General features: G+C 45.4%; 1 protein-coding gene across 4 annotated transcripts; it reads left to right on the forward strand.

Annotated features, from left to right (window-relative positions):
- The first annotated feature begins 18,008 nt into the window (after positions 1–18,008).
- LOC147892913 (uncharacterized) lies at positions 18,009–57,011 on the forward strand. Of its 4 annotated transcripts, none has more exons than XM_087387049.1 (6): positions 18,011–18,241; positions 18,428–18,510; positions 18,602–18,723; positions 40,623–40,811; positions 40,907–41,003; positions 56,508–57,011. In XM_087387049.1, exons 1-6 carry the CDS (start codon positions 18,116–18,118, stop codon positions 56,719–56,721), a joined length of 831 nt encoding a protein of 276 aa, XP_087243175.1. In that variant the 5' UTR covers positions 18,011–18,115; the 3' UTR covers positions 56,722–57,011. The 4 variants fall into 4 exon arrangements, with proteins under 4 accessions (XP_087243178.1, XP_087243175.1, XP_087243176.1 ...); XM_087387050.1 differs by having other exon boundaries at positions 40,910–41,003; XM_087387051.1 differs by having other exon boundaries at positions 18,017–18,241; positions 40,623–40,784; positions 40,910–41,003.
- Positions 57,012–72,089: the final 15,078 nt, after the last annotated feature.

Below are 72,089 nucleotides of genomic sequence, written 5' to 3' on the forward strand. Positions count from 1 at the left end.
TTTTTAGTCTACTAACATGAAAAACTAGATGTACTCTACATCCCTCAGGTAAGGCTAATTTGTAAGCACTTTCTCCGATCCTCTTAAGTATTGTGAACGGTCCACAATACCTAGGAGACAACTTGAGACATTTACCTGTCTTTAGAGATTCTAAAGATTCGGGTACCTTAAGGTAGACTTTCTCATTTACTTCAAACTCCAACTTTCTACAATGGGGGTTTGCATAACTTCGTGCTCTATCTTCAACTCTTCTTGTGCTATCTCTAGCTAACTTAGGCATTTGATTCATATCTTCAAGAAAGTCTTTGGCCACTTGAACCTTCTCTTTTTCGAGTCCCACTTCCGTTCGGGCTCTTGGTTGAAATCCATACATCATCATGTATGGACTAAAACCTGTAGCTGAATGTTTGGCACTATTATATGCAAATTCTAATATGGGCAGATTTAGTTTTCCGTTTACTTACATATGCTCGAAGCATATCCTCAGTGATCTAATTGACCCTTTTAGTTTGACCATCACTGTGTGGATGATCCACGGTGCTCATATTCAATGAAGCTTCCAACCTCTTAAACACAGCTCTCCAAAAATGGCTGTTAAATTTGCTATCCCGATCACTACAATACCGGTTGGTAGCCCATATAGTCTATAGATATGCTCCACAAATAGCCTAGCTAATTCTGGAGTTTTAACATCTTCACTGACAAGAATAAAATGAGCCATCTTGGTCAACCGATCCACAATTACCCACACAGAGTTGTGCCCCTCTATGTCCTAAGTATCCCGCAATGAACAACATGTAGATGCTTTCCCATTTGCCAGATGGAATCTCCAATGGGTGTAGGAGACCTCCTACCGTAAGACATTCAGCCTTGTTGACCTGGCATTTTTGGCACTTCAATACATAATCTTGGATGTCCTTACCTATTCCAGGCCAAAAGAATTGTCTTTTCAGAAGCACATATGTCTTCTGAATTCTCGGGTGTCCAGCACTCGGACTATCACGACATTCAAAAAGGATTTGGCGCCTAATGCCATTATCTTCCAGGACACATACTCTACCCTTATAGAGCAATTAGCCATCTTCTATAGTATATTTTTTGTAAAGAATAAGGGAGAGAGATAGGAGACTCAAGTTCAGCTTTCTTCACAACACACAAAAGAGAGAGGACACAAGGTTGGAGGGTGAAGCCTTTCTTCACTTTTGCACACAACAATAATACAATAGAAGAGGGAAATACCCTATATGTCAAAACCTAGAATACGTGGTTCATATGTGAACCCAAACCAAAAACATATGTGGTAGTCTAACTACACCACGAGTACAACTAACATAGGCGGTGACATAAATGATAGTCATCCAGGAGATATATCGGGGGTAGAGCTTGATATCTCAACACTCCCCCTCAAGCTCAAATCCATCTCACGTACACCAAGCAAGCTCCTAAATCTGCGAAGCTTCTCGATACCCAATGCCTTCGTAAAAATATCAGCCACCTGCTCCTCAATGCAGACATAGACAAGATCAATCTCACCAGCTAGAACCTTCTCTCTCACAAAGTGATAATGCACCTCAATGTGCTTCGTTCTAGCATGATAAACTGGGTTATTAGCAAGCATGATGCTGCTAATGTTGTCACAATGAATGACAACTGCTGCATGAATTGACTGTCCCATATCTGCAAGTAGCTTCCGTAACCAAGCTACCTCACATGCAGCCATTGCTGCACCCCTGTACTCAGCCTCTGTGCTCGACAAGGCAACTGTTGGCTGCTTCTTGCTGCTCCAACTGATGGCACCACTCCCAAGGGAAAACATAAAACCACTAGTAGATCTCCTGTCTGAGACACTACCAGCCCAATCAGCATCTGTGTATCCATGTACCTGTAATGCACACCCAGCTTCATAAAACAGTCCATAATGCAATGTGGACTTCACATACCACAGTATGCGCCTAGCCGCATCCAAATGTGGCTTCCTCGGTGCCTGCATAAACTGACTTACCAGCCCCACAGCATAGCAGCTCAAATCTGGTCTGGTTATAGTCATGTAAATCAAGCTACCTACTATGCGCCTGTACATAGTAATATCTTCAAGAAGCTCACCTGTCTCTGCATTGAGCTTCACATTCTGCTCCAATGGAACAGAAATAGGCTTACAGCCTGTCATCCCATATTTGGACAGCATGTCCAAACCGTATTGCCTTTGCAACAGCCATATCCCACTCGGGGATCTAATAACCTCAATGCCCAAGAAGTAACGCAGCTCTCCCAAATCCTTCATCTCAAATTTCTGCTTCAACAGCAGCTTCACTTCATTAATGTCTGCATCACTATCACCTGTAATAATCAAGTCATCAACATAGATGACTACAAGCACAATCCCTCTGTTTGTCCTTTTCACATAAAGTGAAAAATCTGAATTGGAAATCTGAAATCCAATAGTGACAAGATATTGCCCTATCTTGTCTGACCATGCCCTCAGCGCCTGTTTTAAGCCATACAAGGCTTTGCGCCACCTGCATACAAAATCGGGGTGTGAATTATCCTCATAACCTTCTGGCTGCATCATATAAACCTCTTCCTACAAATCACCATGCAAGAAGGCATTTTTCACATCCATCTGATGCAAAGACCATCCCTTTGCAGCAGCCATAGCAATTACTGCTCTCACGGTTGCCATCCTTGCAACTGGGCTGAAAGTTTCCTCATAGTCAATTCCATATGTCTGCGCAAAACCTTTGGCAACCAATCTTGCCTTGTACCTGCTAACAGACCCATCAGCATTGTGCTTTACTTTGTAAACCCACTTGCAGCCAATAGCCTTCTTATCATGAGGCAAAGGCATCAAATCCCAAGTGTGGTTTGCATCCAAGGCAGCCATCTCTTCATCCATAGCTGCTTCCCAATTTTTATGCCCTGCTGCATCCTCAAAACATGTGGGCTCTGGCTCCTCTAGAACCTTGACCATATAAGCATAGTGATGTGCTGTATACCCATCATATCTCAGCCTGTCAACTGGATACTTAATACGAGTGGACCTCCGTACAACTGGATCAGTTGCAGGAGTCTTTAAATCATGCCTGCTTTTCCTTGCACCAGGTGTAACAATAGAAGGAATCCCAAGTTCCTCATCAAGGCTCATTTCAGAGCCGCTTGACTCTCCATCAACATGAAAGCTACCAGCAGACACATCAAACACTGGAGCATGGTCTACTTTTTCTTTTCCCTTATGTGATACCTGCACAACACTATCAGGGCTGCCATGTGACGATTCACTAGATCTCAATCTCCCTGTCCATGCATTAGATCCACTAGTAGAGGACTCTCTGCTGGGTCCACTCAAGGCTTGAGATTGCTGCTCTGCATTTATTGCAGCATTCCCATTTCCTGCATCTGCATCTCCTACCATAACAGTTGGTGCATACCAGCTGCTCATTTCATCAAAAACAACATCTCTGCTCACTTGCATTTTGCGGATGGAAGGGTTATAACAGCGATACCCTTTCTGGTGCAGAGCATATCCAATAAAGATACATTTTTCTGCCTTTGGATCCAGCTTTGTTCTCTTCTTATCAGGAACATGAACATAAGCTATGCAACCAAATACCTTCAAGTGAGAAATATCTGGTTTTTGGCCTGTATACATTTCTTCAGGCGTCATGCCATGGACAGCTGCAGTGGGGGTTCTGTTCATAATATAAACAGCAGTTGCTACTGCTTCAGCCCAAAAATAATCAGGCATGTTTTTCTCATTTAGGATCGCACGTCCTACTTCTGCAATATGCCTGTTCTTCCTTTCTACAACCCCATTCTGCTGAGGGGTAGACCTGCATGAGTACTTCCTTTGAATTCCCTGTTCTTTCAGATATTCACAAAATTCTTCTGAAAAGTACTCTCCCCCTCCATCAGATCTTAGCACTTTAATATGCACACCTTTCTCTTTTTCAACCATGGCCTTAAAAGCCTTGAAATGGCTGAACACTTCACTTTTGTGCTTCATAAAATAAATCCACACCTTCCTAGTGTAGTCATCAATAAACGTCACATAATAATGGCATCCACCAATAGAAGCAGCTTTGGTTGTCCAAACATCTGAATGGATCACTTCCAAAGGTCTTCTGCTCACCTTAGCATTTTTGGGAAATGCATGTCTGGCCTGCTTACCCATTTGGCATGCTTCACATACCTTTTGCATTCCCTCAACTCTGAATTTAGGCAAACCTGCAACAATGTTTTTCGTTTGCATAGATTTTAGCCTTTGTATATTCACGTGCCCAATGCACTTGTGCCATATCTCAATATCTGCAATGACACCTCTCCCATGCGCAAACATAGCAGCTTTCACCTCAGGCATATCAACATCCAAGGTGAACATTCTGCCATTTTTGTTGCCTTTCGCAACCAAGCGGCACTTATTTTTCAAGTCCTCAACAAAGCATCCATCAGGATTAAATCTAACCTGCAGACCTTGCTCAACAGCTGAAACCAGGTTCTTAGTGATTTTTGGAACATGAAGTACATCTACCAAGTACTTCGTTTTGCCATCCTGCATAGCCAATGGCACTTTACCAACCTGCGTAATTGGGTGCGCAGTATCATCACCTGTTTCAACATAACCTGGCTTATCCAAATTTCTAACATCATGAAACCACTCACCATGACTGGTCATGTGGTTAGAGGCACCTGAATCAACATACCAAACATCATTGCAAGCTGTAGCATCTCCTGACATGGAGTTAACCATATGCTGCATCACAAAAAGGTGCTCATTTCTGTCGTCACCATGCCCACTTGATGATGCATAGTTGCTTTGCTGCAACTTCCCACTTTTGATGTCATTCTGCTTTTTATAGCATGTATTCTCCTTGTGTCCAGGCTTTCCACAATAATAGCATTCTGTGCTGCTATTTACTTGCTGGTTCCTTTGCCATGAACCACGGCCTCTTTGGCTTCCCCTGCCTCTAGAACTACCACGTCCTCCTCCATACGACTGGTTTTCCTGTTGTTGCTGTTGGTTCTGATTTCCTGCACGGCCACCAAAACGGCCTCTTCCTCTACCCCTGCCTCTACCTGTATTCGAGTAGAAAGCAGTTTCTTGAGAAGTTGAGGTGGCTGAACCACCATTCCTTTGCTCTTCACTCAGCAAGAGAGCAATAAGTTCCTGAAAATCAGGAAATGTTTCACGGACTCCAATGGATGTCCAAAACTGTGCATAATCTTTCCCAAGACCATTCAAGGTCACGGACACTAAGTCCTCATCATCAACAGGTGCTTCAATGGAGGCAAGAGAATCTGCAAGGCCTTTCACTTTCAAGGAATACTCATTTATATTCAGATTTTTCCTTTGCACATTGTGCAACTCCTGCTTTAGCTGCATCTTTCATGCTTTGGTATTTGTGCTATACAGCTTCACCAATGTATCCCATGCCTCCTTAGGCGTCTCTACATCCTGTATATGCACAATCATAGAATCTGAAATGCTAACAGACAGCCAATACAGGCATTTTCTGGCTTTTTCATGCCATTCTTTAAAGGCCTTCAATTCAGCAGGAGTGGGAGCAGCACCCAAAACTGGTTCTGCAGTTTCACCACTGATGTACTCCCAAACTCCCTTTCCCATAAGGAAGTTTGTCATCCTGAACTTCCATGCTTGGAAGTTGTTCTTGTGAAGCTTCTCACTGACAATGGTAGACAGATTCTCAGACATTTTACAAATCACGAATTGCAACAGCAACCTGTAAACACAGCAAATGCCTCACAAGGGCAAATAGCAAAACTTCTGCAAAAAGCCTCACAGGGGCAGATCTGCAACACTGACGAAAGTGGTATTTCACCACACAGTCACTTCCTAGTGACGATTTTGCATCAACAGGCAACAGGCATGACTCTGCAACTCCCAATATCTCTGCACACAGGCATACGATGCAATTTCTGTGGCACCTTTTCACTGACTAGCTGCGCAGTGGTCGCACAGCGAAAAACAGGGCCTTTTTCTGAGTACCTGCGAAGAACTTCCGCCTTCAAAACGGGCCCCGAAACGGCCTCAAATCAAAAAAATAAAGTCACCTAGGGCTTTGCCCTATCCCGCAGCATATACTGCGCTCTCGCCACACCGCGAAGGGCCTCTCAATCTGAAACAGTGCACTCCTGCACTTCTGGCTGTGCTACCTGCAGAGATTTGCTCCCAAACTCGAAATAGGAAAGCAACACTGGTCCTCTTACCAGGACACCACAAACTTGGCTTGCTTTCTTGAGCTCCTTACCACAAACAAGGCTCTGATACCATGTAAAGAATAAGGGAGAGAGATAGGAGACTCAAGTTCAGCTTTCTTCACAACACACAAAAGAGAGAGGACACAAGGTTGGAGGGTGAAGCCTTTCTTCACTTTTGCACACAACAATAATACAATAGAAGAGGGAAATACCCTATATGTCAAAACCTAGAATACGTGGTTCATATGTGAACCCAAACCAAAAACATACGTGGTAGTCTAACTACACCACGAGTACAACTAACATAGGCGGTGACATAAATGATAGTCATCCAGGAGATATATCGGGGGTAGAGCTTGATATCTCAACATTTTTTCCACTTGAGTCCTTTATCACCAACTTGTGGTGTGTCGCCATTTCCATGCGACTCCTCAGTGAAAGCCTCTCGATTTGTTGGATCCCTATTTTTAATTGCTTTCCATATCTTAGAGAAGTGAGAATCAAACTCACATTTCCTCTTTAAGGACTCTAGGAAATAATTTTGAAATTGAGTAAAACTCAATTCATTAAGAATTGGCATTCGGCTAAGAGAGTATAATACCACATTGAACTTCCCTTTCCTATATGTCAATTGTATATATCAAACTCTTGCATTAACTCAGCCCATCTAACTTTTCTACCTTTAAGCTCTGGCTTATTACAAATCCACTTAATGCTCTCCTGATCAAGGATGATCTCAAATTTTGCACCATATAAATAGTGCCTCCACTTTTTTAAAGCATAGACTATAGCATATAGTTCCTTCTCATATGCTGAGTAATTCCGTTGGGCACGATCTAACTTTTTGCTTCCAAAAGCCACTCGTCAACCTTTTTGTATAAGTACCGCCCCAACAGCAGAATCAATGGCATCTGTCTCAACCACAAATGGTTCATTGGGATCCACTACTTTTAAGATAGGAGCTGCCGCTATAGCTACCTTTAACTTTTCAAAACTTCTATTTTGAGGTTCATCCCATATGAAGGTGCTTCCCTTCCCCTTAAGATGGTCCATCATCAGAATAGCAATCTTAGCGTAATCTTGGATGAATCTCCTATAGAATCCTGACAAATCTAAGAATATATGTAATTCTTCTAGATTTGTAGGATGTGGCCATTCCAATATGGCCCTTACTTTGTCAGGGTCCATACGAACCCCTTCTTGGGATATTATATGTCCCAAGTATTTCACTTCTTTTGCAAAGAATTCACATTTGGATTCTTTAGCAAAGAGTGAATTATCATTAAGCAGTTGGAACACTTTTCACAAATGTTCCAAATGCTTTTTCTTGGTTTTACTATAAATAAGGATATCATCTAAAAATACTATAGCAAATTTCCCTAGATATGGTCTCAAGACACTGTTCATAAGTGTCATGAAAGTTGCTGGAGCATTTGTTAATCCAAACGGCATTACTTATAATTGATAATTCCCATACCTAGTATGAAATGATGTCTTAGGGACATCTGCTTCCCTAAGTCACTTGGTGATATCCTGATCTTAAATCAATTTTAGTAAAGTATTTTTCCCCTTGCAATTGATCAAAGAGCTCATCAATGCGAGGCATAGGATACTTATTTTTTATGGTGATTTTATTTAGTGCTCGGTAATCTATACATAAACGCATAGTACCATCCTTTTTCTTTACCAGTAAAATTGGTGCAGACCAAGGTGAGCTACTTGTTTGGATTTGGCCCTTCCTAAGATATTCTGTTAACTGTCTTTCGACCTCATGTTCCTCCGTTTGACTAAGCCTATGTGGGGGCTTACAAACAGGGGTAGATCCAGGAATTAAATCTATTTTATGATCTACTTCTCTCTCAGGAGGTAAACCATCAGGTAAATCAGACGGGAAAACATCTTTAAATTCAAACATTAAATCATTGAAAGAAGATTTATACTTCTTAACATTATCAAAAACAACATTACTTCTTTCTGATGTAGAAGACATAAAATCACTAATAAAAATAAGTTCACAAAGATATACCTCGCATTCTTCTTGGTGTGGTAGTCGTTCCAATTCCATCGAACAAATAAGAGGAGAGTTAGGCACATCATGTTCTCCTTGAATCTGGAAGACTCTACCCTCTTTTTTAAACATAATGGAGTTATTAAGATAACTCCTTTGTAAGCTATGCCCAAGACCACCATTCTCGACCAAGCACTACATCTGCTCGATCGAGATGCATGATTTGGAAATCCAAGGCATCCTAATAGCCTTGAATATCCACCTCTACACCATATATCATGGTGTCCCAAACTTTTTTATCACTGCCCTTTGCCAAAGAGACCACATATTTATGGGCACTAGCACTCTCAGGCAATTTTAATTTCTTAACTAACAAGTAGTTTAAGAAATTATGTGTTGCACTATCATCGACCATCACTCTTACTCTTTGTCCCTTAATTTTTCCATGCATCCTCATTAAATCATGAGGACCAAAGGTGGGCTGCCACATTGCTGATGATAGACAGCACATGTGGGTGCTATCCTCATGATAGACCTCTACCTCAGTGTACTTTTCAATACCATTAAGTGGCAACACTTGCACCGCATGCACTTGTCTTTGTAAAGGTCTATTTGGGGCTTTAGCTCCTACTGGTTTATTTTTAGAGCAGTTCCAAGCAGCATGGTCTTTGCCTAAACATTTGAAGCAAAGATTTTCTTGCCTGGCCCTTTCATAATCCTCTTTCTTCAAGAGAGGATAATTTTGTGTTTGAGGTTTCTTAGGTGGTACCTGAGGAACCTCCTTCTTAAAGTGCCCCCTTTGGAACAAAACCTATTTGCTTTGAAGTTCCAACTCTGAATTTCCCCATCGTATCATCGTATATTTGGGCATACTTAATGGCTTCCTCAAAGGTTTTTGGAGAATTTCTTTTCACCTCAACCTTATAAGTGTCTTTGAGACCTCTCACGAAACCCCTTATCTTTTAGAATTCATCAATTCCCTTCAGCGTAAGTACTGTTGGATTAAAGTGTTTTTACCCATAGAGCAATTGTTCCAAGCCTCCCACGCTCTTTCTAATTCATTTTCAGGTAAAAACTCTTTTAGGAAGGCTTGTTTAAACTCAGTCCAATACCTAGGAATTCTATCACTCTCTCTGAGGCTCATCCACCATTTATAGGCTTTATTTCCAAGGGAAAGTCTTGCTTCCATGACTTGATTTTTAGGAGGTGTATTGCTGAGTTGGTGGAAGTCTTGCCATTTTTGCAAGAATGTATTAATCGCATCTTTACTACGCTCCTTTTCTTCCCCATTGAATATTGGTGGTTTTATGTCCTTAAGAATATTTGAGGTTTCTCTAAGTCAAGAGGTAGCCCTCTCAACTTGATTAGAAGGAATCGGTGATTTTTCAGTAATAGATACCGATTGAGAATCAGCTATCTTAGTTATAGCTTCAGCTAGGGTTGTTAATGTTTCATTGATAACCCCTAACTGTGTTTCTATATTTTGCATTCGAGTTTCAAGTTTAGTGAATTCCGCATACGGAATTCCATAATCAATATCCTCCATTTCCACATTATCCTCTTGCGTTTCAGTTTGTACATCCTCATGTGTTTTCTCTCCAACTATTGCTTTTCCCTTTCTAGCCCTTTCCTCGGCCTCCCTAATCATACCATCCCTTTCTAGAGTGGTCACCATAAAGAGGTATATTTTCCATAAATTATAAAGCAAAGCGCTTTATATCAGAGAGAAAAATGTGAGGCCCGCTTCCCTGGTATTTGTTCGAGGCATTAGATTCATCTTGAAAGTCATCTCGCTTTCTTTGATTGTTGATCTCGCCTTCGCTTTCCTTGAAATCAATCCCCAAAATCTTCTTTTAACTCCGGCCTCTTCTGCTTTCTTCAATCTCAAAGTCCTCGCTTCGATCTTCTTCTTTAAATTCGATGAGGCTAAGAAGATTGGAGAAAAAAAATGATATGGGCCTTGGGATTTTCTTTAGAGATATAGAGGATGAGAGGGGTTAAAAAGAAGAAAAGTGAGGTGGCTTTTCTTCAAAGGTTGAACCTTTAGTGTGAGACTCTAATGTATTGGCACGCTGCAGCGTAGTAGCAAGGCAACCAAGATTGACATAGTGACACTCGTGACAGATTCTTCACAATAGTACAAATGATGGATCACGGCTCCTTTCCAGCGTGTATAAATTCCATCGGCCGTAGGACTCCAGCTTAGTCAATTCGCGGGTCTGCTACAATGCCAATTCTAGTTTGCAGAAGTTGAAAGAACTTATATAAGCAAATCTCTGGACTCTCCTCCGTACACAGGTATACTGGGCTATGCAGATCGATAAAACAGTAGCTTGTTTTATCTGGGTTGCCTTGCCTTGGGGCTCATACTCCGATTCTAACCAAAAAATGGGAACTCCAATCACTGACAATGACAAACTGCCTTTCATATATATCACTCAAGCCTTTCCTCAAAGATGAATGGTCTATCACAGCCACACACGATTAAAGCTATTAGCTTCAGTCAATCGTCGGTGAAGCACCTTCCTCCTCTTGTCGTTGCTACGCATGAAAACCTCTTAAAAGCACTCCTCAATCCATTCAATTTGGCTCTGAAACCAATGTAATGGGTTCTCAAATATAGAGGGCTTCTTCTCTGATTACCTCCCCACCACGGATTCCGTGAGCTTCACCCATGCCTCTCGTGAACCGCCTTTAGTTCCTTTTCTCAACCACTTTCCATGTGGAGATCTCCTTCCAGAATCCCCCCCCTGTCTCAACACTTGCCACTTGGCCTCTAGCTTTGGTGCCACATGTCTCACAAGGGACTCCTCTCTTTATAGCCCTCTTTAGGACTCCTTATGCACCACCTCATAAATGCCTAGACCTAGGTGTGACCCTAGATCCAAGTCCTTTAGGCCCTATTAATGCAAGAGCTGCCAAGCCCTGTGGCTTACCACCTTATACCGTGGTCACACAGTATTATAGTTGACGTAACACAGATAGTGTGTCTTTATAGGAATCACTTCTGAACAATGTCATCGACTCAAATTCATGCAACAATAGACACAAATACTAAGTTGCAGAAGAGTCTTAAAGATTCAAAAGATCAATTTCAAGCGTTAGAGTAGGAATGTAAAGCATCAAAGGAGGAAATTGTGAATGCCAATGAAGAAATTGATGCTCAAGAACAAGAGATAATCCAGCTCCAAGTACTTAATGATCAATTTCTAGGACCCCAAAAAGACGCTCAGAATTTCAATAATCTAAAACTTGCCTATACCTCAACACTTGGTAAGTATAAAGAAAAATGCATACAGCTGTAGGGTCAAAAGGCAATAATCTCCAAATTGGAGCTTCAACTACTAAAATCAAGCTGATGACAATCTACAGGACTCAACACAAGATCTATTGCTACAAGGCACCACCGCAATTGTACCAAGATTATGTTGCAGTCCTTCAGCAGCATGATCATCTCAAAGGGCGAGATGAAATTCAGTGGAGAAACTTGCAATTCAAGATGCAACATGTAGTATCTGATCTTGATTGGAACATGCTAGTGAGCACAAAGACTCTCCGCGATCTATGCCAAAAAATGAATGAGGATGAGTGAAATGTATTCTGCCTCTCAGTTCATGCAAACCTCATACATATAAAATTTGATACAATGCTTATATGGGAATTCCTCCTCTTTGGGTAGTAGCTGGACTCTTACCCCTATTGCAACAAGCTCCATCGCACTCCCTTGGGTATAATTCCAAGGCACATCCAACATTGAAGTTGGATATGCCTTCAAAAATTGACAAAGATCTGTCTAAAAAATATGTGGTCTACCTTAAATCTAATCTTCCCTATCTCACCACTCTTTCTGATCTTCTCACATCCCTCCTAGTAACATACTCCGCACCACCTCTCCTAAGATCTATGCTAACCCACAGATCACCACTCCACCTCTCCTGAGATCTATGCTAACCCATATTCCTTGCCATGCCTCTTTGCTCATGCATCTCAACACTTCCTACTAATCTAAGAGTCTCAATCCTACCATCCAGTAACATCTAACTTTTTCAACCCCTAGAGGATTATCAAGTTGCTAAATCCATTTGCCTTCCTCTTCCTCCACTTCCCACCAACCTCCCTCCTTCTTCCTTCTCTAATTCACTACTTGCTTCCACCTCATATCTCTTCCTCTAAAACCTCTTCCTCTCCTCCAAGACCATATATTCCTCAAATACCCTTTGATTTTCCAATGGAAGTCACAATCAATGATTCCAACCATGAGATTTAGGACTTGGATAACCCAATGGAAGTCACATTGAAATGATTCCAACCATGAGCTTTAGGACCTGGATAACCCAAATCAAACACCCACATGGGAGTTTGATAAGGATACATATATGATTCCAATGCCTGATAATCCCATAGGAGAATTTCAGAGGCATTACCCAGACATGCAGTCAAGAGGAGGATGGGACCTCTCACGGATTTCCATGCACATTTGCCAAGTGCAAATCACTACAGACAAGCGAAAAATTGCCAAGTGCAAATCATTGTAGACATAAGTGAAAAATTGGGGCCACAACCTGAATAGTGAAGACAAAGCTACTCAAAGATAAATACCTCCTTAAGAATTTACAAGCACCATCCTCCTTCAAATTCATCCCATGTTTGATGCGATACCCCGTCGCTATAGGTGGGATGCCAATAGACATGATCTAGACAAGGAAGATGCTCCTTGCAAGTGGCCCCTAATCAATAAATACTCCAAGGTAAAATGGACATTCTAGGAAACACTCATCATAGCCTTGGACATACGAGATAGCCATGATAAGACACTCAAGGAAAGTGCCAAATACAGTGGAGCTCTAGCAGTAATCCTAGAGGTGTCCTGCACCATTGATGACCATCTACCCACGCTTAGTTTCAATCCAAATAAACATATAGATGATCAAACAATCTTTCAATGGTTCATATCTCTCGATGAAGGGAGGTATGTGTGTTTGTTTGAAGAAATGGTTGATAATGGCTTCTTAAAGACTAAGCAAACAATCTATGGCATTCGAGGATTGCAAGGAAAAGATAGACAACAAGCTCAATCCACCTATCACTGACTTTACCACACTCATTGGGTAAAGGCAACTGCATCACAACGTCACTTGTAGAATCAACCATAACCCAAGGATAGGTAATCAAATCAGTTTGCGGGAGTTGTAAGCCCTATGGGAACAAGGGCTAAAAGCATAGTCTAGAGCAACAAAGATGAGATCATTGTGTATGTAGAGTACTGGCAAAGTTTCACTTGTAATATCTTGAGCTTGAATAATGGTATGATGAATATGAAAGGATGAGGATAGCCAAAATCCTCTCTAGAAAAGATCCAATCATACTTGCAAAAACAGGATCTAGAGGGAGAAAGTCTAAAACTAAAGAGAGAAAGATTAAAAGCCTACTCTTTTTGAGGTCCCCTACAAAAAGTGTAGACCCCAAGAGATTCCTACAAAAAGTGTAGAGACTCTTACCCAAGAGGTCTCCTACAAAAGAGGTCCCACCCTTGAGCTTCCCACAAAAAGTGTAGAGACTCTTACCCAAGAGGTCTCTTACAAAAGAGGTAGCACACTTGAGGTTCCTACAAAAAGTGTGGAGACTCTTACCCAAGAGGTCTCCTACAAAAGAGGTCCCACCAAAGCCTCCTATGAATTGTGTAGACACCAACATTTATAAATCTCTCTCAAAGGAAAGAAGCTCCTACTCTTTGGGGTTAAGTGTTGAAGTTCACTTATGTGTTTATGTGATTGATCTCCATTGCGTCCATGCTCCCATACAATACCCTCTTCTAGCATGCCCTTACCCTTGTACTCCCACCTCCCATCTCCTCCTTCTCCTTCCCCTTTTCCTCCTCCTATTTTGTTCTCCTCACCCCCCCTCCTCCCTTCTCCTCCTCCCCCCTCCTCCTTCTCCTCCATCCTCCTCCTCTTTCCTCCCTTGATCCTCCTTCTCAACCTTTTACCCCTTGAAGTCATGAAGGAGACTAGCTCTCCCTCCTCAACCTTGAATTCCTCCTAAACCCTATAACTCTCTAAAACCTAAGACTCCCAGTCAGCTCTATCAGCCGTATCCCTCTTCTAAACCTTGCAACCCCCTTCTAGACCCTTGAGCTCCCGCTAAGGTGAGAGCCTCCATCCACCATCATTGTGATCAAGCCCTCTTTCTCACCTAAGTGCACGCGAGAGCCAATTTCCACACTTTAGCCTACACTTCTCACTGGAATACGACCCAAGGACCTATGCTACATCAAGCAACGACATAACTGTAGGTGACCAACACCCATTTAGAATGTTGGAATGGGTGGTAATGTTGGATGTCTAATTCTAACATTGTAATTGCAATGTTGGATGTCTAATTCCTACACACCCAATTAGAATATTGCAATGGGTGGCCATCTAGTTCCTACACACCCTTGCTATATAATGACATGATCGATGAGGAATTGGGCAACAATCAACACATGGGAAGAGGCCAAGGGTTGGGCGATAGCCTCCAAATAACATAATGAGTTGACATGATGATGTAGGAATTGTTGGTAGGAGGTAGGAGCTTGCAATATTGTAAGCCACCAATTTGAATGTGCAACAAAATGTGATTTGGGAGGTTGAAGTTCCCAATCTCCCAAATCGCACTTAGTTGTACCTTTTGACATATGCAAATTTTGAAGGCCCAATGGGAGGGAGACAAAGGTGGAGAATAGAGACAAGTCTCAGAGAGAGAGAGAGAGAGAGAGAGAGAGAGAGAGAGAGAGAGAGAGAGAGAGAGATGCATACCAGGTGCTGGCAGGCAAGTAGGGTATCTGCAAGAGGAGCTAGTAGTAGCTAGGGTAGCTGCTGGTTGTCCTAGTAAGAGGAAACATAGCTGCTCGTGGTGGTGATAGCTGCAAGAGGAGGTGGTGGAGATGGAGGTGGTGGTGTTAGAGGGTAGCCTATACTAATGTTGGGGAGCTGACTATATTTAGCATGAACAAGTTGGAGCACATCTGTAATTATTGTGGTCGTACATGTGCAATATAAGTTCATATGGCATTGAAATGAATTGGGAGCAAATTTTGGACATGCAAAACACCATCACTTTAAACTCGTACAGGCCAAAAGGTGGATGAAAGGAGTTTTACACTTCTCATCCTCTTTCATGGGGATTTGCTAATAGCCAGACTTCAAACCCAAAGAAGGGAAGTATAAGGAATGGGCAACGACAGAGTTGAGACTAGTGATAATGAGGCAAAGAGAGTACTCATCCTCGACTATCACCTTGTTAAAAGGGTGAAAATCAACAACATATTATTGGGTTTTCTGACCAAATGGGGTTCACACACCCAAGGAATTTTTGAATATTAATTAATATTATTCTACAACATGAGTTGTATGTGCTTGTAGAGCTCACAAACTTGTTCGCATGAACAACAGCACTGGATGGTACAAACAGTTCCATATCCTCAGTTGGCACCACGTGCGCAATTCAGCCTAAAGTAACACTAAAACCCCATGGGTAATAGTGGGCGGAATGTGGCCAGGAGTTGAATCACTTGAGCATAGACCTAGACATCATGTAAAACCATGTGCACTCGGCACTTGTGGCAAGAAAAACAGTTTAAATCCATGGGAGAGGAGTGAGATAGGACAAAAGGAGAGCGCTAGCAAAAGTCAATCAATTCATCGAGGTGGTGGAGCCAGCTGCACCCAAGGGTCAGAAGGAAAATTTGATGTGGCAACACAGTAGCACAGATCAAAACGGGGCATAGAGCCAAAAGAGAGTAGAATCTTACACCAAAGTGAAGGATGAATGGAGGAGGTGTTAGTGTCACCAAAGAACATGTGCTTGTGGAGGGGAAGTCATAAGAGATGAGGTAGCATTTATGGACAAACTTTGTGGAGGGATGTCATAAGAGACGAGGTAGCACTCATGGACAAACTTTGTTGGATGGTAGTAAGGGAACGACCAAAATCCAAAGTGGGACCATTGAAAGTGGGGGATGATGACAAATGCGATGGCCAGAAAGAGAGTCGAGCACGAGATTGAGGTTGTTAGTCTTCGAATGACCCTAGCTCCTCTTTTTTCAAGACCAATGATTCAATGGAAATTTGGGATTTTGGTTGATCGGGCTTGCGAAGCCAAACTATTGATGACAATACTTATTGACATGGCCGAAGTGATTGCAAAATAAATAGCTGGAAGCCCTTGGGAATTCCAATCCAGAACTTTGCCCTTGCCTGAGAACGAGTGACGAAATGGTTGGCACGAAGGAAATTGAGCATTATGGATATGGTCGATGTCCTTGAGGGTAAGATTGAAAGACAGAATAGGTAAAATGGGAAGTAGGACTAGAGTTTTAGAGGAGTATTTGGAGGAGGTAAACTCAATGCATTGAGCAACGAGCAAAGCTTGGTTTAGAGTTTTTGGCCTTTGGTTGTACGTGTGCTGTGAAATGTTCGAACTTAATCGGGGCCACACAAAAAAAACTTCAAACCTTCCAGCATATTATTGTTGACGTGCATCAACAGATGAGTCAACTTTACACCAAATTGGAACACTGCTTCCTAATGGAGTTGATGAAGCTCTTGCAACTTGGTCAAGGCATCCTTAATGGTCTCAATGTAAATGGACCCAATAAGATTTGGTAGCCAAATCTAATTGATGATACCACGTGGCTGCAAGGCCTTGAAATGATGGGGAGATCTCCTCTTCTAGTGATCACGTCTAGCGTGATAGTAAGTTAAGTTATCAAAATGATCTTGCCACATATAAATATTATTGTCGGGCGAACCAATGAACGGCTTGGGGTGAATTTTGACACGATGAAGCAGAGTGGGACGCGAGGGTCGCAACATTGATATTCGACTAGACCAACTCGGTTAATAGAGTGGCTGAAACCTCAAGCATGGCTTGGAACTCGTCATGTGCTCCTCTTGCGAATGATGACCATGATCATGCTCCATGTGCTTGATCGAGGAATGGCCGACGTCTCCATCAAAACGTAACATGTGTAAAAGCATCATAATGAAGGACGGACCCTGGAAACAACACAATGAATGGAAGTAAAAGAATTGCATGAGAAAGATGCCCCAATCATGGGGGCCTCGACCACTTTATACTTTTCATCCCTTGTTACATTACATTGGCATAACTAGGACTTGGACATCCTCTCTCAGCCACATCTACTAATTCGTTATGGATGCTCACATGTCTCTTCTTTAACTTTGCCTTGTGTCCGTGTGTACACAACGCGCACGACAGTTAGCCAAATTTTGTATAAGGTCTTTTTGGGGGTGACCTGCCCTTTAATAACACTCGACTATTAGAAAAGGAAAAAACCATGGGGGGCATTAAGAAAAGTTTGTTTAGTTCCTTTTAAGATCTAACATTATCCTCCATAGATTAGGTTCTTATCACATGTGAGGAAATAGGATGGGAATGGGAAAAGGTGGTCACATCCATATTCAAATGTATTCTATCATATTCCCTTCCCAAGAGTGAAAAGAACCAAGGATGGATTAGATGAGGGAGGACACGTGGACAAGGACAGATGTCATTTTATGCTTTTCTAGATCCCTAAAAAAGGGGATCCCATTCGGGCTGCCAAGGGCTTGAGGCCAGGGCCAGGATGGGAAAAAAAGTGTCTATTCCCATCGTAAACCCATCCTAGATGAGGACAAATAGATTCTCATCGTAAACCCATGCTAGTAGTATGCATTGTGCTAAGGCCTTAGTGGTGAGTCTCATTTGTGTGAGAGGGGAGTGTGTCCTTGTGTAAGATTAATGAGCTAATTAATGTGAAAATGTCTCTTAAGCACAAAAGATTCCCAAACGATCATCCTCATCAACAGCATATATTTATCACCCTTTTGCCCTTGCCAGATTTTTCCATCAATGGCGACTCTTGTATCAAAGAAGACAACTATTCTCAATGCTGCAGGCGAAGAGCTCGTTGGAGTTCTGGACGGTAGTGACTCAAAGGAGCTCATCATTCTTTGCCATGGCCTCAACTCTTCAAAGGTGTTTAGTTCATGTGTCCTTGCCTGTATCACTCGAACATGAATATAAGTTACCATTTTGCTCTTTCGTCGATTGTGCACATTCAGCATCCTGGCCACGAAAGAAGATGAAGATGTAGTTAAAGGGCATATATACAATTTGACTTCTCTTGTTCTTCTTCCTGTTCACTTTGTCTATGATTGCCAGGATCGAAGTTTAATAGTCAACGTGGCATCTATGCTTGTGGAAGCAGGCCTGACGGTTTTCAGATTTGACTTTTCTGGAAACGGGTAAGGTCTCGAAGTGTGCATCGTGGCTGCTTGTGTGTAACAAAACAAGTGAACGAACGTCCTATGAACTTCTTTTGAATTATCTGGTCAGGGAAAGTCAGGGGCAATTTCAGTTTGGAAACTACTCAAAGGAAGTAGAAGACCTTCATTCTGTGGTGCTTCATTGGATCTGCAAAGGTCACTCAGTGAAAGCTGTTATAGGCCACAGCAAGGGTATGCTTACTTTTCAAACATCAAACTCGGAAAGTTAATTGACTGAATCTTTTCATGTTTGAACTTCCAGGAGCTCAATTTCAACGGTCACATTCTTCTCGCATAACCTTCCTCTTTTCATATCCTTCTTTGGAGGAGAGACATGCTGTTTTTAAACCCCTTTTGCCCCCCCTCCCCTTTCCAGCCCCGCACTGCAGCCCCTCTTACATTCCCTCTCTTGTATGTTTGGGTACCGGATGTTACTGAACAAGCTTTAGAGTTCAAAAATCACTAAAACTGTATCAATTGACATTTGAATAGGATTACATGTGCAGAGTCCAGGCTCCAGAATTCTTTTGTTTTACACCTGCTCTTAGTCTGAAATGCAAGTTTCTTTCCCACTTGCATGTAAATTAGACTCGTCTTTGTTGAGCCAGGCTTGTTTCTTGCGTTTGCTTTTCATTATCGTCTGCTGAATCGATCAATTGAAGTCCATTGTGCATGGGAAAGTTGTTCCTTTGGGAGAGAAAAGATGAGGGAAAGTTGTTCCTTTGAGAGAGAAAAGATGAGGAGGTTTTAATAATGTAGCTCTTGGGACCCCTATGGAACGGTTGCTGGAAAGCAGCCCTAAACATGTCTGAGGTGGGTAGGAACTAGAATAGGTTGATAATACACTCAGAATCATGTATATAGGTGTTATGTCCACGTTTGGACATAACATGGCTAGTGTTACGAAGGTCAAATTAACTTGGGGTCATGTAACCTAACCTTGGGACAATTAGGACATGATGTACCTTTGGTACAACTAGGTTTGAGACACCTAGGACAACCTACGTCTAGATAAGTTTGAGCCTTAGCTCATTTGGAGCATTCTTGGGAGTGGGGCCTCCTTAGAATACCCAGCTGGGATGGAGCCATCTGGGCCTATGTCTCCGCTCCCTAAAGTCATCTGTATGCAGATGGGGTTGCATGGTATGGGATGTGTGGTCTTACCTAGGAGACAATTGGTCGGGTTGCCTGACTTTCAGGTTGGAGTTGGTCCTTGAGGATCTACAATTGGTTGGTGATGCTACCATGTGGGTCCTTGTGTTAGTGATCTAACCTCTATTGGTCTTACATGTAGCTTGAGGATAGATATCAGGATAGAGTAGAACCTCCAGGTTAGCTAAGGGCTAACGTTGTATGAGCCGCTAGGCTATCACTTGATACTCAAACTCTTATCAAACATAGAGGAAAACAATACCAATGCCAAATTAAAAATATCAACTTTATATTAAAGCTCTATCCAAATTTATATATAATATTTCACCTATCAAAGTACTTTCAAATATACATCAATTAATGTCCTAAAAGAAAGGGCTTTTCTCCCAGGAAAGAGAGTGTAGTTTTATATTAACTTCAAAAAGAAAATTTTTACATCAAGGTTCTCGCCCCTTAACAGACAAAATAGGGGAGATAAGCATCATGGCATCAAACATTATCAAACTGATTCTTCTTTGAAGTGGAGTTTAGGGTGGAAGACCACACTGACAACAAGTGTGTCAGCCAGTGAACCGGCCTGTTTCTGAGCTCTTCAGTCTTTGGACGAGGCAAAACGGACAGACTGTATCGCCTTAGATTGTGACCGTGGTGGCGCAGTAGGTACCATAGATTTACTCATATGAGCTGGGGTGGCAAGACCAGTCTTGAGAGGTGAGGCTAAAGTAGATGCTGAAGGCATTGTAGCTCCTGAAAACAATCCCATGGTGGAGTGGGAAAATGATCCTTTTGCTGACTTTCTTTGAACTCCTTTTGCGTATTTTGAACCGCCAAGCATTTGTGTTGCCCAGGTCTTTTGTAAGACACGATGGTTATCTTTCGTTCTGGTGAGATTGGAGAAGAAACTGGTGTTCCAACGCTAGAGCACAGAGGTCTGTAGGGTGGCGGGGTCTTAAAGACGTGAGGAGGCACATTCTTCTGTTAGAAGGGTGAGGGGACTGATTTCAATTTCCCTTCCGAGAGGTCTTCTGGGAACAGAGGTGGAATGACTGAATCCGGGACAGGCAGAATGACCGAAACCAAAACAGGCCGGCTTTTGGGGGAGGAGTTGTGATGAGGGCTTGGCCCAGAGAGAGTAACCTGCAGACTTGGATTAGGGGGTGGTGAGGCGATGTTATCTGTTGCTTGACTGGTTGGTTCCTGGGGCTGTAGATCCGTTAGGGCCTCTGTGACCTTTTGCCACGTCTATGCTGTCTGTTTGATGAGTGCCGCATCCTTTTGCAAGCAATCATGAATCTTTTGAAATAGAGAGTCAACTTTTTGTATGTTCCCAATGCGAGCCTGAGGTCAACCACCATGCTAGCAAAGAGAAACCAACATCAACAATTTCACCTTTAAAAACAATAGAACACCTTTGAACCCAAATATTCCACAAGACTCTTGAGGGGATATCTCCCAAGAGGATATAATGATAAGGAAAGAAAGAGATGTTCCTCCTCACAAGCTCCCAGACTTGACTCGAGTGGGCACAGTTCATGAAGATGTGAGGGATGTCCTCAGGTATTCTCTAACAGCGGGAGCATTTTCCGTCCCCCAGGCCAATCTGTCTAGCCCTATTTGCTGTCCATACTGCTTTATGTAGACTGAGCCAAAGCAGTGAGGACGCTTCTCTCCTGGGATACTTTTCTGCCAGACTCTATCGAATCTTTAAGCCATGTCCGTGGGCCTGTTAAGTGCCTCAATCAGCTCCTCCTATTTGTCAGCGAGCACTGGTACTGGGAGCAAGGAGCTCTGCCTGGCCCAACTGAATTCCCTTGGTGAAGGTTCAAGCCTGCCTCCCATCTAAGAAAGTATGTCTGTGTCCCACAAATCTCTTCGTGCCTGAATTAGATTAAGATCAAACCTGTTAAGCTTGTATTTTCTTTGCAAGCTGTCCATGTGCCTCTATTCCTATCCCAAATATCTTACCAAACTCAGAGTCCTTTTTTATTCAATCTTACAGCATCCTTGATCCTGTGATCTTCTATCGGGTAGTCACTATGAATGATGGAACACCCAGTCTTCCTTGAAAATCCTTTCCATGTTAAAAATGGCCTCAGGCTTTCCAGGCTCTCCATATGCACTTCCAAAGATCAGACCCTCTGCCACACATGGTTCCTTACCGAAAACTGCCACCCCTTCTGACAGAAGTCTCTAGTGTTTACACCTAATTGGTCTGATCTAGGCTATATTACCTTTGATCAAAGTTCCCCAGAGAGAGTCAATATTGGTAACAGCCTTTATGACCCATTGCACCATGGATCTGGCAGAGGAGAGTTCAAACATTTACAATTCCCACGCCCCTTCCATTTGGGCATAGTGCAGAAATCGCATCTTACTTCCGAATCAATTTTGGAATTTACTCAGAAGATTGTGGAACTTATACTTCTCCATTTACCATGCATAGTAAATGTTTTGACAGATACTGCCATTGATAAACTGAGAAGTATAGTCTAAGAATCACTGATTCAACTCTTTCATCTTGATTTATGCCAGCATAAATCTATTTTAAGGGGAGGAGAATGTTACATCCAGGACTGAACTAAATATGGTATTCTCTGGGGAAAACAAAACTAACCAGGGTATAGGCTTACCAAAGCCTAGGCCTGACTAAGCTGGGATCTAGGATTAGATATGAGGTTAGAGCGTGGTCTAACCCAGGGTTAGGAATAATCTAGGGTTGTGACCAGAGCTAGCATAGGTGAGGTTTAGATCTTGTGGATAGAGCTGGCTGTAGCAGGGAGAAAGCCTAAATTCACTCTCTCTCTACTCACAATAACTGAACTGAGATGGAATACGCACTCAAGTGTGAGACTCTGAGTGAGGAATATAAAAGGAGCCTCCGAAGAGGGAATAAATAACTGAATATCTGTCTGCCCAAAGGGCTGGATACAATGAAAGAAAGGGAATCAACCCTCACTACAAAAGGAAAGGAAAACTGTACTGTATAGAGGGGAAACCCTCACTGAAGATCTGGAACTGAGGGCTGCTGTGATGCAGTCCCTATCTGCTGCTGTACCGGACTGAACCGGGCTGAGAGTAGCATCAACCAGGCAGGGGTGAGTGAAATTGGAAGATGGGCATGGAGCTGCTCGGTGAGCTCCCCCCCTCCACCCGCTGCTGCTCCCGGTTGCTCCGCTCGCTGCCCCCTCCTCGCCGCCCTCCCTCCTTGCCTCGCCACCCTTCCTCCTTGCCTCCGCTCCGCCCTGCTTCCCCGCTCCGCCTCCACCTCCCGCCCTGCCTTCTCCTGCTCCGCCCCGCTCCGTCTCCTCCTTGCTTCCCTGCTCCGCCTCCGCCCCCTGCTCTGCCTTTTCCCACTCAGCCCCGCTCTGCCGCCCCTAACCGTTCCTCCACCCCCGCTCTTCCCCACCTTCTCCCACCTTCCTGCCTCCCGGCCTCCACCCTTCCGCCTCGCACCTCCCCCCGCCAGCGTGCCCCCCCCGCCATTCCGCCTCCCCCCTCCTTCTTCTTTGCCTCTCTCGCCCTCCTTCCTCTTCATCACTCCCTCCTCCTCCTCCTCCCCTTGCTCCCTCCTTCCCCTCCTCCCTTCTTCTTTCCCTGCCGCCCTCTCCTCCTCTCTTCTCCGCCTCGCCTCGCCTCGACGTCCTTCTTCCTTTCCCTTTTTTTCATTTGCCTCCCTGCAGCGGGAGCATTTGAATCTGTCATGGTGAAATAAAATCTTGGTGGTGACCTTTGGTCTGGCCAGAGGGGCTCTATGGCAGCACCCTCGACTTCCACAGCCGTTAAGGTTCTTCTTTCTCCAGCTAACAAGCAACAGGTACAGCAGGCAGTTCAGTCCCTCCAAGACAAGGCGCTTGTGGGCAAAATTGTGGGCCTCACGCCTACACGGAGACAGGTGCGAGAGTGGATCTAGGCGAGCTTGGCATTAGATGGAGACCACATCCAGGAGGTCACCATCTATGAAAGAGGCGTTTTCCTCATCCAATTGAGCTCCCCGAACACTGCCTCGACACTCGTGGAGCAGAGCCCCATCCTCCTTGGCCCGCAGCTTGTTTACCTCTTTCCTTGGTATCATGGGTTCACAGTGGAGGACATGGATACGACACACCATGTCCCACGTTTTTCGGTTACACTCCGCTTCCTAGGGCTCCCCAAGGAGTATCGAGCCATCCTCCCTTCCATTCGTCGGGCATTTGGCACAGTGCTCGAGTCCCCGCCATAGTCGGCTGCCTGAGTTCTAGCAGATGATGGATAAGACTGGTGGTTGAGAGCCCAGAGTCCCTCCCAGAGTTGATTCTTCTCGAGACCCTTGAAGGGGGCACACTTCGCCAGAGAGTGGAGATTTTCAGGTTACCAGGCCAATGTCTTCGGTGCAGACAGATGGGTCACCTTGTAAGAAATCCTAGATTTACTATATTTAGAAATGTGCTAAGGAACAGAAAGGAGACTGAAATAGCAGAGAACAAGGAATAATTGTATTGCTTGAGTGTCTGTAGTGTAGATGTAGTGTGTCATCCATACAATTGGGCCTCTCTTATATAGAGAGCGAAGAGTCACACATGAAAAGGTGTGTACTCCAAAGTGTATGTGCATGAAGAGGTGTGTACCCCTTGTGAAGGGTGTGACCCTTGATGAGAGGGTACATTACAATAGGAATGTCTCTTCAATAGGATGTCTTTTGTGAAGGGTTGTGCCTCATAGGAAGTGTCCCGTCGAAAGGGCATACCCTTCCACAAGTGTCCATTCATCAAACCATCCATAAGTCTAGAAATAGAGAAAGGAATACGTCACAGATCGTGACATCCCCTCCCACTCAAAAGAAGACCCTGGTGGAGATAATGAACTGATGTAGAAAATATCAAGGTAAATTCTGAAAATACTGCTGTAAAATGTAACTTGTACTGCTGTGCCGAAGTCTTTATCATTGAAATACTTTCCTTTGAATGAATTCGGAACATCCGCAGATAATATAGAGATTACCATAGCTGATGCTACAGGTAACCTACTGAGAGCATCTGCAGCTACATTGCGTAGTCCTGGAATGTACTCAATGGTCATGTGAAAGTTGGCCAGAAACTCAACCGAGCGTGCTTGTCGAGCGTTCATGACTAGCTGAGTAAAGATATACTTTTAAGAGTGATGGTCTATCTTGACCACCGAGTCGGCTCCCATGAGATAATGTTTCCAAGAGCGATAAGCATGTACAACGGCAAGAAACTACTTATCATAAACCGGGTATTGGGTTTGGATATCGGAATGTTTATGGCTGTCAAAAGCAATAACTCTGCCTTCTTGCATCAAGACTGCTCCTGTAGCGATGTGGGAAGCGTCGGTCATGACCTCAAATGGAAGGTTTGGGTCAGCAATAGCCATAACTGGTGTGGTAGTGAGTGCTTGCTGGAGTTGTTGGAAACTATACTCTGTTTCGGGAAGCCACTGAAAAACTGCTATGCTTTTCAATAATTCGAACATAGGAGCTGCGATTTCGGAAAACTTAGACCTTTGTAAGGTAGAAGTTTGCCAATCCAAGAAAAGAGCGGACATCGTGAACATTCTTAGGAGTAGGCCAGTTTCGGATTACCTCGACCTTCTTGGGATCCACAGAGATGCCTTGAGCTGAAATAACATGTCCCAAATATTCGAGTTGGGTCTTGAAGAACTCACTCTTCTCAATGTTGATGTAGAGAGAATTTGCGCGGAGAACTTCAAAAACTTGGTAAAGATGTTCTTTGTGCTCATGTAGGGATCTGCTGAAAACGAGGATGTCATCGAGGTAAATGATGACGAACTTATCGAGGAAAGGCCTGAAGATGTTGTTCATTAGTGTCATGAATGTGGCCGGGGCATTGTTTAACCCAAAAGGCATGACCAAACATTCATAGTGTCCATACTTTGTTCGAAAAGCTGTCTTGTACTCATCGCCTTCTTGTATGTGAATTTGATGATAACCTGAACGAAGATCAATCTTTGAGAATTGTGTTGCGTGTAGAAGTTGATCGAAGAGGTCATCGATGCGAGGCAATGGATACTTGTTTTTGATAGTGAGCTTGTTGAGGGTTCGGTAGTCGATGCAGAGGCGCATTGACTTATTCTTTTTTTCCACAAGTAGTACAGGAGATCCGAAAGGGCTGCGACTGGGTCGAATGTGACCTTTGTCGAGTAGTTCGGTTACCTGTCTTTGGATTTCTTCATTTTGAGTGTAAGAAACCCGATAAGGAGGTTTCGACGGTGGATTACTGCCGGGAATAAGTTCGATTGGGTGATGCACTGGTCGTCAAGGTGGTAACTGCTTTGGCAATTCCTGTGGAAAAATATCCAAGTAGGGCTGGAAAGGTTGGTTGAGGTATTGAGGAGGATCCTTTGTTGGTGTCTCCTCTACTGCCGTAACCAATAGAAGTGAAGTCTTTACTTGACGTTTACGAACCCACTTCTTTACTTGTAGGGTAGAGGCAACTGGGGTTGAAGGAGAGTCCCTATAATCAGTTAGCTCAATAAGTTTTCCCTGGTGGACAAATTGGATAGTATGGCTACAAAAACTGATTGAAGGATCATAGTCGTAGAGCCATTGTTGTCCAAGTATGACATCGTACCGAGAAAGAGGCATGATGTCGAAGTTCAACTTGTCCGTATAATGTTGGATGCGAATAGACAAGTTTTTGATCCTGGTGCTGCACAAGAAAGTAGTCCATTTGCAAGTTCAATCTGATAGTCCATGAGACTAGGATTGATGGTCAACCGAAGTTTGTCGACCATAGAACTAGCTAGGAAATTATGAGAGCAGCCACTGTCAATGAGGATAGTGACCGTTGTTCCACGAATCGATCCTTGAACACAAAGTACTTGAGTGGCCAGGGAAGGTTCGGGATTGCTAGCAAGGCTCAGGTGGATGGTATTTGCCATTCGAATAGCTTTGCCTTTCTTGTCTTGTGCTGGGGTAGCATCTTCTGTCTGGGAAGTGCTAGGTTCCATATTGGAATTTTGCTTTGGTCGCTTGGGACAATCGAACCATCTATGGTCGCCTGTGCAGATGGTACAAAGTCCTTTTGTGCTAGAGTTGTTCTTCTTGTCAGTGGCCGCACCTTTATGTTGGGGATGTCGGTAATGACTTTGTGAAGAAGAAGAGGCGCGATCCTTGCAGGAGTGCTTCTGTTGGAATCCAGCATATGATTTCTGAGTCTTCTGGGGATCTTGAGACTGTCGCTGACCTTGATTACCGGAGTTTTTTCGAAACCTGGTGTTATCTTGAGGACGAGCACCTTTGGCCATAGTAGAGTTCTGTGTGCGATTAGCACTCTGCTTCCCTGTGTTTTGGAAATTTGTAATGCGCTCTGCATAAGCAATAGCGTTAGCTGTGGTGGTGATGTTTGCTTTAAGGACATCAATGCGTAACGAGGGATTTAGGCTTGAGATGAAAGCATGAAGGCGATCATCCTCAGTTAAACCATCAATCTCCAACACCAATGTGGTGAACTGAGAGATGTAGGAAGACAGGGAGCCTGTTTGCTCCAACTGTTGGAGTTTTGATCGTGCTTGGAAGTCCGCATTGGCAGGTATGAACTGCTTACGGAGCACGTGTTCAAAACGTTCCCATGTTAACACACTTTTGCCGTCCTTTAAGCGTCTTTGCCACCATAGGAAAGTTGTATCCTTAAGGAGGGAGGCTGCCAAGGCGATCTTTTTGCCTTCAGTGAGGTCAACAGTATCAAAATACATGCACATTTTTGCGAGCCATTGGTCAACTGTTCGGCAATTGCGTTGACCAGTGTAGGCTTCCAGAAGTTTGATGTCAAGTCTTTTAGTTTTGGAAGCTTGAAGTAAACGGTAGAGGGCATGTAGTTCAGTGTTTTCTACCTCTGGTGGGAATGAATCCGCATAGTCGTTTGGTTGCGTCACGTCATCCTCTGTATGTGTGGTACTGCGAGAATCTTGAAGTTGTTGGACTTTCTGGACCAAGTTGGAGATGTTGTCCTGAAGCTGGGAAATTTGAAGTTGCAGTAGTGTTTCGCCTTGTACGTTGACTTCAGGGGTCTTTTTTGGACTTGAGTCTTTGATCTCTGGAGAGGCTTCACGCGAGCGTTGCGACATATCGGAGATTCTTGTGAGAAAAGCGCGAACCTGGGCTCTAGTTTGTACCATTCCTGGAAGAAGATTCGGGCTGCTCCTTGAGGTTGCTCATGTTGGAGGGGGCAGGCGAGGCAGGATGGAACCACCCGTGGAAGTCTGGTAAAGGAGGTCCTGTCAGAGGTAACACTGGTGATGCCGAAATGGGTGTTACTGCTCGTGAGAGGATAGGAGTAGGTTGCAAAGTCCACGGATCTGAGAAGGGATAAGGAGCTGCTGTCGAAAGTGGAGGATATCCAGGAGAAGGAGTGCCTTCAGAGTGTAAATACTGTGTCTTGGGGAAGGTACAACCTGTAGAGGAGGATATCTGGGAGCTGAAGGAGGTGGAGAGTACCCTGGAGATGCCGAAGGTGAGGGGTAAAATTCTCTCCAAAGATGGACAGCAAACTCTTGAGGAATATCGGGTTCTGGGTATCTTCGTGTCTCGTGGAATACAACCTGGACTGTGCTGAGGAAGTAATGTAACTGAGGTGCCTCACGCAAAAGGTATAGGATGTGGTCCCAATCACTAGGAGGGCACGTGACACAGAAGACCCATGATGCCAAAGCTCCGAAATGGGCTGGTTGTGCAATCTGAACACGATATTGTGTGGTAGATGATGCGTGAGGTGTCCTTGAAATGCCGGGTGAATTACCAGGGGTTTTCATGCTTTCAGGGAGCGTCTTTCATTTGCTGTAATTTGATAATGACAAGAGAATCCTTAAAAGCAGAATGGAAAGACTCCACCTGGCATTGATTTAATATGCCAAATTGTTGCATAGAAGAGGCCTGCAGATTTCTGTCCGGAGGTCCATGTTGCAATGGGTGGCGAGGAGCAGATCTGGGCCTGGCATTTAAGAGGCTGTCTTCATCGCGATAGGAAGCTGAAACTGCTGCTGATCTGGCAGGAAAAAGGTGGCGAAACAAGGGGAGCAGGCTATCAATGGCGCAACAGGCTGCAGGTACCCAATTCTGGATCGCAATAGGGGCTGGCGCACCAGGCTGCTGATGTCAAGAAAGACTAGCGAAACAGAAAGGGGGAGGCATGGCTGTCAATGGCGAAAAACTGGTTGCAGGCTGATTTGCGGCAGAATGGCTGGCGCTGTGCTCACGCTGCAGGCTGGCAGGAAACAGGGCCGTAAACTAGCGAGACTAGGGGCTGCAGATGGCGAGGGGGCTGGCAGCCAAATGGCGAGGGCAGGGGCTGGCAGCGAAATAGCGAAAGCAGGGGCTGGCAGCGAGATGGTGCAAGCAGGGGCTGGCAGCGAAATGGCGAAAGCAGGGGCTGGTAGCGAGATGGCGCAAGCAGGGGCTGGCAGCAAAATGGCGAAAGCAGGGGCTGCGCAGCGAGACCAACCTTATTTGACGAAAATCTATAGGGCGTTGAAAAGGTACGTCCCTTTTGTCTTTTCGTTTGGGCTGCCTACATTGGGTGGTTGCCCAAAAATTAAAGGGTGGGTTTATTAACCCTTGGGTAGCTAGGGTAGACCTAAGGTTTGGGGCTGGGTTTTCCATTTTAACCCCTCTAGGTACCCTTTTTATAAGTGCTTGGTGCCAAAAGGTGTGCCTATTCGAAGGGGTGTGACCCTTGGAATAGGTGCACCTTTTCATGAAGGGGTGTGTCCGTGTTTTTAAAAGGGGTGTCCCTACATGAATAGGTGTGTCCTTTTGTCCACGATGGGTTGTGTCCCTTGGGTGAGGAGTTGAAACTCTTTTTTTTGCGCAAAAAGTAGTGCTAGTTATATTACTTGAAAGCGAGAGTACAAGAAGGCCTAAAGGCCAGCGGGCTGTAATCACAAAACGGATTCAGCCCAAGGAGTCAAAATACTAAATACTAAATACAAGCCTCTTAGGGCATAATCATCGGAGAGTGGACAAACAGCCACGGTGGAGGGGCGTAATGCCACTGAAGACTCTGAGTGGAGTGCTGGAAGAACAACTCTCGGTGGTCCCAGTTGCGAAGGAAACGTCGTCTTTTTTCCTTCCCTGCCCGGGACTCTCCCTGAATCTGATCCCACTGACCCTTGAGCGTGTGAATGATCGTGCTCCAGATGTCTGCTAGGGTCTGGGTAGTAGAAGTAGTCTGAGCTTCTACAGTCTGCGCGCATCTGGAAGTCCAGATATGCCAGCGTGCGATGCTCCCTATGATCTCCCAAACTGGGTGCCGAGGCATCGCTCCTGCATCTGTCTGTGTCAGATGCCAAGGGAAGCTGTCCATGTATGCCTAGGTGGCTTGCGTGATGAAAAAGACGGGATCCTGTCTAGAGAACTCATAGGCCAAGTGATGTCCCGGCTCAATGCTGCACCAGTAAACGGCTCCCCAAGTGATCGGTCCTAGCTCGGGTGTAGCCCTCGCTAAGATCCCCATGATTCCCTTCCAAACCATCTGCGCATGTGAGCAGCTCCAAAGGCAATGCTTCAGGGACGACTCCTCCTGAAAACACATCTGGCAATGCCCCTCCTGCCCCATCTGCCTCAGCCAGCTGCCAACTGGAAGCCCCTTGTGTGCCACCATCCAAAGGAAGTAGGAGATCTTCCTCAGACGCCAGCTAGCCCAAAGAGTCTTCCAAAAAGTGCGAAGAAAGACCAAGGATATCCCCTGGGCATACCACCTATGTGCCTGTGTGGGTAGCCCACGCTGAAGAGCCCCAAGAGCACGCCGACCCGTGCGTGCACTGTAAGAAAAGAAGGGGGTAGGGTTCTCTGAGGTCTCCGATGGTGGCCAACGCCACTCTCCTGGGTCCCACTCCACCTCTGTCAAGGAACGGCCCTCCCATATCCAGAGTCTCCAATCCTGGTCCTGCATAATCAGGGGGTCTATATGCCACGTCTTCCCTTGCAGCCCTACAATGCGAAGGCGCTGCCAGGGAAGCTGGGGGTCGATCACGGCCTCTCTGCTTTGTAGGCGATTGTTGTCAGTGATGGAGAAGAAGTGTACCGAGGAGTCCGAGAAAAGGCCTGCCACCACCAAAGGAATGCCTCGTGGAGTGAACTGTCCTAGCCACCTCTCATCTCCCGGGAAGAGTTGTCCGGTGACTGCGGGAATCCTCCAACCTGCAGGGATGGCAGCATCAATCTCCGCTCGTCGAGCCTAGATCCCACGTGCCGTACCTATTGCTGCTGCCAGCTCGCCTGGGCTCAGCTGACTGTAGACGTCCCTCCAAACCCGGAGCGAGCGCGCGGGCCCACGCGCCCAGAGCGCCCAAGGGATGTGGGATCTCTCTGCAAGCTGACGACCTGTATCATTTGTCAACTTGCTGCTCCAGATCAGGGGCTGTCTGTCTATCTCCTCTCGGCAGCTAGGGGGAACCTGGGAAAGGCTGTGTCGCAACTTCCTCCAGACCGAGATGAGGCTACGGAGGAAGGGGGAACGGGGCTGAGTCAAAGGAGCTGAAGTGAAGATCCATCGGATAGAAGGCTGCCAAACACCCCCTCTTTGGGGAGTACACGCACTGAGACCATGCTGTAGCAAGAGCTTCCACGTCTGCCCTCCTGGGGTCAGACCGCGGATGACTAGCTTGCCAAGAAGTGCCTGACTCTGCAGTTCTGGATCTATGATGCCGAGGCCGCCCTCTGCCTGGGGGAGAATGATCGTTTGCCAGGCGACCCTAGCTCTGGTGGTGCCGGAACCGTATGAACCAGACCATAGGAAGTTCCGCACCAGTCTCCTCAGCTGGGCTACACAAGACCTTGAGAAACACCAGCAAGAGGCCACATACCAAGCAGTGGCAAGAAGGACCTGGTTGACCACAAGGGCCCTGCCTGCCAAGGAAAGCCGAGCCGTGCTCCAGAAAGCAAGCTTTCGTCGTATGGAGGCTAGGACCGGCAAGAACTGCTGAGCCGGTGTGATGTCCAGGCCTACCTGGAATCCCAGGTAACGTGTCGTCTGTCCTCTAGGGATCCAGCGAAGCCCTAGGAAAATACCCCACTGTGAGCTGGCTCCCGGATCCGTAAGAAAACCAACTGACTTATGCCAGTTGATTTTTGCTCCAGCCGCAAGGCAAAAAATCTCTAGGGACAGTCTCACTCGCTCCAGTGACTCGACATCATCCTACGCATATAGGGCTGTGTCGTCTGCATACTCGTAGTCCAGAAGCTCTGCATCATCTCGAATAGGGAGACGCATCCCGCGAAGACCAGTGGTACGGGCTCGAAGGAAGTGGGTCATGGCCCCCGCAAAAAATAGGAAGAGGTAAGGCGCTAATGGATAGCCCTGACGCACCGAGTGCTCAAGTGTGAATCTCTCCCCCATCCTGCCGCTAATGATAACCCGACTGGAGGCCGATCTGTAAAGGCTAGCAATACCTCTGATCCACTCGTCCGGGAAACCAAACTGAGAGAGTGTACCTTCCAAGAAGGACCAGTCTACCCTGTCGTACGCCTTCTCAAAGTCGAGAAGGAGTATGGCAAAGTGCTGGCCACTGTGCTGGGCCCATTCCGTCGCCTCTAAGAAAGTGAAGATGTTGTCCAAGATGCTGCGATCTTGGACAAAACCAGTCTGGGTGTCATGAATCAAGTCGTGTAGCAGGGGGCGGATGCGGCTGCTGATCATCTTGGCGAGGATTTTGTAGGCGGTCGGGAGGAGGGTGATTGGGCGCCACTGTTTGATCTCCTGGCGGTCCCCCCCTTTGGGGATGAGGCAAATCAGGCCTGTCGCAAGGCTCTCTGGCATCTGCCCGTTGGAGAAGATGTGCTGGAAGGCTGTGAGCAAGGGCCGGTGGATCTGCTCCCAAAAGGTGGTGAAGAAAGCTCTAGAGAGGCCATCCTCACCTGGGCATTTCTGCCCATCAATAGCGCTCACCGCATCCTGCATCTCCGCAACAGTGAAAGGGACGAGAAGGGCGTCGTTCATGCTGGGCTGCACGAGCGGCGGTGTAGATCTCCACACCTCCTCCCTGCAAATGCGGCCACGAGGGTCTGGGGTCTCCTGCTGGAACAATGATCTGTAGAAGTCTGTCGCCAAGTCCCGGACCTCGTCTGGATCTGTCCTGATACTACCATCCTGCGCCCTAAGAGAATGGAGTTGTTCCCCTGTTGACCTCTGTCCATGAGTCCTGAAGAACTCTCTGCACATCCTGTAGCCTTTCCTAGCCCAGAAGGACTTGGAAGCATGAAATGAAAACTCTGAGCGACGTTGGGTGATCGCTTCTAGCATGGCTCGGGCCCGAACCTCCTGCTGTCTAAGCTCCTCAGAGCCTGGAGAAAACTGCTGCATCCTCTGAATCGAAGCGAGATCACGTCTGAGACCCCTCTCCCACGCCCAACACCGCTGTCTGACCTGAATCGCCTCTTGTTGGCAAATGCGGCTAGACTCAGCAAGCGCCTGAGCTACCTGTGCTGCATATCGCTGGTGGGGTCCCAATCCTACTCCCATAGGTCCACTATCTTGCTGTAAACCGCTGCTCTGGAGTAGATGGAGTCTGGGATCCGGCATGAACGTGGAGGTGAGGACTGAGAGGCTGAGTCCAGGACTAGGATGATTGGGGCATGGTCTGAAAGTGTCTTCCCTGGAACCACTCCTGACTCTCCTCCTCTGCCAAGCGCCCAATCACTGACATAGAAACGGTCCAGCCGCTCCAGAAGTCTGCCTCCCTCCCTCCTGTAACCCCAAGAGAAGTCCAGACTCCCGGGCCATCTGCGAAAGGAAGGCTCCCTCCAACTGTCCCGACCTCCCACTGCGAAGAGGAAGGAGTCCCAATCTGCCTGCTCTGCCTGAGCTATACCGAGGAACTCTGGGCCCCGTCCCTGCTGATCCTCTAAGGTCTCAAGGTTGTTGAAGTCCCCTCCTACAATCCAAGAGTCCATCTCTGGCAATAAGTCTGTCAAGGATCTCCAAAAAGCGGATCTACGTCTGAGATCAGTCGGGGCGTAGATATTGAGGATGCCGACACGGGATCCCTCAATATGCAAGCCCACCCAAAGCGCACGTCCTGGGATCATAGTGCCAAAACCACACACATGCTGAACTAGAGAAGCGTCGATGGAGGTACAGACACCCCCGCTCCTCCCTTGCTCGCCAATCGAAGGTTCCCAGTAGGTGTGGGAGCGTCCTGTGAGGACCTTCCCACAAATACTGGTCTGTGAAGCCGAAAGCTTGTGTTCCTGTAGTAGGAGCACATCTACCTTTCCCACCAAGGCTGGTTGGAGCTCCTGTCTAAGCACCATCTTCTTGGGGCCACTGGTGCCTGATGAGTGGAACCCGTTAACGTTCCAAGAGATAATGCGTAAATTCATGAGGAGGGAAGGTGGGCCACAAACAGCTGTCTGCTTGCGGTCGAAGTCGAAGTGGTCGGAGGATGTCCTGTGTGGAGACGAAGGCGCTTCTGTGAAGGTTTCGAAGGAGAGGCCGGATCATCGGCGGACCCATCCTCTAAAACCTTCAGTAGAGGGGAAAGGCCCTTCGTCCCGTGGTGGTATGCTCTCTCTCACCAGCTCGACGCCTCTACCAAGGAAATGCTGTAGAAGCCCGCAACCTCTGAAGTCCTCCATGGGCGAAGCCCTTCCACGTAGGCCCACTCCAGCGGTGGTCTAATAATGACCAGGAGTCGGAAACGTTTGGCGCCGTGGCACCAACGCAGACGAACATCACCCTCCTGCACTGCTGCTGAAGAAGCTCCGTTGCTTTGCTACCAATCCAGTCCTGCACCTGCTCCTGGGACTGGTCTCGTATCGTCTCCCAAACATTTTCATTCGTCCATTGCTCATTCCCTTCACTGGAGATAGTGAAGGAATAGCTAGGACCATCGTGTGGGGCAAGGATGGACACCTTACCCTCCGCCCCCTTGCGGAGGAAGAAGATGCTGATGTCTGCATCCAAGTAATCCCAAGGACCTGCTCGGTAAAATTTCAATGGAAGAGCTCTAGGAGCAGCCCTTGGGCATGGGGACGAAGATGAGGAGTGTGAACCGGAAGGAGGGGTGCTGGCCACTTGTGGGGAAGGGCCTCTCCCCTCCGCCGGGCCCGGAGGGATAGGCGAGGGTGAGGTCTGTGCTGGCTTCGGGGCTGCAGGTGGCGTAGGTGGAGGGGGGGATTCCCTCTGGATCATGCTCGAGGAAGAGAGTGGAGCGGAAACCACTGGTGCGGAGGGGGATCGTGGAGGGGGTGGGGGTCGGAGAATCGAGGAGGAGGGGGGAGGGGGGGGAGGGCGGGGTGAAGGATGAGGGGGAGGCTGGCTGACCTTCTCCTTTCCCTTCTCCTTCCCCTTACCGGGCTGCTGATGAGTAGGGACCATCGGAGGGGGCTCTTGCTGTAGATGGGGCCTGCTTTGCTTCCCTTCCGTTTTCGTTTGACCTCTGTCCAGCCTTCCCCTTCGGGAGGGGACGTCGCTGACTGGTGCGGAGTATCCTGAGTTGCCTGAACGGGGGTTTTCTGAGGTTCTGTACCCGTGAAGCGAGGACATGAGCGAGCTTGGTGTCCGAAGCCATGGCATCTCAGACACTGGTTTGGGCGACCAGTGACGAGAATGCGCTGCGTCACCACACCTGTGTCTGTCTCTATCTCGAACTCCGAGGGGATGCTCTGTGGATCAAGGATTGCCACTTTGACACGTGGCACCCCTTGGGCTGCCGTCGCATCAACGCAGGTGTCTTGCATGGGCTAACCAAAGTGCGCCCCTAGGTCCTTGATGATTGGGCGAAGCTCGGTTGCGAGACCTGGGAAGATAAGGGTAAGTGGATGGCGAGGAATGCGAAAGCGGGCATCGAAGTCCGCTACACTGAAACCCCTGTACCATGGGACCATGAGGATGATCTTCCCACCCACAGAAGTAGGGGATGCCAACCATTTCTCATTTGACCAGTTGGTTGCTTTTCTTCTTCAGGAGGAGCGTCATGCAAATCGCAATGCTTCTATGGCTAGCATAAAAACAAAGGCAAGGCAAGGTTTCAGCTGGTAAACCCCCTCATTCACATGCTGGTCATTCTCATGGTTCCTCTTCTTCAGGAGATAACAAAAAGAAGAAGAGATGTAACTATTGCAGGAAAATTATTTTGAAGGCAGGAAGTGGATTGCATCTGAAAAGAAGAAGAAAGAGTTTGGTCTTGCAGTATCTGGTTCTTCTAGTTCAGAAGATCGACATGAGTCAGCTAATTTTGCACAAGACCAGCATTGAGCTTTCTTGGTTGCATGTCAGTATAATCTTGATGTTCATGATGCTTGCATGGCAATTTCAGATGTTCATGATGCTTGGTTCCAACCGTCCTCCAATCAAGAGAATTGACTCCGTGTCCAACAACTAAGGGGAGAACCGACTGCGAAACTGAAATAGAAGTGCCCCCCTGGTGCCCAAGGTAGGTGACCAAAAAGTATGGCCAGAAAGCAACTTGCCTGACTTGGCACACTCTCTAGAATCCAGTTTGTGCTCCTGAATAAATAAGATATCAATGGAACCCCCAGTAACACCTGGATGAAGCTGATCCCGGATCAGCTGTCTAGGCCGCCATGTGGGATGCCACCTAGGCCCTGTATGTTCCAACTATTAATCCTCATCAACGGGAGGATGTAGAGTGGAACACCTTACCTGACCTACTGGCGGAAACAAACCCCTCAACAGGGAAAGACCTCCTGCTCGAGGAGCGAGGAATGGAACCAAGTGGCAGAAAATCAACAGGGGAAAGAACCCTGCCACCTGAAGAAGAAGCCCTGTCATAAGGAAACCCAATCACTGGCTCACCAAAAGTAGAGGGCACAAACTCCTCCTCTGGGAAATCTGAAGCATCTTCCAAGGCTGAAAATGAGTTCCTGTGAAGCAAGCCAGACACCGGAGTGCGAAGGATCCCTTCTGAGGGAAGAGGATCAATAGTGTAAACCATCCCCTTCCCCCTATCCAAGGGAGGAAGTGAGCACTGCTCTCGATCCTGTGTCCGCCCAGCCGCGGAGACCTCTACTGCCTTAGGGAGAGTGTTTGGCACCGCTGGTTCCAGGGGAGAAGCTGCAACCAGGGAGGAGGTCGAAGCTTCATCATCTCGGACTGTGCGAGGTGAGACTAGAGGGACAGCCCGAGGTGAAGCAGGGTCCACTAGTGTACCCTCGTGAACTGAAGGTGTCCTTTCTGGATCTTGTATGTGCCATAAAACAGTGGGGCTGTCCTTGAATTGCACCTTCCTATCTCAGGAAAGAAAATCTGAAGCTCTGATACCAATGTAGCAGGGATAAAGCCTAAACTCACTCTCTCTCTACTCCCAATAGCTGGGCTGAGATGAAATAAGTGCTCAAACACATGTGGAACTATAGAGTGAGTGTGAGACTCTGAGGGAGCAAATACAAAAAGAGCCTCTGAAGAGGGAATAAGTAACTGAGTATCTTGCCCAGCGGGCTCAATAGACTGAAAGAATAAGAACTGTATGAAGAGAATAAACCCTCGCTACAAAAGGAAAGGAAAACTATACTGTATAGAGGGAAAAACCCTCACTGTAGATCTGGAATTGATGGCTGATGTGATGCAGTCCCTATCTGCTGCTGTATCCGACTGAACCGGGCTGATAGCTATCTGAGGAGGGAACTGGACTGCTGCACCTTTCCTGCCCTTGATCCAGGCCTGCAGACTGCTGCTTTGCTGAAGGCTAAGCATTGAAGGAGAGGATGAGAAATGAGGGCCAAGGGGCTGCCTTTTATAGGCCCCCTTGGGCCCTAGAAATGGCCGACCAGGTTGATGTACCCACTAGGCCAGCTTCCTGCCCTGACTCGATTGACTGTTGGATCCCCTGATGGCAGTCGGACCTGCTGACTTGGTGCATTGACTGCATTTACACCTGGCTGTGTGGCTACTGATAGCATGGAGCCTACGTGGCAATCCATGTGCTTGCCCATGCACTGCTATGCGGCAGCCTAGTATGCACGGCTGAAGATGCGTGTGACACTGACTCCCTAAAGGTGTGGCATGGCTAAGCTGTACTTGGCAAAGTGTGGCCATGAAGTAAAGTAAAGTTACTTCATGCATGCGTGCTAAAGTATGGGCTTACAGCTAAAGATAGCTGGGGGGTTGGCTTATAGGTATAGGCCAAGGGGTTATTATGAGGGGCGAGGAGTGTGCTCCTCTAGACGTAGACCTGCTGGCCTGGGAGCAGGGCGTGTGGTATGGTATGCATGTTTGGACTTCGAGGAGCGTGGGCTCTCTGTGGTGGTCTACACCTCCAGCTCGGGGTGGCTCAATGTACTGGGCCTACGGCTGGGAGGTGAGCTGCTAGCTCCAAACCCTATGGGTTGTTGATGGGTGCGTCTGGTTTGATTGGACTTTTGGTTCAAAGTTGTATCTTTCTAGGGTTTGGGGCTTACTAGACTTGGATAAGGGTTGTTTCACCGAAGGACCCTTTCATTTTCATGGACTTCGTGGGACCTCTTCTAGCATCCACAGGTACGCATAATATGCAATGCATGACTATTACTGATTGCTAATTAAATTTTGTATGCTTGTACCTTGCAAATGGACGGCCTCTCGGGAAGAGATTGATAGGCAACCCATCATGTGGAATGGGTGCCTCACTCTACGTGCAGTGGTCCAGGTGGGAGAGGGGACCTGCTTCTTCTATGGGGTCTTGGAAAGCTTTCCGCAGGCTTCCAGAGGAGACCAAATCAAGGTTGACAGGACATCTCAGAGGGAGTGCAGGGAGGATCTTGCAGATTGAGGCAGCCCTTCCAGAGGTTTGGGTAGACACAGATGATATGCCACTCACTTCCTCCACTTGGGCAGGTACTTTTTCGAGAGGCGGGGTTCCGCTTCAGGTTTTGGCCTTCCGAGATGCACAGGAGGATGCTTTGGTTTTTAGTGTCTAGGAAGGTGGCAGATTACTCAGGTCCACAGAGGACATCTTGCTTGAGTCTGCTTTTCAGCCTATCAGGGTTGTAGGTCTGTTGATGCAAGGATCAGATTCAGAGTGGTTCCTAGACCCAGACCCTTGGCTACTCTCCACGGGGTCTTGGAGGCTCTGGCTCTATGGGGGAGTTTCCATCAGGTATTTGGAGTGGGACCCCGGAGAGTGGGAGTGGATTGACGCAGGGCATCGAGAGAAGAGCATCCCCTTCTTTCGTTACACGGTCAGTAATGCCAGGAGATTTCAGCTTAGTAGTAGAGGTTGGAGACCCTCCAGAGTTCCTCATTGGGAGACTTTTGGTATTACAGCGGATCAGTAGAGGTGCTTCTGGAGGAGGCTCTGGAAATCCCACAGGAATAGAAGATCACTATCTTCTTTTGGCTTTCTATCCATGGAGGGATTGCAGTGAACCTTTGGAGGTCCAGGTTCGGAGCCGACCCTACATGCCCTCGATGCCTTTCTGCTTCGGAGTCTATTCAGCATTGCTTATGGGATTGCAGACAGGCGAGGTTGATTTGGATGGGGGTAGCCAGGATTTTCAGTCACTTTGCCCATTCTCCACTTTTTATGACATGAGGCTCGGTGGCTTGGCTTTCTCTTACAGGACCTCAGGTTTTCTATGAGGGAGTTGACTCCTCTCGGGCCATTTCGGTTCGACGTCATCAGATTGAGTCCTGTTCGTTGGATGTGGTACCACACCTTCCTTTTACAGCTGTACATGCCTCTGTGGATACTTCTTGGGAGATTCTAGCGAGCATAGCATCCTGGCATATCTGGAGAGCCAGATGCACAGAGGCTTTGGAGGGTACTCAGGTTCATCCCTTGCACACATTGGCTAGTATCTGGATAGACATCGTACTTACTTTGATGGCCGTATGGACGGGTATGCAGGGGGACTCCCGTGCAGCCTCAGCTAGGAGGGCTTCTTTCTTCAGGGAATGGAAGGATTCTCCTTTCTTCTCTGAAACTACTACAGGGTTGAGGTGGCACTTTCAGCCTCAGCCTTGGTTGTTTTCCACCTCACTCTGACGGGGTTTTTTATTTATCCTCATGATTTCATGATGTATTCCGCTTTGAGCTTGCTCTCGCGGGTTTTTTTCTTACTTAATAGAAGTCTTTTTCTTGGAAAAAAAAATGGATGGCCATCGTAGACGCAATTGCTAGCCTGTTCACATGTTATTGGTACCCCATTAGCGGTTTTCCTTGCTCAATTACCTTGGACAGGGACCCTAAGTTCACTTCATACTTTAGGCGGGCCTTGTTTGATAATTTTAGCACAAAGTTACAGCTATCGAGTGCATTCCACCCGCAGATAGATGGGCAGACATAGATCTATAATCTTGGCATTCGATGTTCTCAAAGCATATTGTCATGATACACAATCAAAGTGGGAATAGTACCTTCCATTGGTGCATGCATCCTCAATACATGGATTCATCCAGTATTGGTCGCACACCTTATGAAGCCGCTTTTGACCAATTGTTCTCATCCCTTCTAGCTCCGATGGTTTCTCCGTCTCTTTGAAGCCAATAAAACTGAGACAAAACTCGGATGGTTTCTCTGTCTCTTCAAGAGACGGTCAGTATTTGTTGCTCATCTTCTCGCACAACGTTTTTTCGGTCTTGTTGCTCATCTTGGACATCACTGAGTGCTGGTCCAATATATGGGACATCATTGAGCGCTGGTCCAATATAGGGACGCAGCAGCAGCGATGGGTATTTCATCCAGCAGGCTGTTTCAGCATCTTCTCTCAGCTCATTCCTTCTCAATTCATCTGTTTTCTGAGCTCTCTCACTCATGCAGACACCTGTATGCCCGCGGACAGCACACGCCTCATTCTCAGCCTTGCAGAGTATTTAATGTATACTAGTCTTATGAAGATATATATATATATATAAATTGAGATGACATGGTACACATTTGTATCTTTTGAAATTGTATCATAAAATGAGGTACTTGCATGTAGGCTAAAATACTTTTGGTTCAAGTGTACGGCACTAGCTTACATGTTTTTGACAGTTACAAATTTGCAGGTGGGAGTACAGTGTTGTTATATGCATCCAAGTATAGGGATGTGCATACAATAGTGAATGTGAGTGGTCGTTTTGACTTGAAGGGTGGCTTGGAACAAATCCTAGGTGAAGAATTCATGGAACAAATTGAAAAAGGCTTTTTGGACGTCAAAGATAAATCTGGTACTGCAACACATTTTCAGCATGAAAGTTAGTCTCGTTAGTTAATGTAGATTGCTCAGCCATGCATCGAGTTTGGAGTCTGATTATTTTGTAAAATTTCTCACTTGTAATTCTGATTATAGCAGGGATTGTACAATATCGTGTGACCAAGGAGAGTTTGCAGGAACGATTAAATACAGACTTGAAAACTGCAGCAGCATCTATACCCAAGGATTGTAGGTATGATGTATGACATGAGTTTGTTAACTTCTGACAAGATGTGTAATATTTTGCATGACCAGGAATGATTATACACAGGTTCGAATAAAGTCCAGCAACGTCTATATTGACCAGCCTCCCTCATCCATGATTCTGAAGAACCTCAAGGGGTTCTTTTACCACAGAATTGGAATGGTTACAGAAATTTGGATCACCTCGTACTAACTCCCCGTAAGTGTGATAGAGGTGGTTGTCTCCACATTGGGTCTAACTGTGCTACTATGCTCCATGTGCCAAAGGATCTGTTTGGTCATGGCGCACTATGCACACATTATGGAACAATATGCCTTTGAGCTGCCAATATCTCTTTTTTAAACCTCAGACCTCCAAAGGGGTGGTCTCTTCTAGCTCTCTACATCGCAAGCTGGTGTGAGATACCTCCACATCTTCATGAGGCTTGTAATCAAGGTTGAACGTCTTCTTGAGGCATCAGTGAAGATCCAATTGGGCAAGACATACAAGCTCCGGAGTGCTTTGTGAGAATGCCATGGTGTAGAAATTGCTTGCATGGCTTCATTCGTATTCGTTTTGATGGATCCTTTCATGCTGTCAAGCCAACACTGTGCTTGCCCAATCATTTCTACATCATTGACCCTTCCACTTAGGGAAGGATCGCCAATAACCATGCTTGCTGAGCGTGAGGCTTCTTAGGGTGCATGTGGACCTGCTCATAGGAACTTCTAGATGAGGCTTCTTAACATACCTAGCGTGCCATAGCCAACCAGATGCGGTTCACTACCAAAGCTGTATCTCCAAGGGAGAGAGCTTTGTGGGCTTTCTGGGATAGCTTGCTATGGATCCTCCTTGCTCTCCTTAGCCCTTGCCCTCTCCTCTTCTCTCCTCCTTGCTCTCCTCTCCAACCTCTCCTTCTTGCTCTTCTCAGCCATTGCCCTCTTCTCCTTGCTCTCCTCAGCCCTTGCCCTCTCCTCTCCTCCTTGTTGTCCTCTCAGGCCTTGTTGTATGACATGCATATTAATAATAATTACATATATAATATATATATTTTTAAACCTTAAAAATCGAAACTCCTTTTCCACCATTTCTCCTAGTGACCGAAACTCCGAAACACCGTTTCCCGCTCGTTTCCGTTTCCGCGTTTCCGAAACTCTTGGGAACTATGAATGCATAAGAAGTGCTCTCGTATCTCCACTATTGCTAGTGTGCATAGCCTACAGATCCGTTGCTCTCTAGGTGTGCCTGCAGCCCTCCCTACCTCGATCCTCAATTGGTGAGACGAGAGTCACCTCTATCCTATGGCAATCCTCAGTGTGTGGGTAACTCACCTATCCCCGAGGTACTGGGGCCTGATGATCAGTCCATCACTTGATATCCTCAGGTTGTGGTCCCGATAAAACTGGATCTTGGTAAGAAACTTCTAGTCCCCTCCCCAAGTCTGTGATGTATATATAGCTGAAGTAGATCCAACCGTATGATGCGGTTGGACCCCTTCAAATGTGACATCTACTTGTTTGTTATGTGTCCTAATTGACCTGCGTTCCCGGTGTTTGCAGAATTCTCTCAGTTCGTAAATGTGCTTGCATGCTCTCCTTGTTCTTTGCGAAGAATACCACATCATTTGCGTGATAAGTATTAGCAAAGCGTACCTTGCAATCTGAACACCTTCCTTGCTGTGTATTCTCATACACTCTTCCAAAGTATCGATAAAAAGACCGGAAAGTGTTGGTGAGAGGGGGCAGCCTTTTTTGACCCCTATGTCACTGCTTATTACAGCTTTTCCCTAGGAGCATGACCCATCCACTAGCAGTAGTGCTAACTCCGCTAGAACCCTCTCATAGAGTCGACATGTGGCTTATTTGAGTTCTTGAGGACTTTAAGCTTCTCCAAATTTTCCCATAACTTCTTACATGGTACTATGTCAAAGGCTTTCTTGAAATCTATAAAATGGCAGTAGACAACCTCTTTCTTTAGTTGCAGCCTTTATGGCATTCAGATGATCAACTGTCGAATGTTTAGGATGGCGCCCTCACTCCTTTGTTCCTCTGCCCATTTGCTGATTTTTTGATCAGGTACAGTTCCATATAACTTTTCCATTAGGCTACTCACCATGATTGCTCGACAATTCTTAGCCATCTTGCTATCTCCCCCCTTATGGATCAGCACAATCTACTAAGCTGCTGATATGATGGGAATCCTTCCTTTAGAGCCATATTTATAAGCTTGGTAAGCATTTTCTTTGTCTCCTTGCCTCCCTATGTCAACATTTCGGCTACTAGCCCTTGTGCGTCTGGAGCTTTCCCATTAGCTTAGTTTTTCCAGACCTTTTCCCATGTCTCCCTTTGTTATGATTCCATTTGTTACTTTGATAGTATAGTTGTGGTCGATCTTCTCTTCCCCATCTTTTTCACACACACACACACACACACACACACACACACACACACAGAGAGTCTATTAAAAGTCTTTGAAAGACTGAAGGGTCTATGAAACTGAAAGAACTTGATACAATGAGCTGAAAGGTTGAGCCTCTAAGCAGGCATCAACACCAAAGATGAACAAAAAAGCCATAGTCATGACGATACCAATACACAAAGAGAAGTCTTTGAGCTCATGAAGAGGGGGATGACAACACTCTGATTATCATCTAGAAGTTGGCGAAGAGGTCAAGCCTAAGAGGGGCTTGGTGATTGATAAGGATGTGGTGGCATAGAGCCTATGAGTGTGCTGACAATTATTAGTATGTGACGTGTCTGGTTCACTTGGTAGGCCATGTTGGGATTTGAGTCGGAGTTGTCGGTGAAGAGCCTTACACTCATAATCGTACCACCTATTACATGGCACAGTTCTAAAGGCGGTGTGGTGTACCAGAAGGCATGAAGGGCAGCTTCGTGCAGTGATCGGCTAATCAACGTGGCCCGGTCCTGTAGAAGGGGTATGTGGTCAATATAGGTGAGTAAAGTGTAGAGTTGTGCAGAGTATATGGGTGAGAGTTTGTGGCATAGTTGCACGAAACGCCCGTTTCGTGGGCAGAAACAGAAACGGCAAAACGGAAACGCCGTTTCGTAAACCCTGTTTTTTCCCCTAATCCTAAAAACGGGATTTCGGCGCCTCTCTTCGTCTTTCGCCGCCTCCCGCCTGTTCCACTCCTCTTGTGCATCCTTCCTCCTCTCTCCACCTTCTTCAAGCTCTCTCCATCCCATCCTTTGCTCTTGGACCTACCGTCACCTCCATCCTTCTTTGAGCTCTCTCCGTCCTCTTCATCCTTTGCTCCATCATCTCCATCCTGCAAGCTGCAGCCTGCAGCTTGGCAGCCTGCTCTCCTGACTCCATCCCTCCATCCTTCTTCTCTCCATCCTCTCTTTAATCTTACCTTCTACCTCTCCATCCTCCTCCTCTCCATCCTCCTTCACTTCTACCTCTCCATCCTCTCCATCCTCTTTTACCTCTATCTCTCCATCCTCCTTCTACGGTCTACCTCCCATCCTTTCTCACGAGTCACTTGTGACCTCTCCATCCTCCTTCTCACCTGAGACCTCTCCATCCTCCTCAATGCCGAGAGATGCTTATTGGGTCCATGTCTCCCTCCTGGATAGTTATAAAGGAGGCGGTGGCTCCAAGAAGTGGAGATGCAACTATTGCGGCATAAGCAAGACGGGGTCTGTCACACGGGTGAAAGACCATCTAGCAGGTGTTCCCAGCAAGGATGTAGGACCTTGTGAGTTCGTGCCTACTGCAGTGAAAGGTGGCCTAACAGAATGGAAGTGTGCGCGTATGTCAGCCTTGGCTGCAAAAAGTGGAGAACAAGGGCTGCAAGATGAAGAAGAGGCTGCTGACACTGAGCCATTGGATGATGCCAGCACATTGGGTTCTGCAAAGAGAAGTAGAGGGGCATCAACTACATCGAGCGCGGCTCCTAGTGCCACAAGAACACCCTTGCCACATGGATCAATTAGTGTGGATGCTAGTGCGGGGAAAAGAGGATCACTGCAAAGGTCTAGCATTCAAGCACGCTTGCAAAAGCAAGCAGTGAAGGAGGCCACTAGTGAGCTCACAAAGCTCTTCATACAGTGTGCAATACCCTTTCATGTGGCGAAGACTACACGATGGAGGAAGGCCATGAGAGCCGTAAGCCGCATTGGGTATGAATGGGAAGGGCCTACATATGAGGCCTTGCGGACAAGAGAGCTAAGAAGAGAGAGGGAATGTGTGGAAGACCAAATGAAGCCCTTGAAAGAGACTTGGAAAAAATATGGATGCACACTCTTATGCGATGGATGGTCAGATGCACGCAAGAGGAATGTGTACAATATTTTAGTGTCTTCTTGCAAGGGAACCATGTTCTTGAGAGCCATAGACGCTTCCACTGCAGGTACAGTGATTACAGGGCTGTATATTTGGGAGCATTTACGGGCAGCCATTATGGAGATAGGTGTTGAGTATGTGGTGCAGGTGGTGACAGATAATGGCAGCAATTGTGTGTCAATGGGTGCCATGTTAGAAGATGAGTTCCCTAAGATTGTGTGGACACCCTGTGCCTAACATTGCCTTGATCTTTTGATCGAGGACCTAGGGAAGATACCTTGGATTGATGCCATCTTCTCCACAGCCCGCAGTATCGTGAAGTTTGTCACGAAGAGACCCAAAGTCCTCAGCATCTATCGGGCTTACTGACACGTCTTAGCACTCCTGAAACCCGTGATCTGCAAAATAACCACACACAACATCAGAACTGAGCAGGCTGCTCACCACCCAACCGTGACATCTACGGGATGTGATCCCGAATCAGAAGATGTCCCCTCCGAGCCACGAGCTGAGCTACTGGCACGAACTCCCAATCAGATCCCAACCAGCCTGGTGTCCCATACCACCAGGTGGCGCTGTGAAGCCCTGAATCTGCCACTGGGCCTTGGGCTACGCTAAGATGCAGGCGCGCGTCCGCGACACAATCCAGGATCAGACCTAGCACCTGGGAACGAGACTTGCTCCCAACTGCACACTGAGAACTGAACCCCCTGGGCCTCTTTTATAGACTCGGGCCCCGGCGCCAAAAATAGCGAAGACCTGTAAATAGTTCGTACCCTTGCCACTCAACCCGAGAATCAAGCCTGCCTAGCTCTAAGCCTCCCCAGGCTAACCTGAGCTAGTTCTGTGTACCTAGTACACGTCAGATACTAATCCGTGCACATGACATACTCCCCCTCCTCTAAGAACTCACTCCTGAGTTCGCTAAGAAATCTAGAAATGTTCTTTGGAGGTTTTGTAATGTCTCCCATGTTGCATCCTCCTCAACACGATCCTTCCACTTAATCTTGTATTCCGTGATAGTACGATTTCGAATCTGTCTTTCACGAAATTCAAGAATAGATTCAGGTTCGTGAGGAATAAAAGTCAAATCTGTAACTTCTATAATCTCATGAGGAGAAACAAGTTGATCATCTGCACCCAATACTTCTTTCAGTCTACTGACATGAAAGACTGGATGTACTTTAACATCAGGAGGCAATTCTAGTCGATATGTAACTGGTCCAATTCTTTTAATAACCTTGAATGGGCCACAGTATCTGGGGGATAATTTTGGAACCAAACCAATACTTAGGCTCTTGGATTCCTTAGGAATTCTCAAATATACCATCGTTCCTTCAGAGAACTCTCTGGGTGAACGATGTCTATTAGCATAAAATCTGTCCCGATCTTGGGCACTTCTAATAGACTCCTTGGCAAACTGCAACATTTCCTGCATGTCTTGCAAGAAGTTCTTAGCAGTATCATTTTGAATCCCTTTTAATCCTACCATAACTGGTGACTTAGGTTGAAACCCGTACATAAGCATAAAAGGACTATAACCTGTACTAGAATGCTTTGCACTGTTGTAAGCAAATTCAATCATGGGTAGATAATCTTCCCATGAAGACTGTCTCTTAGATACATATGCCCGAAGCATGTCTTCAACCAACTGGTTGACCTTCTCTGTACTGCCATCGGATTGTGCATGATCCGAGGAACTCATACTTAGAGTAGTTTCCAACTTCTCAAATACAAGTGTCCAAAAGTTACTTGTAAACTTTGAGTCCCTGTCACTGACTATGTCAGATGGCAAACCATACAACTTGAACAAGTGGTCCACAAACTCGTGAGCCAACTGAACAGCTGAAATAGTTGTTCTTGTAGGTAAGAATCTAGCCATTTTTGTCAAACGGTCGACTATGACCCAAATAGAGTCATGACCCTTGTCAAACGGTCGACTATGACCCAAATAGAGTCATGACCCTTGCGCGTTCGAGGCAAACCAGTAATAAAATCCATGGAAATACTTTCCCATTTATTACCTAGAATCTGTAATGGCTGTAATAAGCCCGCGCTTCTAAGGCGTTCAGCCTTAGTAACCTGACAAACTCGGCAACCTACTACATAGTTCTCAACAAATGCACGCATCTTAGGCCAATAAAAGGTATGCTTCACAAGAGACAGAGTCCTATGTATACCTGGATGTCCCGCACTAGGAGCATCATGACACTCCCAGAGAATCTTGGATTTAAGGTCCAGAACATCAGGCACACAAATCTTTTCATTCCGGAACAGCAAGCCGTTCCTAATCATCCACTGACCTCCCGCCGCCTGTATCCTAGGTGGCACAATCCCTGAGTCCTGGTCAACCATGGAGCTCCCATCCTGGACTCTCTGCCAATAAGAACTGAAATGACTATCAGTTGCGTATAGCCCTCTCAAGGATTGAAATAGGTCTGAGGATATTTCCGTAAATGACAAAGCATTTACAAACTTAACTCGACTTCAGGCATCCGCCACACTATTCAATGAACCCTTACGATAACGTATTTCGAAATCAAAATCCTGCATTAATTCTGCCCATCTAGCTTTCCTTCCTCTCAATTCTGATCCATCACACACATACTTAATTGACTGGTGATCAGTCAATACAAGGAACTTTGAACCATACAAGTAGTGTCTCCAAACCTTGAGAGCATACACTACCGCATAAAGTTCCTTCTCAAGTGTGGGCCAACGATACTGAGTGTCGTCTAGCTTCTTACTCTCAAAAGCTACAGGTCTGCCCTCTTGGAATAAAGCTGCCCCAATCGCATAATCGCTCGCATCGGCCTCTAAAACATAAGGCCGGGTGGGATCGGGTAATGCAAGAACGGGTGCTTCCTTGATAGATAACTTCAAGGTTTCAAAAGCCTTGTTCATTGCATCATTCCAAGGGATCGGCTGAGTAGACCTGCGTCCACGACCTTTCAATATGTTGGTCAAAGGTGCCGTGATATGTGAATAATCACGCACTGACTTCCGAAGAAATACCGTAAATCCTAGGAAAGAATGAAGTTGTTTCACAGTCTGAGGGATAGGCCATTCTAAAACCTTCTGGATACGATCCAGTTCAATGCTAATACTTTCAGAAGAAATCTTGTGTCCTAAGTAAATGATCTCCTTCATAAAGAAGTCACATTTACTCATCTTGGCATAAAGCTTATGCTGTCTTAGAACAAGTAAGACAACCCGGCGGTGTCCTATATGATCCTCAAGCGTTTTACTATATACCAAGATATCATCTAAGAACACTACAACAAATTTGTCCAGAAAATCCCTGAACAGATCGTTCATCATCTGCTGAAAAGTAGCAGGAGCATTGGTCAAACCAAAAGGTAATACGAGGAACTCGTAATGACCATACCTAGTCCGGAATGCGGTCCTATCTATGTGTTTAGCATAGATACGGATTTGATGATAACCCGTACGCAAATCAATCTTAGTGAAATACTTCGCTCCGGCCAAACGGTCTATCAAATCATCAGAACGAGGTAAAGGATAGCGGCTCTTAATTGTAACTTTATTTAATCGTTTATAATCTATACACATTCTCCAGGAAGAATCTTTCTTCTTTCTTAAGAGGACAGGTGCACCCCAAGGTGATTTACTTGGGCGGATATAGCCCATATTGAGGTAATCCTGAAGCTGGATAGCTAACTCATCCTCCTCTACCTGGCTCATCCTATAAGGTGGTACACTGATAGGTTGAGCCCCTGGGACTAAGTCTATGCGATGATCTACTGCCCGTTCTGGAGGTAAACCTTCCGGCAATTGAGCTGGGAATACGTCCTTAAAATTATCTAACAACATTCTCAATTCGCGGTGTTCAAACACACTTAATTCATTCTTGTTAATTACCGAAACAACAAATGAAGAAAGTGGAATCAAAACACACTGATAGACATCATAATGAGAAGTGTTTAATATATTCCGAAGCTGCATCGCAGATACAATAGGCCCCTGAGAAGGGGGAATCTTATCACACTGAATACAAAATTGGGTGTCCTTGTCTACAAAAGAAAGCGTATGCTCCGTCCATCCAATCTGGATATTGTGGGTTTTAAACCACTCTATCCCGATCAGCAAGTCTACATGCTCTAGATGCATAACATAACATGTGAGAGCTCCTGTGTAGGCTTGAATCCGGATGGGAAGCGCTTCAACCTTGCGATCCCAAAACTGCTTCCCAGCTGGAAGCTGCACCTCGTAGGTGTGGTCGCTAGGTACTGTGGACAGCCCCATCTTCTGCACAAATTTGTAATTAACAAAATTGTGAGAGCTGCCCGGATCAAAGAGAATGTGAACCTGTTGGTCCCTAACTTCTCCATAAACTCGGAAAAGATCATGGGAACCAAACAACGAAGTATTAAAGGTACAATTACAAGAAAGGGGGCAGGTAATGACATTTACTGAAATACCTGTCATCGTGACTTGGTTGGCTCCCTTGGCTGCGGTACGTGGACCCGCCTGGAGCTTCGGTCCTAGCACCAATTTTTGGTTCTTCCGCTTAGGACACTCATTCTTTGTGTGGCCCCGCTCCTCGCAATAAAAACATCGGCCTTCTTTCTTGAGCCTGAGAGTGCTAAGGAAACGGGCCTTACCATTCTTCGCAGGAGTTAAGCTTTTCCTGGAGGCGTTGTCCGTAGACTTCGTCTCCCCAATACCAGTTGCATGCTGAAAGAACTTTCGTTTGTTCTTTCCGCTCGTCTCGGTAACTGTGGTTGCCTTGGTACCGGCCATGGTATCATCATATATGCGCGCATATGTCATGGCCTCCTACAATGTTGTGCACTTGTTATTCTTAATCTGTAACTTATAGGAGTCTGGCAAACCATCCACGAAAAAACCTAACAAGGTTATAGGATCCATTTTAGTGGCCCTGGTTTGTAGATCCCTAAATCTTTGAAGATAAACTTCAAAAGTTAAATTCAATTTTGACATATCGAGGGCCTTGAGTTTGCCAACGATATCGTAGTCATCTTCCTTCTTCAGGAACTCCTTCCTGAAGATACCCTCAAATTCTGTCCAAGTATCAGGCTTAGGCTGGAGTTCTTTCCAGCAAAGCAAGGCTTTACCTGACATAAACCCTGCTGCAAGCTGAATCTTTTTCTCGTCTGGATAGGGGTGAAATTGGAAGTGTACTTGCCACTTGTGCAACCAAGTGTCAACTACCTCCTTTGTTCTTGATTTTTGGTCACCTGGAAAGGGATCCGGAGTGATATTCGGGCCTAGCACGGAAGCCATGGCATCCACATGCGTGAGTGCCTGAACCGTGCTAGCCAGAAGAGTCAAAGTTGCTTGTATCCCTTGGAGTTGCTGTGTCAACCCCGATTGATTAGCATTGACCTGCTCAAATTTACCATCAAGAGCAGTCGTAAACTCACTGAAGGCTTTCTTAGTTATCAGGTCGTCATAGAGACCCTGATCATCCTCTCCCACTGGAGTGTAATCTAAGTCCTGCTCTCCCATAGTGAACTCGGGATTTGGAGCATCAGACATGGCTGAAATCTGATTTGATTACAAACGGAGAGAAATAACTGACTGAAACGAAGCACAGAGGAAGATGGAACAGAAGAAAACCGTCCCAGATGAAGCTGATGGAAGGAGATGCTGAAATCTGGTGAATCGGAAGACCCAGAGTCACGGAGCCTCTCCGAACCCGCAAACCGGATGCGCAGGCTGCAGTAGAAACTGTACGGACTGCTGATGTGGCCTGTACGCCTGCTGGCGCAGGCCGTACGGTAGCTGCAGGTACAGGCGCAGTCGCTGTTCGGAGCAGCAGCAGGTACAGGAGCAGGCGGGACAGTCCGTACAGGCTGTACGGCTGTCGCTGAAGCTGTACGGACTGGTACAGAAGCTGCGGGAGCTGTGCAGGGCTGACGCAGGCAAGGACTGATGCAGGGGAGCTGATCGAAACAGGGCGTAGGCTGTACGGACGAGGCTGGCTGGGCACGAAACTCGAGGTAAGATCTCGAATCTTGGGGCTGCTTGTGGGTAGCCTAGCACCCAGCCCCCACCTATATAGGGTGCAGGGCTGCCTGATTTGGAAGCTGGGCTTCCAAAAAAGGCTGAGCCCCTCCAGCTTTGGAGGGGTGCTTTTTCGGAAAAAGCACCTGAGCCCCTCCAACTTTGGAGAGGTGCTTTTTTCCAAAAAAGGCTGAGCCCCTCCAGCTTTGGAGGGGTGCTTTTTCGAAAAAAGCACCTTCCTCCTGCGCAGGCTGCACGCAGCCCTAGGCGCAGGCTGTTCGCAGCCTGTTGCGCAGGCTGTGGACAGCCTATTGCGCTGGCTGTGGACAGCCTATTACACAGGCTGTCCCGCCTCTACTGCCTCGCCTACTGCGCCTTTTCCTAAGCTCCGCATCCCTTCGTCCCTTGTTGCAGTCTTTTTCCTGCACATCGCTCCTTCTTTTCTGCTCTCTTTCTCCTCCCTCTAAACTTCTCTCCGTAGCCTTCAGAAATTTCGATTCTATCTCACTCCTCTTCTTCTTCCTTTTCCAGATATCTCTTCACCCCTTCTACCCCAGGTAGTCAGCAAAAACGCAGCAGGAAATCTCGAATTTTAGGGCATACCTGGAAGAGAAATCCGTCAAAATTCTCGCATCAGAAGTTCCTACCTCAGGAGTTGGCTCTGATACCAACTGACACGTCCCAGCACTCCTGAAACCCCTGATCTGCAAAATAACCACACACAACATCAGAACTAAGCAGGTTGCTCACCACCCAACCGTGACATCTACGGGATGTGATTCCGAATCAGAAGATGTCCCCTCCGAGCCACGAGCTGAGCTACTGGCACGAACTCCCAATCAGATCCCAACCAGCCTGGTGTCCCATACCACCAGGTGGCGCTGTGAAGCCCTGGATCTGCCACTGGGCCTTGGGCTACGTTAAGATGTAGGCGCGCGTCCGCGACACAATCCAGGATCAGACCTAGCACCTGGGAACGAGACTTGCTCCCAACTGCACACTGAGAACTGAACCCCCTGGGCCTCTTTTATAGACTCGGGCCCCGGCGCCAAAAATAGCGAAGACCTATAAATAGTTCGTACCCTTGCCACTCAACCCGAGAATCAAGCCTGCCTAGCTCTAAGCCTCCCCAGGCTAACTTGAGCTAGTTCTGTGTACCTAGTACACGTCAGATACTAATCCGTGCACATGACACTTACAGTGACCTTGAGCTATTGAAACCTCCAGCCACAAGGTTTGCTTACATGTTCATAGTGGTGGAGAGGCTTGTGCGAGTGCGCTAGGGCTTGTTGCGCACGGTTGTGTCTCGGGAGTGGGGAGATTGGGATGATAGAGGCCAAGCAAAGTCTATCAAAGTTTTTCGCATGATCATGGATGAGTCTTGGTGGAATCAGGCGGAGGCATTAATCAAGTTGCAACTTGTCTCCTGGTGGGAGAAATATGGCAATTGTACTCCTACTTTGGTAAGAGTCTAAGAGACAAGTTCCAACGCCACTAGCTGGAGCTTAGTCGTTAAGTAATTTGAAGTTTTATCTACTACAAATATGTTTAAAGTTATCAAGTTCCTGATACTTATCTCGGCTTAATTGGCTTATGGCAGAAACGCCTTGCTATACGTGTTCTCTCACAGGACTGCAGTTCCGGTCCTTGTGAGAGGAACTGGAGCACTTGGGCCCTCTTTCATACAAAGAAGAGGAACAGATTGAGCACGGCTCAATTGGAGCGGTTGGTGTTTTGTCATTGCAACCTCCGTCTCCTTGAGTTCACCGCCGACTGCCCCGAACCTCGCCAAGTGAATGTAGACAAGGTGACGTGGAGAAGATGAAGGTCATACCAGATATCCCACGCGAGGAGCTGGACATATACACCATGTTGTATGAGGAGCTGTCAGCACCAGCACACCACACACGATCATACACTCAACCATTTGGAGATGGTGCTAGTACTTCAGTTGCACCTGATGGTCCTGATCGTGATGTTGATGATTCTTCTTCAGACAGTGACACAGATGCCTCGAACTTATCTGAGGACGCAGAGGATGACGATGACGAGGAGTCCATGGATGATGCAGATGATCAGTAGTCCTGCTGCTTTTTTTTATATCATCCATGGGTGCTTTTATTTTGAGTCTTGCATGACTCATGAGTCACGAGTCATGATCATGAAATTTGTGGATCATGAATCATGATCATCTATGGAGTCTGGACATTGAATACTTTCAAGTTTCAAGTTTCAAGTTTCAACTTGTGTGCTAAGTTTAAACTTTTAAGTACTTCAAACTTCTAAATTCAGATTCTTGTAATGCCAAACTTGTTAGTCATGACTCATGATACATGTTGATTTCATATTATTGAAGCATCATTCAAGAATTTAGAATCATAGAGGCATGAATCATGAATGATGCATTGATGCTTGAAGGCTGAAGCCTGAAGCTTCAGCCTTCAAGTATAGATAATTGTAATTTGTATTATGTATGATTTGCACTCTATTGATAATTATATTATGTATAAAAAATAAATTTTTGTACATAAATTGTATCATATTGCTGTTTCTTCTGTTTCCGTTTCGGCGGGGCCCGGAAACTCCGTTTCTTCCGTTTCCGTTTCGGCTGGTAACTATGGTTTGTGGTCAAAGTGTATGTCGTGATAGGTAGTGTAGATGGGTGGTAGAGCAAGGCAAGTAGTGGTGATATTGAAGAAGAGATATCTGTGATCAGCCCCAGGTGGTGTTGGTGAAACGGAGAAGTCTGCGATATGTGATGTGAAGGCAGGGGATCCCAAGATATAATCAACCTGGTAATAGGTCTCCATCCCTAGTCCAGGAAGCTTGCACACAGCCCAGAACTGTCCCTAGTGACCACACTTGGCCACACAGTTCCCCATAGTTGTCACTAGTGCCCAAAAAGTTAACTATCCGCTCAAAGCAAAAAAAGAAAGCATACATAAGCTTTCTCCTCTGTCAGGACTGCCATGACGAATAGTCTCTCGCCCTATGGGTCGCACATATCTTGCTATAACTTGTTTCCCATAAGAGAACTGGCATCGCAACACAACAAACACTATGGCAGTCACACCTGTGCCACCCCTCTGGAATAAATGACATTACGCTCTCACCAAGCATGGCAGAAAGGCATCCATTTCAGTTCCACAACACTAGTTCTCAGCTAAGGACTGTTCCTAGCAACCACTGCTGGGTCACACAGTCTCCCTTAGCTGACTCAAGTGCCCTCTTGACCTCTAACCTGCCCAGAGCTCAGTTAGAAAAAGCACAAATACCCAGCTAGCATCCGTGCAATCATGAGCCAGCAGAAAGAATTCACACTGCGAGTTCTTCTGCTCAGCATTAAAATGTTTAACTAGACTGAGATACCCTGCGTGCCCTGCTTGTCCTCCAAGAAGACTCGCAATTGCTGGAACAGCTCATCGAGACCAGCCTAGGTCCCAGGACTTACTTTTCTATTTACGGTTTACCACTTAAGCCTTGTGACCAGCCAGGGGGTATCTTTTCCAAGACGAGTTATGAAGGCATTAGCTAATGGCTGGCCATGCACGAATGACAGCTGATGACAGCCACAGGTGAGCAGCCTTGCCCACCTAGCCTATGTCCATGGTGCTGGCATTTACAACTAGCCTGGCCCTCCCGAAATACACTCGCCACCTGCAACTGCCAAATGGACAGCCCGACCTCCAGTCCTAGGTCACGTACTCCAACTACGTACGGGTCCCACACTCACCACCTGTAGTTACTGCCAAATGGACAGCTCGACCTCCAGTCCTAGGTCACGTACTCCAACTACATACGGGTCCCACAGCACCCGTTCATCCCTCATACTTTTCTTCATCTGGCATCTGTCCACCTTGTTTCTTTATCTCAGCCAATACTTTGTCTACGTATGCTTTCTCATTGAGCAGTGCCACAATAGTGGCTTCCAAGCTATCAACCTTCTCAACCAGCACTATACAAACCTTATGGAGATGGGTGGTGACATCAGAAATACATTTGGGTGGTCCCCCTACTGTGTAGGTGTTCGTAGCAGCTTCCAAAGCTTGCTTTCCACATGTGTCTTCCACGCATCCTTGCGTAGGCATTGTGCCAAATAATTCTGCAATTCCCTGCTATTTAAGAGTGTCATAAGTTTCCTTTTCTCAATTACCTATGAGGCATACTGTTTTGTTTGTTTCTTCTCACATATTTGTGTATTTGCTTGCAGCCAATGGTGATCCACAGGGCCTGCATCATCTGGAGCAGCAGCCCCCTTGGTAGGTCCTTGGGGTTCAGCAATGTCCAGCTGCCAAGAGTACGTGGGCACAGTTTTGTGGGAGCTGCTGCCGATAGAGCTCCTGTGAGTACTTTTCTTGACGTTCTTGCTTGATTTCTTGTTGTTTTGCAGGTACAGGGTCGGCTTGGAGAAGCCTCCTGAGCAATGCAGGCCCAACAGGGGCTGGAGCAGGGATGGGTCGATGGGACAGGCCAAGGAGTGGGCAGGTAGCTGGGGGTAGCCCTGCGATGGTAGGTGGGGGCTAGAGACAGCCCCGCACTGTGTGGGAGGGATGGGATAACCCAACAATGGTAGGCAGGGCTGGAAACAGCCCTGCACTGTGTGTGGAGGCAGGAGGGGGCTGGAGACAGCCCCTTGACTGTATATGCAGAGGCGGGAGGGATGGAACAGCCCTTTTGCAGAGGACTGCCCCGCAATGCAGAGGGGGCCTGAGGTGGGGCCCGTGACAGAATGGGAGAGGCTGGGAGGGGAGAGGAGGGGGTTGGGAGGGGGCAGAGAGAGAGAGAGAGAGTTTATTAAAAGTCTTGGAAAGACCTAAGGGTCTATGAGACTGAAAAGAAACCATATACAAATGAGCTGCATGGGTGGAGCCTCTAAGCGGGCATCTACACTCCAGACAAATTCAACATAAAACATAGATGTATGAGCCCATGGAGAGGATGGGAGCTGTGGTATCGCCTCACTGCAGTGGTCCTTTGGATGCTGGCGGAGGGGGTGCCCAAGGGAGAATGATGCAGACATACATGAAACATACACGTTTACAAACAGCCAATGGACATGAATGTCTACACATGCGAATGTGCTAGAAAGTTCACCACCCCCCCCCCCCCCCTTGCGGGGCCCCCTTTGCTTTTTTGGTGGGTATCTAGCACAACAATATATAGTTTAATGGTCTTAGTTCTTGCTTTTGAGCATGCAAGCACTTTTTCTTGCAGGGTTCTGACAATTCATGGTTCGGAGGATGAAATTGTGTCTGTGCAAAATGCGTTCGAATGCAACAAGACTGTGAGAAACCACTCTCTTTGGATTATAGATGGCGCTGATCACATGTACAGCCAACATGAAAGAGAGTTGGCAAACACATTGGTGGACTTTCTCAAGAATGATGTTAAGAAGTGCACAGATAATGAAGCAGAAACGACATTGTAACATTTAGCATTCAGGAACTTCCTATACATGGTTAAGTATAATATTGAAGCTTCTCTGAAAATTGTGCACTTAGCCAGAGGATACAGAAACACAATGATTCCTATATGCAAGAGTTAATTCAGTACCTTTTGGCGCAAGTAATATTGGTATGTTTAATCTAGGGAATTCTTAAAGGCAGCTAGCATTTGGAGTGTCATAAATATTCAACAAAAAATACATATATGGATGCTTAGGCACTCATACATACGCTTCTGTATCTATCTTGAATGGGAGCACATGCTTCTATTTTACCTGCTTATTTGAACATTCCTTTGTAAAACTGAAGCCTTGAGTATAATAACTGTAAATTTCCACTCACTATAATAAATTAATCATATTAGACTGCAGATTTGAAAGTACACGTTCACTAATGCAGCTGCCAGAAAGAAGTGCGAGATAGACAAAGAAGGCATCCTTTATTTCATGTGATGGGAAACCATCCTACGGGGCTTGTGGGAGGATCCACGATTACATCTTAGCAGAAAACGAAAGACTTCCTACGACTAAAACAGCTTTTTGGCAATGGGCCATCAAACATATATGAGCTTGAAGATAAGGCGAACCAACAAGATGCACAACAGGCTATTATCACGTCGAGAATTAGCAGGAGCAGCCAGACGAGAAGCACACAGATGGGAGAAGGTGAGGTCATTGCTCACGAACTGAGACTCAAGGCTGCAATTGTCCACTAACCTTTTGACCCAAACTGACCCCAAGGACCTTATGCCCAGGTTGTTTCCATTCTAACACCCCCTTCAAGCCGAGGACGGGGTACCTCAAAAGACCTGCAGTAATAAAAAGATTTCCTGCCAACAAACTCTGTGTAGCTTAAAGCAAAGAACTACCCTCCAAAGTTGACCAAAAATCACTAGTGATCAGGTACCAAACGTGTTTCCACCAAAGAGAAACTAATCAAAGATATATTGATGGAATCTTTCTGCGGATCAACTTTGAACAAACACACCAAAAACTGTAAGGGACTTAATAGACGACTCTGATTATTGAATGCATCTCAACCCTATGGGGTATTTTTGGCCATACACAAAAATGACTAATCATTGCTTTATTTTACATGAGTACCTAGAATGCATAGTCTTCATTAGGTGGACTATCAACCATGCACAATCTGGCAAAGTCCTCAGTTAGAGCATGAGCCCCTTATTTTTGTTAGCATCTTTATCCTTCTTCTTGGTGTCTTCCCGTTTCTTGAAATAGAACTTCCTTGTGTCCTTGCTTTCTGCAATACCCACATTGTGTTTTTCTGTTCTTCCCTTTTGAAGTGTTGCATGCATATGCTTTAGCTTCATCTACAACCTGTGTTTGACGATGTTCCTCATGCAAGAGTGTTGTTGTCATCTCATCCAATGTTATATCAGCATTCACATGCAAATTTTTTACAATTTCATCATATGCTGGAGGAAGACTTGAAAGCAGAACCGCTTTATAGTCATCATCATCGACTCGAACTCCTAGTTCATCTAGCTGATGCAATATTGCAAGCTTGCAATTCAGGTGTTCATGGAGTGTTACATCTACTTTTATAGACAAGGTGAATAATTCATGCTTTAGGAGAACCTTATAAATTTTCAAGTATGCACCAAAAGGGGTCTCGACTGTTATTCAATTTTCACGATTAGAATTTGAAAGATTCAAATGATGATTACACTTTGCACCTAATGCATAACCCAAAACACCAAGCACCTTTTCATTCTTATTGTCCCATTTTGTTGTAATGGCTTCTTTTCGGAAGCAGAGATGACGCCCCACATGCAACCTTAAGCCGAGTGGCCGAGATACAAAATTGGTTCGAGACGTTGTGATACCAATTGTAAATTTCCACTCACCCACTCACTCACTGTAATTAATTAATCACATTAGATTGTAGATTTGAAAGTACACATTCACTAATACAACTGCTACAAAGGAGTGTGAGATAGACAACAAGGTATTCTATATTTCATGTAGTGGGAAATCATCATATGAGATTCTCTCCATCCCTACGGGGCTTGTAAAAGGATCCATGATTATGTCTTAGTAGAAACAAAAGATTTCTAGGACTATCACATCTTTCTAGCAAAGGGCCATCAAACATATATGAGCTTGAAGGTAAGGTGAATCAACAAAATGCGCAATAGGCTATTATCATGATGAGAATTAGCAATGTGAGATAGACAACAAGGTATTCTATATTTCATGTAGTGGGAAATCATCATCCATCCCTATGGGGCTTGTAGGAGGATCCATGATTATGTCTTAGTAGAAACAAAAGATTTCTACGACTATCACATCTTTCTAGCAAAGGGCCATCAAACATATATGAGCTTGAAGGTAAGGTGAATCAACAAAATGCGCAATAGGCTATTATCATGGTGAGAATCAGCAAGAGCAGCCAGATGACCATCACTCAAATGTAGTCATGATCGAGCTCATTGCCCATGAAGTGAGACTCAAGATTGCCATGCAGCGTGCCACTTGTCCACCAACCTTTTGACTCAATCGAACTTACCCCAGAGACCTCATGATCAGGTTGTGTCCATTCCAACAATAACATATCCATGACATTGAGGTTGTGATCCTAGTGTTCTGTCTAGTGTTGGAATTTCAGGAGTCATAAAATCTGTTAAGCTGTGCCTGACTTGTAATTTTTCTCATAGTCCAAATGGTTGTGGTTGTTGGTGAGTAGTTCATTAGTTGGATGCCATATGAAACTTAAGATTAAACTTAAGCATTGGATCCACTAAGAACCTACGTGTGCTGTAAATGAGCTTTTGATTTCCCAGTTGACCTTTTTGCATGTCGAGAACATTTACAAGTGAAGTTGTAAACACAATGGTACCATAAGCGCTATAAAAATCCTTGTCATCCATGGGAAACTTTGTTTTAAGTCCAGAAGCTTAGAATATATTGCATCTCATGTATGGGAAATGCATACTGAGAGCTTCCTTATCTAGCAAATTGCAGAGGAAAGGGATTTCTCAATTAGACAAAACAAAGAGTGATGCAACCGATGGCATAAAAAAGAGGATTCCAAGGGAGTATTAAGAAAATGATTCTCGAATGTCTAGACAATAGATGAACTAGGTTATCATAATGATAAAAGGACCCACTAAAAAAATATTCTAGGAAACTTTCATTGTATGTTGTCTTTAGCAATAGAAACATTTTTTCAATATAAATTAGGATGTTGGGAGAGAGTTTTCTAAATGATTAAACAATGTTAGAAACATACTTGAATTTAAACACAATGATTTGGAGGCTTCCTTAAAGGTATGATGTTTGGTCAATAATTAGGAGAACATCACCATTTAGAGGTATGCCTCTAATATTGAAAAGAAATCGTTGTTAAGAGGTACATCACTAACACCTCTAAAAGTATAAATAAGTTTTCTTTATACTTTTCTATAGTTTAGAGGGCTATACCTAGGCATTGATGAGTTTATTTTAACTACCAAGAAGACAGGTGACCAAGATTGACAAGCATGATGACCACTCAATTTGTTTGAAATTTTTTGAACTAGTCACTTGACTAAAGTATACTAGCTAGAGGTCTGAATAGTTTCTTAAATCCACCAAATACTTTATCTATGAACTTAGGCTTATAAATAGGATGCTAGCCTTGTATGGAGAATATCTATGGATGTACATAGATGGAGCTATGTGAAGAAGCTTGTACTTTCCAATCCCGAGAATGCCTTGTGAATACATAGGTTGGTGTGGAATATAAATGGGAGCTATAACATTATGAGTGTGTTTGTGCGAGGATGTTGTTGTGTATGGTTGTACATTCTAGATGAATGAGTTTTGCATTGAAGTCCTCGATATTGAATCTACACTATTTGGAAAATTCTTGTTTTTCTTTTCTTGTAGTGAAACTTTGGTGCTATGTTACTAGAGAGAAGGTATCATACTTTATTGAAGTAGTGAGTATTTGTTAAGGTATAGCACCAAATATTAGTTAATATATTTTTAAATAGTTCTTTTCTTAAGCGAGGCTATGCAATACAAATTGTATTAATAGAATCATATTATCGTCTTACACTCAATCGAACTCAAAAATTATCGCACCTAGTGGTATGTTGTTAACTATCATGTGTGAGTGTGTTGACAAGTTGAGTCTTGTGTAGTGGGTAGAATTGGTTATGTACCCATAGCACCTTGAGCTAGCAATTGAACATACTTCTCCAGAAGGATGAGCTCTTGCTAGGGAGACCCTCACAGTGTTTAATTGTCATAAACCGATGCCAAACCCAACCAAAGGAAACTAGTTATGGTGTTTCTCCCCCTTTTCTCTTCTCGTGCTCATGTAGTGATGAGGGAATATTGTATAAGATTGAGTGAGAAGCAAGGTAGTAGAAGAGGTGGGATAAATAATGTGTTGACATTTTGCAATCACAAAGGGACATTGGAATTAGATATGAATACTTACTGAGGAGGGAATTCCATAATACAAAGTATAGCTAACTATTATGGAAAGCTAGTTTTTTGAAGATTTGCAAATTGTAGAACTGTATATAGGACAAAGAAGGGACTTGGACATAGGAGAGATGGGTGCAAGTTCTCAACAAGCCCTGAAATATGTAGTCCATGTGCTCTCTTATTGGACTATGATTTGGATTGTAACAAAGGAGGTTAGAAGCACTTGAGGAAATGTATCAAATTGATACAAACTTGGTGAAAGTACTACCACATGACAATGAGACAAAGACATAATCCATTAAATTCCCAAGAAAAGATTGAGAATACCTTAGGAGTAATGTTGGATATAGATGTGATATCTCGATAGCTCCCTTGAGTATTAAATCATAAATATATTATAGAAAAAATGCTGACTATAAGAAATAAGAGATACTTATTCATTTCTTATTGTCACTAATTGTTTATTCTTGTGAAGCCTCCACCCTTCATGTCCTTGGATGATCCAATGGCCATGGTTCCTTTTCACAACCTTTACCAAAGTGAACCTAGGTAACATCAGTCATGACAAAGGTAATGTCAGTCATCCCACTAATCAAAAGAGTTTCAAAAACCTCCATTCTTTTAATGTCCAAGCCTTCCTATTGGCCAACCCCCTAATCTCAAAAATTAAGAGCCCAATGCAAGAGGCCCTTTTTGAGTCCAAAATTCCCCTAATGGGGTTCACATGTATATCTTCACGTTCAATGCCAATACACTTATTGTATAGGTAGCTATATCATGTGCACTCCTCTCTCTCTCTCTCCCTCTCTCACTTCCACTATCAGCATACTCATCATCATTTTATTAGGGGGAGAGGTTAACTTGAGGTTTAGCCCTTATGCTAAGTTATTTGAAGATTGGAGGCTAGGCATGCTACCCATGGAGGAGGCAGGTGCAGACTTCATTAGCAAATGAAGATAACACCATCTTTGTTCTTACTAGGTGATTTATTGATCACATGCATTGTAGTCTTCATTCCCTCAGCCCAAAAACCACCACAAAGACTTGCATTGGAAAGCATACATTGCAACCTTTCCTGAATGGTGCAGTTCATCTTCTCTATAACTGGATTTTCCTTTGGATTACGAGGGGACGTGAGCTCCCTCTTGATCCCACATGTATCACATAAATGTTGAAAGTCATGAGAGAAATACTCTCCACCATTGTCAGTCCGTAGGCATTTAAGCGTTCTACCTGACTAATTTTTAAACAAAGCCAGCTATTTTTGAAATACCTAGAACACATCGCTCTTTTGAGCTATAGCATAAGCCTACACTTTCCTAGTTGCATCATCAATGAATGTCACATAGTATTCAACCCCGCCTAATGACCATGTAGGCATGGGACCACATACATCTGAATCCACCAAATCAAGCTTCTCAAGCTCTTTCTTTCCCCTTCGTTTATGGGCTGATTTAGTCTGCTTTCCATAGAGACCATGATCACAAACAAATCTTTCGTAGTCTACTCATTTAATAATGTGAAATAAAGTGACTCTGCAAGATGAAGTCTAATAATAGACTTTGCTAATGCATCCAACTCATTCCAATCATCCTCAAACATATCTGTAGGTTAGCTTCAATCCTTACCAAGGGTTAATATGCTTCCTTTGAATAAGCACATTCCTTATCTGTTCTTTCCACAAACAAAAGTTTGTCCCATCAAACTTTTTAATACTGAAAAACTCATTTTCAGACATACAAGAGCATGCCATGATGCAAATAAAGCAAAAGCCCAAATGCTAGTACTTGCAAATAGAGAAATCACACCAAATACCAAGTGCACCCAAATATGTTTGCCTTAATGGAGGATAGTGTCACTAAAACTCAAGGCTTAAAGCATCAAAATGCATTTAACTCATGTGCATATACTAAGCATCCATAAGAGCATATCTGGCACAAAAGAAAATGTCAACGTGCGATGAAGAAACAATGGCAAACCCAATTCCAATAAGATCCAAATGCCTCAAGCATAAACACCATCCAATGGCATATGCATCAATAATGTCTCATCCAAGAGAGCATATCACTACGAGTGCATCAATTGCAATTCGTCAAAGCTATCCCTCATCATAAAATAGCATCTGCGTGCTAAATGCCCATCAATAAAGCATCCCATAAGGCAATCTGGGCCTATCAGTGCATCCAACAAGGATTGCAATGCATCCAAATGGCCTATATAGCATCCACTGCAACCCAATGCAAACCAGAAATGAGCGCACATGGCTCTGACTGCAACTAGAGTGATTTGCATAAGGTATGTCCCAAAATCATGGCCCCATGGCAGCGATCACTACTGAAAATAAGACTTGAGATGCCTCAAAACATGGGCGTCACTGCATAATAGGACTCAGTAAGAAAAAATGTGAATATCTCTCTTTTCCTGGAACTCTAAAATCCCAACTGATGAATGGGAAACTGGGAGTCAACCCTTGCAATTGACGTGTAATAAAAAAATCAAAGGTGTGAAGCTTTGAATGGATTTTTGACAGAGAAACAGACAATTAGGTGTCTCGAAGAGATAAAAAGTCTCCAAATCTCTACATAATTGTGCAACAACTGACAAGTAGGGATTTTCGGGCCTCCGAAATGCAATAAAACAAACGGTTTTGGAAACCGTGGACCCGATCACCGAGTCCAACACATGGATCAAAAGCATTTTTGCAAATAAACCTATTTGTAAACACCACCAAAGTGTGGATGATGAGTAACATAGAAGTTTTAGGACCTCCTGAGTCCACGGAACTGACAGATTTGCAAATCATTGCTTCAAACTTGAGTTCCAACACAATGGCAGAAAAGCATTGAAGCAGAGACAGTGAGCTAGAAATCCAATGAAATGATACCAAATTCAAGAATGAAGGGATTTTAAACTCTCAAAGTGCAATGGAAACCAAAAGCAGGAAATGGTTGCCTCTCCAAATCATTCCAGACTCTCAGTTGTCGAAAGGAAGAGGGGAATCATAAAAAAACATCTTTTTTTCTCCAAAACCACTCAGTGAACTTTCCAAAAGTTTCTGTTAGGTCTCTGCACACCAGGATGTATGTAAAGTCACCCAACGGAGCTTCTCCTTCCTTCCACAAAACTGCAGCAGTAGCAAACTTTAAGCTCTAGGCTCACACTGAGGCTCAAGTAGAACCTTGTATGTTCTACATGCAAGTTCTACATATGATTCCTACCTGCAACTGCTACATCCATGTTCTACATGAAGTCCTACATGCATGTTCTACATGCAATATGCAACTCCTACATATAACATGCAACCCCTACATGCAACTTCTATATACAAGCTCTACATGTAGAGAGATAATGTCTTATAGTTCCTACATGCAGAGAGAGAAGCTCTCCAACTTGTATAAATACCCCCCATAATGGAATGAAGCCCACACTCTTTGGGACATTGTGTTGAGTTCTACTTGGGTATTCTAAGAAATTGCCTCCAAGTGTCCATGCTTCCTTGCACTCCACATCCAAAAGCATGTCCTCACCTTGCAACTCCTCCTCCCCTCTCCTCCAACCTTGCAACCCTTCCTCTACCTCTCCTCCTTCCAACTCCTCTCCCTCTCCTCCTTGCTTCTCGTCCCTCTCCTCCTACCTTCTCCTCCCACTCCTCCTCCCTTCTCCTCTCTCTCCTCCTTCCCCATGCTCTTACAAATTCTTCCTCTCCCAATCCTATGCTCCCCCTGAACCCTTAGTCCCTCAACCCTTGACCTCCATGATCTACAAGGGAGACGAGTTCTCCGCCATGTACTCTATCTTGAACATTGGATCCTCATTATGAACCCTGAACCTCTTCTAAAACTTGGACCCTCTTTTAAAGCTTGAACCCCTTCTGAACCCTAAACTTCCCTCTAACCCTCAAACTTCTCCTAAACCTTTCAACCCCCAATGGAGGCAAAAGGCACCAATGTGTAGAGCTCACAATTGTGAATATTTCAGAAGAACGATCTGAGCTAACCATGATACGTTATCGCCCGAGAAGAGTTTAGGGTTTAACCTTAACCCTAAACCCATTCCTATAAAAACCCACTCCACCCCCTCATTCTTCTTCTTCCACATCTAGCCTTCATCCTCTTCCCCATTCCGAACCCTACGGAAGACCCTCCTCCCTCTCCCTCGACCATTATCCTACTCCCATCCTCATCGTTGAATTTCTTCGAGCCCTTCTTGCAGTGATAACCTAGCCATCCGCCCTTCTCGTAGTGAAACATAGCCATCCACCCACCATCCATTCGTCCTCAACAATCCTGTTACATCGAGAAGGAATTTGGAGAGCGTTGAAGGTGATCATCTCCTCCTCCCTGTGAATTTCAATCTGTTAAGTTTCCACCACCCCCATTCCACCACCACCACCCCCTTCCACCTCCCCTCCCCCCATCCACCACCACCACCACCACCACCACCCCCCGCTCTCCTCTACCTCCATCCCCCCTCCCCCTCCACCCTCCCCCTCCCCCCTCCCAACCCCCCCTTCCCCCCCCTTTCCCCTGCCCCCCCCCCCCCCCCCCCCAACCTCCCCTCCTGCACCTCCCCCTCCCACTACCTCCCCCTCCCCCTCCACCAACCCCCCTCCTCCCACCCCCTCCTCTCACTCCCACTACCACCTCCCCTTCCCCCTCCACCACCACCCCCTCCTTCCCCTCCCCCTTACCTTAAGGGCCTTAAGGCCTTGCACCTCCAAAGGCCATAGTAGCCTTGTAGTGTTGGAGACAATCGCGAGCGCACCACCAATGACCCACCCAAGGTGAACTGCCACCCAAAATGATGACGATGCCCGCAACATAGGCGATGTTAGCCCCGCCTGTAGTACTTCCATTGATGGATCCACCACCTGCCATCTACTCCGCCTCCGTCACCCTCAGAGCTACCTTTCGTCAACAGTGCCGCCTCCTTTGTCCTCAGCTGATCATGTCGTCGGCCGCACCACCGCTCATGTGCCTCCTCAACCTCCTTGTCCGACACCCTCCTACCTCGCGCCCTTGCTCCCGATGCCAGTCTGCCGATCAGCCTCCATTTTCCCCCTTGCGAACCTCCCCTCCTCCACACACCTACCCCACTCCCCCTTCCCTCTCACCTCCACACCCCCTCTCTACCCCTTCTCCCCCCACCTGGCCACTGGCGCGGCCGTCGCCCACCCCCCCTCTCTTTATTTAAAAAAAAATCCCTAAACACCCTAAAACTAACCTTAGGTTAGTTAAGTGTAATTAGGTAGTAGGTTAGGTTAACCATAGGTTAGTTTTAACTTAGGTTAGGCTAACTGTACTCAACTTTAGATTAGAGTAACTTTTGTTATGTTAGGGTAACTACTATTAGGTTAGGTTAACTAGGTTGCACTAACCAATAGTTAGGTATTCCAACTACAGTTATAGTAACTAGTTAGTTAGACTAACTAATAGGTTTGACTAACCTAACCTAGTTTAGTCCAAAGTACATTCACACCCTACATTAAGACCAAAGACACCCCCCCCCCCCCAAACAAGGGCCTAATTTTGACCCACGTTTGACCCTCTAGAACTTGGTGGCCAAATTGAACCCAGTTTGATGAACAGTTGTTTCACACACAAAAACACGCCATGGGGAAAGTTTTCAGCCCATTCCACACCATTTCAAAATCCCTAGAAATCACTAAATTGCACCCCCGTGTGGGCCCCTTTCACACTAATTCGCTCATAACATTCTGCCATGACCTCCGATTAATGATCCGTCTGCACCGACACTTTCCCACACTCATGTGGGACAATCCTAGGTGCATTATTAACATGATGTTCCCTAATACACTGATGCATCTCTAAACCCCGTAACACACCTATATCAACACCCGCACTTGTGGAAGAGGAACCTGATCCACATCTCGATAATTTTGCATGTAACACCTTCGACAACCCTCTATCCTAAATTACCCCTTGAAATTCATCCAATCCCTTTGACTCCTCCAAGTCCCAACATGGCAGATCACCATCGTGATGATGGTGACATTGACTAGGAGGCAGATGCAAACAATTTCTTTCATGCTCGCAACAATAATTATGGCCGACCCAACAACAATCAAGGAAGGTGACCCTTGGGCAAACTAGAACTATCCAAATACAATGGACGAGGTAATCCAACAAGATTCCTTTAGCATTTTGATGCCACATGCCGAGTTGGAGAAGATTCACTCCCATGAAACCAAGGTTGCATGGTTCCCCGTGGCCTTAACCAATGAAGCTTCAAAATGGTAGCTAGACCTCATGGTGGAAGAAAGAGCCACATGGGACCTCCTACAAACTGAATTCAAGAGGTGCTTTCAAATAGAGAGACTACAAGGTGATCCCCACTCTCCAACTAAGCAAGCTCGAACAAGATTGGTGTGAGAAGATGTATGCATGTATCTGGGCAAGATGAAACGTTTAATTGCCAAATGTGACCCACACCCCAATGATAAGTACCTCATAGCCTGGTTCATTATAGGACTAAGAAAGAAAATCCACAAAGACATGAAAAAATTTAGTAGTTATGAAACATTCAATGCTGCTCATGCGGTCGCCATTGACATCGAGGATGGCATGACTGGCTCTAACACCAGTAGTGATGATGGAAGAGCTAGTGCGTGTGATCCATGCTCTAAAAAGGAAAAATCCAAGTCCACTACAGAAACATCTAATCAAGATCGCCTAGAGGCCATGACCATGAAGCTAAGAGAAGAAATGATGCAGGCCATGGACCAAAAGCTTCACATGTCTCAACCACCACCTCAGACTTGTCCACGATAAGAAAATGTATGGTGTCCACATTGCATGGCCAATCATACAAAAAATGAATGCCTTGTCCTAAGAGCTAGGATCACTGCACAATCCAATCCACCACCAAGGTTGTGGTGCCACATCTGCGTAGTCGGCGGGCATGACAAAAAAATTTGCATCTTACAACCCGCCCTAACCTCAACCGGCGCCCATCCTAGTGTACAGGCAACGGGCACTTGTAGAAGAACTCCCAGCTCCCCAAGTCCCACAATTACTCAGGAATCCAAATCCATGATCATATCCAAGAGCACCAAATCTAGCTCCTCAGACAAATCCAATCCAATAACTTCAAGCTGAGTGGATTTATAATTCGAGTATGAAGCTGAGTACCTAGTGTACTATGTGGAAGGAGAAAAAGGTTTAATACCTGTCTATGTGAATCAAGTTTGGCCCAACACATATCGAGCTCCAATCAAGTGCTACGGTTGTGGAGAGAATCACTGGATCGCAGAGTGACATCATTGTGGTAGCCCCACTACTTCCCAACCACTCTACAGAGATTGTGGCATTGGCCATTGTTGTATGGATTGTCCCATGAAAAATAAGGTCCCACAACAAAATGAGGCTAACCATGATGTCCCAATTGGCATTATTGGGGTGGACCATCAAAGTCGAAGACCGGCAAGCATATTATCACAACCTGTGAATGTAATTTCACGCCCAAAAAAAGAGGCCACCAAGGGCCCTAATATTCCAATTCAAGAAGACCTCTTCAAAATAAAGCACAAGTGCCTATACCTCTGCCAAGCAATGAGCAGCCAAGCTCATCCACATCAACTCCCAAGCATCAAATAAAAGAAGCACCATAACCTAATGCAGAAGTGGAGAAGGCTTGATTTCAAGACTTCAACAATGGGTGAAAAAAGAACAAGCTCAATTCAAGGATGAGAAGAAAGCACAAGATCCAATCCCTGACTTTGCCCCACCAAGTATTGACACTAGACTTGAGCCTTTGTTCCAACAACAAGATCCACAATGCAATGTACTTCCACACCAACTTGAAGGTGTCACACTCTCTAGCATTCTAAGTTGCCTTGTGTCAATTGCCATTGGAATCCTCTTACAAAATTGTCCCAATATCTGGGAGAGTTTCAAAGGATGGATTGAATTAGCAAATCCCCCTCCACCTATGGAAGATATAGAAGATATCCCTATGCAGATGGGTGAGAGAGATGGCATGCACAACATTACCATGCCTTTGATCCACAAAACATATGATGAAGTCTAGGCCATAGTGGATGGTGGAGTAGGTGTGAATGTCCTATCGAAGGAGCTCTATGATGAATGGGGTCTCCCACCAATGCAAAAGGCTAATTTCAACATATGCCTTGCATGTCCTATCGAAGGAGCTCTATGATGAATGGGGTCTCCCACCAATGCAAAAGGCTAATTTCAACATATGCCTTGCATGTGATTCACATGCAAAGCCCTTGGGAATAGTGAATGGAGTGTCCACAAAAGTCACAAGAGTCAGCTTTACTCTTCAATTCACAATCTTGGATCTTTGCAAAAAATCTTATCAAATCTTTCCAAGACATCCTTGGTTGTGCGAGGCATTAGTCCTCCATGATTAGGGAACTGATAGATTGACAATCCAAAATTGCAACATGGCAGTACGAGTCAATGTGGGGATAGGAGCAATAAAATCAATTGTGCCTAGAGCATTGGATGAAACCTCTTCAATGATGATCTCAAGCAAATCAGCCCCTTGTAACAACAAGCCTTAGTGGGTGATACACAAAGCAATGTCAACAATTGGATCCAAGCATTGGCGACCATTGAGAACTGCCATACACTAGAACCCATCTTCTTAGAGACCATGTCTTTGACAATGATTTAGCCATTCTCCATGCCCTAATGGCCATTGAACTTCCCAAAGTGAAAACTGCAAAGCTGAATAATAGCAAAAGATCCCACAAGAAAACCAAAGGAGGACATCGCCGCAAAGCCAAGGCCGACCACTTCAATGAGTTTGAATGAGTCCAAACGAGGATTGTAGAGTTGTATCTTACCAGGACAACTCTTGCAAAATCTGAGCCACCTCATCTTGAATGGTCCCTGATGGACTTGAAGGAGTATGCACAACAAATGAACCATTACTTGGGAATACTTTGCTAGTGGAAAAGTTACCCCACAGTTCCCAACGTAAGAAGTTTTGAAAGTTTAAGCCACGTGCAAATGAAGCTTGATAATGAGACTTCAGAAAAAGAAAGTCCACAAGAGCAACCGATGCAATTAGATTAGCTACTTGGTATTTTGTACCTACTATTGAGAATTCTTTTCCCTCTTTCGTCACTACATTGGATACCAAATCACAGGCTTCGGATAGGAGACAAGTAGTCTGAGTTAGATCGGGAATGTGAACAACTTTTCGTTTCGTAAATATATAGGGTGACATCTTGGGATTCCACTTTTGGGTTTGATGACCAAAATGGACCCTTGCCTCCATCATCCCTTCTGGATCAATATTCCAATTTCTTCGTTGCATTTTACCCCCCGCCCCCTCGGTAAAAAAAAAACTACAAAAAGCCATAGATTGATTTGATTTTGATGAAAGCTACATAATTATTACGATTCACTGGTTGGGATTATTGATTGAGACATATTCGAGATGCTACATCGCAAAATGATTCTGAATCTCATTCACCAATATTGATTCCAAGGAGGGGTTGTATCAATCCTTCGTGAATAATTAATCTATGGTGGAAACTTGGCTCCCTCCCATAATGATCCTATGCCACCCAGTACTCATAGCTCATGTACAGCTAGTTCAACACCATCAGAGGTTGCTCTTTGTGAAGTACACTAGTACTTCAAGAACTACACTAGTAGTAGTGTCCCCATAGCAATGCCAAGGCTAGTAAGAGAATCTAAAGTGCAAGAAACCGATAACATTGGAGAGACTCAAATCTATGAGGGACTAGCCAAAACTCACACAATAAACTTCTCCCTTGAAGGGGAGGAAGAGAAATTGGTTTTCATTGGGAAACAACTCACACAAGAAGAGGAAACAATACTAAAAGCACTCCTAATGGAATACTGAGAGAGGCTAGCATGGTTATACAAGAAAATTAAGGGAAATTCACCAGAATTGGTAGTACACACGATACCTATTAGGGAAGGTGCCCACCCTAAGGTATGTGGACCTTATCAAACAAATCCAAAATATGGCAGCATGGTCTATGAAGAACTAGAAAAACTCTTAGATGTCAGATTCATCTATGAGATAGAGCACATTGATTGGATTTCACCCATCATCATCATGCCTAAATGCAACAAGAAGCTAAGAATATGTGTTAACTTAAATTATGTGAATGCTACCATGATTAGGGATCAATATCCCCTACACTTAACAGTAACAATGTTGGAAAGGGTGGTTGGATCAAAGATATACAACTTCTTGGATGGATCTAGTGGCTATAACCAAGTGCAAATTACTCCTACTGACCAATCAAAAATAACATTTGCTAGATAATGGGGTATATTTGCCTATAGAGTCATGCCCTTCATCCTTTGTAATATATTGACCACATTCTAGAGAGTCATTTTCACTGCTTTCAAGTCATTTTTCAATAATTTCCTACAGGTGTTCTTGGTATTTGTGCATCCACTTAAAGAAGAAAGACCACTTAAAATGTCTTGAAGCAGTTCTAATCAAATGCAGGGAGTATGGCATCTTCTTAAATCCAACAAAATGCCAGTTCATGGTCACCCATGGAGCTCTTTTGGGACACATTGTTTCTCAACATGGGATTGCAACTATTATGGACAAAATCAAGCTCATCATGGAATTGCCTCATCCTACAAATTTCAAAGGTCTACAGGTCTTTATGGGACATGATGGCTACTATATAAGATTTATCTTGTGGTATGCCATGATGGCCATATCACTTTACAAATTATTGGTGGAATTCCTATGGACAAAATAATGCGACCAAGACTTTGAGCTTTTAAAGTGGCACCTAATCACATCACCCATCCTTATATCTCCCAATTGGGATATTGATTTTCATGTTCATACTGACTCCAACTATGTAATTGGGAGTGTGCTTTGCGAAACTACCCATTCTACTTTGCTAGTCCACAACTCAA

Source organism: Dipteris shenzhenensis, chromosome 16 (assembly GCF_047967505.1).
Source record: "Dipteris shenzhenensis isolate YYH24624 ecotype China chromosome 16, Dip_SZ_1.0, whole genome shotgun sequence".
NCBI lineage: Eukaryota > Viridiplantae > Streptophyta > Polypodiopsida > Gleicheniales > Dipteridaceae > Dipteris > Dipteris shenzhenensis.

Coding starts and splice junctions, on each gene's coding strand:
- LOC147892913 (XM_087387049.1), top strand. CDS start 18,116: ATGGCGACTCTTGTATCAAAGAAGACAACTATTCTCAATGCTGCAGGC. Junction 18,242..18,427: donor ATGGCCTCAACTCTTCAAAG/GTGTTTAGTTCA, acceptor TATGATTGCCAG/GATCGAAGTTTAATAGTCAA. Junction 40,812..40,906: donor AACACATTTTCAGCATGAAA/GTTAGTCTCGTT, acceptor TTCTGATTATAG/CAGGGATTGTACAATATCGT.